The sequence below is a fragment of the Megalobrama amblycephala genome, linkage group LG1, assembly GCF_018812025.1.
Source record: "Megalobrama amblycephala isolate DHTTF-2021 linkage group LG1, ASM1881202v1, whole genome shotgun sequence".
NCBI lineage: Eukaryota > Metazoa > Chordata > Actinopteri > Cypriniformes > Xenocyprididae > Megalobrama > Megalobrama amblycephala.
This window is the reverse complement of record NC_063044.1, coordinates 29,654,107-29,726,195: the sequence shown is the minus strand read 5'-3', so window position 1 is coordinate 29,726,195 and position 72,089 is coordinate 29,654,107. Positions and strand designations below refer to the sequence as shown.

At 40.7% G+C, this 72,089-nt stretch overlaps 2 protein-coding genes across 3 annotated transcripts in view; one reads left to right on the top strand and one right to left on the bottom strand.

The window, feature by feature from the left end:
• The first annotated feature begins 31,607 nt into the window (after window positions 1-31,607).
• notch3 (notch receptor 3) lies at window positions 31,608-63,731 on the top strand. The gene is made up of 33 exons (XM_048188591.1): window positions 31,608-31,919; window positions 33,395-33,461; window positions 45,157-45,299; window positions 45,387-45,722; window positions 46,326-46,448; window positions 46,539-46,772; window positions 46,867-47,022; window positions 47,145-47,330; window positions 48,293-48,406; window positions 49,482-49,595; window positions 50,846-51,079; window positions 51,170-51,280; window positions 51,566-51,758; window positions 51,850-51,995; window positions 52,212-52,445; window positions 52,534-52,686; window positions 52,787-53,015; window positions 54,035-54,236; window positions 54,362-54,518; window positions 54,612-54,796; window positions 54,929-55,061; window positions 56,158-56,412; window positions 56,506-56,618; window positions 56,742-57,274; window positions 57,359-57,685; window positions 57,973-58,121; window positions 58,228-58,447; window positions 58,542-58,632; window positions 58,740-58,908; window positions 59,040-59,344; window positions 59,434-59,581; window positions 59,670-59,767; window positions 59,852-63,731. Exons 1-33 carry the CDS (start codon window positions 31,859-31,861, stop codon window positions 61,349-61,351), a joined length of 7,419 nt encoding a protein of 2,472 aa, XP_048044548.1. The 5' UTR covers window positions 31,608-31,858; the 3' UTR covers window positions 61,352-63,731.
• A 1,968-nt stretch (window positions 63,732-65,699) lies between these two features.
• The window catches only part of zmp:0000001048 (retinol dehydrogenase 8), a 9,199-nt gene continuing 2,809 nt past the window's right edge, over window positions 65,700-72,089 (bottom strand). For both annotated transcript variants that reach the window (XM_048188800.1, XM_048188809.1), the window contains 4 exons: window positions 68,870-69,049; window positions 68,679-68,772; window positions 66,337-66,520; window positions 65,700-66,253 (listed from right to left, as the gene is read on the bottom strand). In XM_048188800.1, coding sequence (XP_048044757.1) covers window positions 66,038-66,253; window positions 66,337-66,520; window positions 68,679-68,772; window positions 68,870-69,049 — 674 coding nt within the window. In that variant the 3' untranslated portion in view covers window positions 65,700-66,037. The remainder of the gene's footprint in view (window positions 66,254-66,336; window positions 66,521-68,678; window positions 68,773-68,869; window positions 69,050-72,089) is intronic.

The following is a 72,089-nucleotide window of genomic DNA, read 5'->3' as shown; positions in this document are numbered from 1 at the left end:
GTTCTTGCAGAAAGCTCAAACATGCTGCGTAACACACGAGAATGAACCTCATTGGTTCTTGATGAAGCTCAAACGTGCTGCGTAACATGAGAATGAACCTCATTGATTCTTGATGAAGCTCAGACGTGCTGCGTTACACAGGAGGATGAACCTCATTGGTTCTTGATGAAGCTCAAACGTGCTGCGTAACACATGAGAATGAATCTCACTGGTTCTTGATGAAGCTCAAACGTGCTGCGTAACACATGAGAATGAACCTCATTGGTTCTTGCTGAAGCTCAAACGTGCTGTGTAACACACGAGAATGAACCTCATTGGTTCTTGATGAAGCTCAAACGTGCTGCGTAACACATGAGAATGAACCTCATTGGTTCTTGCTGAAGCTCAAACGTGCTGTGTAACACACGAGAATGAACCTCATTGGTTCTTGTGAAAGCCCAAACATGCTGCGTAACATGAGAATGAACCTCATTGGTTCTTGCTGAAGCTCAAACATGCTGCGTAACATGAGAATGAACCTCATTGGCTCTTGATGAAGCTCAAACATGCTGCGTAACATGAGAATGAACCTCATTGGCTCTTGCTGAAGCTCAAACATGCTGCGTAACATGAGAATGAACCTCATTGGTTCTTGCTGAAGCTCAAACGTGCTGTGTAACACACGAGAATGAACCTCATTGGTTCTTGTGAAAGCTCAAACATGCTGCGTAACATGAGAATGAACCTCATTGGCTCTTGATGAAGCTCAAACATGCTGCGTAACATGAGAATGAACCTCATTGGCTCTTGCTGAAGCTCAAACGTGCTGCGTAACACACGAGAATGAACCTCAATGGTTCTTGCTAAAGCTCAAACATGCTGCGTAACACACGAGAATGAACCTCACTGGTTCTTGATGAAGCTCAAACGTGCTGCGTAACACACGAGAATGAACCTCATTGGTTCTTGAAACAGCTCAAACGTGCTGCATAACACACGAGAATGAACCTCATTGGTTCTTGATGAAGCTCAAACGTGCTGTGTAACACACGAGAATGAACCTCATTGGTTCTTGTGAAAGCTCAAACATGCTGCGTAACTAGGAATGAACCTCATTGGCTCTTGCTGAAGCTCAAACGTGCTGTGTAACACACGAGAATGAACCTCATTGGTTCTTGTGAAAGCTCAAACATGCTGCGTAACATGAGAATGAACCTCATTGGCTCTTGCTGAAGCTCAAACATGCTGCGTAACATGAGAATGAACCTCATTGGCTCTTGCTGAAGCTCAAACGTGCTGCGTAACACACGAGAATGAACCTCATTGGTTCTTGCTAAAGCTCAAACATGCTGCGTAAAACACGAGAATGAACCTCACTGGTTCTTGATGAAGCTCAAACGTGCTGCGTAACACACGAGAATGAACCTCATTGGTTCTTGTGAAAGCTCAAACATGCTGCGTAACATGAGAATGAACCTCATTGGTTCTTGTGAAAGCCCAAACATGCTGCGTAACATGAGAATGAACCTCATTGGTTCTTGCTGAAGCTCAAACGTGCTGTGTAACACACGAGAATGAACCTCATTGGTTCTTGTGAAAGCTCAAACATGCTGCGTAACATGAGAATGAACCTCATTGGTTCTTGATGAAGCTCAAACATGCTGCGTAACATGAGAATGAACCTCATTGGCTCTTGCTGAAGCTCAAACATGCTGCGTAACATGAGAATGAACCTCATTGGTTCTTGCTGAAGCTCAAACGTGCTGTGTAACACACGAGAATGAACCTCATTGGTTCTTGTGAAAGCTCAAACATGCTGCGTAACATGAGAATGAACCTCATTGGCTCTTGATGAAGCTCAAACATGCTGCGTAACATGAGAATGAACCTCATTGGCTCTTGCTGAAGCTCAAACGTGCTGCGTAACACACGAGAATGAACCTCAATTGTTCTTGCTAAAGCTCAAACATGCTGCGTAACACACGAGAATGAACCTCACTGGTTCTTGATGAAGCTCAAACGTGCTGCGTAACACACGAGAATGAACCTCATTGGTTCTTGAAACAGCTCAAACGTGCTGCATAACACACGAGAATGAACCTCATTGGTTCTTGATGAAGCTCAAACGTGCTGTGTAACACACGAGAATGAACCTCATTGGTTCTTGTGAAAGCTCAAACATGCTGCGTAACATGAGAATGAACCTCATTGGCTCTTGCTGAAGCTCAAACGTGCTGTGTAACACACGAGAATGAACCTCATTGGTTCTTGTGAAAGCTCAAACATGCTGCGTAACATGAGAATGAACCTCATTGGCTCTTGATGAAGCTCAAACATGCTGCGTAACATGAGAATGAACCTCATTGGCTCTTGCTGAAGCTCAAACGTGCTGCGTAACACACGAGAATGAACCTCATTGGTTCTTGCTAAAGCTCAAACATGCTGCGTAAAACACGAGAATGAACCTCACTGGTTCTTGATGAAGCTCAAACGTGCTGCGTAACACACGAGAATGAACCTCACTGGTTCTTGATGAAGCTCAAACGTGCTGCGTAACACACGAGAATGAACCTCATTGGTTCTTGAAACAGCTCAAACGTGCTGCATAACACACGAGAATGAACCTCATTGGTTCTTGATGAAGCTCAAACGTGCTGCGTAACACATGAGAATGAACCTCAATGGTTCTTGATGAAGCTCAAACGTGCCGCGTAACACACGAGAATGAACCTCATTGGTTCTTGAAACAGCTCAAACGTGCTGCATAACACACGAGAATGAACCTCATTGGTTCTTGATGAAGCTCAAACGTGCTGCATAACACACGAGAATGAACCTCAATGGTTCTTGATGAAGCTCAAACGTGCCGCGTAACACACGAGAATGAACCTCAATGGTTCTTGATGAAGCTCAAACGTGCCGCGTAACACACGAGAATGAACCTCAATGGTTCTTGATGAAGCTCAAATGTGCTGCGTAACACACGAGAATGAACCTCAATGGTTCATGCTAAAGCTCAAACATGCTGCGTAACACACGAGAATGAACCTCACTGGTTCTTGATGAAGCTCAAACGTGCTGCGTAACACACGAGAATGAACCTCATTGGTTCTTGCAGAAACTCAAACATGCTGCGTAACACACGAGAATGAACCTCATTGGTTCTTGATGAAGCTCAAACGTGCTGCGTAACATGAGAATGAACCTCATTGATTCTTGATGAAGCTCAGACGTGCTGCGTTACACAGGAGGATGAACCTCATTGGTTCTTGATGAAGCTCAAACGTGCTGCGTAACACATGAGAATGAATCTCACTGGTTCTTGATGAAGCTCAAACGTGCTGCGTAACACATGAGAATGAATCTCACTGGTTCTTGATGAAGCTCAAACGTGCTGCGTAACACGAGAATGAACCTCATTGGTTCTTGCTGAAGCTCAAACATGCTGCGTAACACACGAGAATGAACCTCATTGACTCTTGATGAAACTCAAACGTGCTGCGTAACATGAGAATGAACCTCATTGATTCTTGATGAAGCTCAGACATGCTGCGTAACACACGAGAATGAACCTCATTGGTTCTTGATGAAAATCAAACGTGCTGCGTAACACACGAGAATGAACCTCATTGGTTCTTGATGAAGCTCAGACGTGCTGCGTAACACAGGAGGATGAACCTCATTGGTTCTTGTTGAAGCTCAAGCGTGCTGCGTAACACACGAGAATGAACCTCATTGGTTCTTGATGAAGCTCAAACGTGCTGCGTAACACGAGAATGAACCTCATTGGTTCTTGATGAAAATCAAACGTGCTGCGTAACACACGAGAATGAACCTCATTGGTTCTTGATGAAGCTCAAACGTGCCGCGTAACACACGAGAATGAACCTCAATGGTTCTTGATGAAGCTTAGACGTGCTGCGTAACACACGAGAATGAACCTCACTGGTTCTTGATGAAGCTCAAACGTGCTGCGTAACACACGAGAATGAACCTCATTGGTTCTTGCAGAAACTCAAACATGCTGCGTAACACACGAGAATGAACCTCATTGGTTCTTGATGAAGCTCAAACGTGCTGCGTAACATGAGAATGAACCTCATTGATTCTTGATGAAGCTCAGACGTGCTGCGTAACACATGAGAATGAATCTCACTGGTTCTTAATGAAGCTCAAACGTGCTGCGTAACAGATGAGAATGAATCTCACTGGTTCTTGATGAAGCTCAAACGTGCTGCGTAACACATGAGACTGAATCTCATTGGTTCTTGATGAAGCTCAAACGTGCTGCGTAACACGAGAATGAACCTCATTGGTTCTTGCTGAAGCTCAAACGTGCTGCGTAACACACGAGAATGAACCTCATTGACTCTTGATGAAACTCAAACGTGCTGCGTAACATGAGAATGAACCTCACTGATTCTTGATGAAGCTCAGACGTGCTGCGTAACACATGAGAATGAACCTCATTGGTTCTTGATGAAAATCAAACGTGCTGCGTAACACACGAGAATGAACCTCATTGGTTCTTGATGAAGCTCAAACGTGCCGCGTAACACACGAGAATGAACCTCAATGGTTCTTGATGAAGCTCAGACGTGCTGCGTAACACACGAGAATGAACCTCACTGGTTCTTGATGAAGCTCAGACGTGCTGCGTTACACAGGAGGATGAACCTCATTGGTTCTTGATGAAGCTCAAACGTGCTGCGTAACACATGAGAATGAATCTCACTGGTTCTTGATGAAGCTCAAACGTGCTGCGTAACACATGAGAATGAATCTCACTGGTTCTTGATGAAGCTCAAACGTGCTGCGTAACACGAGAATGAACCTCATTGACTCTTGATGAAACTTAAACGTGCTGCGTAACACACGAGAATGAACCTCATTGACTCTTGATGAAACTCAAACGTGCTGCGTAACACACGAGAATGAACCTCATTGGTTCTTGATGAAGCTCAGACGTGCTGCGTAACACAGGAGGATGAACCTCATTGGTTCTTGTTGAAGCTCAAGCATGCTGCGTAACACACGAGAATGAACCTCATTGGTTCTTGATGAAGCTCAAACGTGCTGCATAACACACGAGAATGAACCTCATTGGTTCTTGATGAAAATCAAACGTGCTGCGTAACACACGAGAATGAACCTCATTGGTTCTTGATGAAGCTCAAACGTGCCGCGTAACACACGAGAATGAACCTCAATGGTTCTTGATGAAGCTCAGACGTGCTGCGTAACACACGAGAATGAACCTCATTGGTTCTTGCAGAAACTCAAACATGCTGCGTAACACACGAGAATGAACCTCATTGGTTCTTGATGAAGCTCAAACGTGCTGCGTAACATGAGAATGAACCTCATTGATTCTTGATGAAGCTCAGACGTGCTGCGTAACACACGAGAATGAACCTCATTGGTTCTTGATGAAGCTCAAACGTGCCGCGTAACACACGAGAATGAACCTCAATGGTTCTTGATGAAGCTCAAACATGCTGCGTAACACACGAGAATGAACCTCATTGGTTCTTGCAGAAACTCAAACATGCTGCGTAACACACGAGAATGAACCTCATTGGTTCTTGATGAAGCTCAAATGTGCTGCGTAACATGAGAATGAACCTCATTGATTCTTGATGAAGCTCAGACGTGCTGCGTAACACATGAGAATGAATCTCACTGGTTCTTGATGAAGCTCAAACATGCTGCGTAACACACGAGAATGAACCTCATTGGTCCTTGCAGAAACTCAAACATGCTGCGTAACACACGAGAATGAACCTCATTGGTTCTTGATGAAGCTCAAACGTGCTGCGTAACATGAGAATGAACCTCATTGATTCTTGATGAAGCTCAAACGTGCTGCGTAACACATGAGAATGAATCTCACTGGTTCTTGATGAAGCTCAAACGTGCTGCGTAACACATGAGAATGAATCTCACTGGTTCTTGATGAAGCTCAAACGTGCTGCGTAACACGAGAATGAACCTCATTGGTTCTTGCTGAAGCTCAAACGTGCTGCGTAACACATGAGAATGAACCTCATTGACTCTTGATGAAACTCAAACGTGCTGCGTAACATGAGAATGAACCTCATTGATTCTTGATGAAGCTCAGACGTGCTGCGTAACACACGAGAATGAACCTCATTGGTTCTTGATGAAAATCAAACGTGCTGCGTAACACACGAGAATGAACCTCATTCGTTCTTGATGAAGCTCAGACGTGCTGCGTAACACAGGAGGATGAACCTCATTGGTTCTTGTTGAAGCTCAAGCGTGCTGCGTAACACACGAGAATAAACCTCATTGGTTCTTGATGAAGCTCAAACGTGCTGCATAACACACGAGAATGAACCTCATTGACTCTTGATGAAGCTCAAATGTGCTGTAAATGGAGGGACAGAAAGTTTGTGTTTCGAAGAGAAACGAAAGTCTTATAGGTTTGGAATGACATGGGAGTGAATAAATGATAACAGAATTTTGGGTGAACTATTCCTTTAAGTAAATTCTTCATTAAAATAACATTTTATCTGATTGATTAATTTATTGATTTATTTTAAAAATGGTATAGGTAATGAGTGTGGGAAGTTCACATCCCCTTGACAGCCTCCTGTGCTACTCCATATTGCTAGTGGCGTTCTCACCACCGCTTAATGTTCCACAGGAAGTGATCTCATTAAACAGGCTCACTTAATCCTTCTGTGAGGTCCAGTGGGAGGCTGCCTCTGACCCCTGCATTGACATGGGCCACAATTCTCCTCCACTGGAAAACCCGCTCTTTAGCTGTCACAAATGTTTGTCTTTGCTTTGAGAATCTCAGACACTAGTCCTGTTTCTGGCTTAATGATTAATATTTTACTGCTATTAGAGGTGAAATTACAATTACATGAATTCTCACACTCTGAGGAGGCTTAAATAGCCCTATGAGAGTACCAGTTCCCAGTGTTTAGAGCCCCATCAGCCTCATAAACGAGAAAGGGGGGTTAAAGTAACTTCTGGTTGCAATTTGAAGATTCTTTTTTTAGCCATCCTTAAATGTGGGAAGTCAAAGTCATCAAGCTGGGGGCGTCTGTGGGAAGAAGAGAAAATTTGAAAGGAGGAAAAAATTCCATCTGAGGGTTTTCCTAGAGGGAGAAAGTCAGGGAACATGGTTTGTAGAAAGATATGATTCCTTATAGGCACAAGATTGAAGCAACATGTCAGTGTAAAGAAACAAGCTCACACACTAAACTGCAGGAAACCAAACCGGCAGCCCACACCGCAACACAGCAAATCTGTAATGAGGCAATTGAAAAACACATGACTACAGAGATAGTCCTGGAGCACAACCAAAGTCTACAGTTAAAGGAACAAGTAACATGTTCTCCTTTGCAGTATTGACATCAGTACTAGTGAATGGGTACAGATTGCAGCCCTCTGTAGTTCCCATAGCTCTTGTGTGCTGAATAGAAACTGGATGGACGTCATGCTGCAGAACAGCTGCCCAGAACTGATTAAATAATGCGTGCCAACATGCTGCCCAGGAGGACTGTTTTGCATTTTGTTATTGAAATTGAACAAGAATGGTCGAAGATCCCATTGCTTTGTGCTCTCCAGCAAAGAAGTGATTTGTCTTGAGAATATCTGTTGCTCAACTAAATGTGCATTTGAGTATTTGGGATGTCTAAATGAGAAGTTGAGCCACTAAATAAGAGTTTGTAGTAGGGAAAACATGAAAGCTACAGGTGTTGTAATATGCAGAGTGAGACATGTCCTTCAGGGCACTTTTGAAATGTGATCTACCATCTGAACAAGGCCTGATGCTGTTCATGCTTTGCACACATTGCTGTGGGTCAATGTTAAATGTGTATGTTAATCTACAATAAGTCCTCTTCAAAAACACAATTCCCACATGTCAGTCACACAAAGGGGGCTCCTACGGAGAAGGAAAACTTAAAAGAACTATGTTAACGTAAAAGACAAATGGCGCACTGTAGCTGATATCAGATAGCCGTACAAAAAAGGCTAAAAGAGCGGGGGGAAACGTGCACCGACAGAAGATCTCGCTAAGAGGCACGGCCGAGAGTTTGAGAGATTTCAGGGAGGCTTTTAGCTGTAAGTGATCCCTGCATTTCAGGCCAAGTTCATTTTCACGCATGTTCTGGTCAGTAACAGGTGGCGGGAGTGTAGCTGCAGCTTTGCACTTTACGCATGTTTTTTGTTCTTTTCAATCCTGGGAGTGGAATCCCTGAAAGATCTTCTACCACTCGTGTGGTCATTTTTAGAGAAATGAGGATAATTACTACACAAAACTTGTTGCTAAAATGAATATGTAAAGCATGTATATGCAATGATCCTTCTTGATTTCAGATGGGAGTAGAAGACCCCCTCCTCAAACACACACACTTGCTCTCAGTCAGGGTAAATGGAGCAGGCAATGGCTCCATGCTTGAGTGCTTTCACAGTGTGACCGCAGGGGGACTGCAGTGCACTGGCCTCAGGACCGGTCATGCTGGCTTTCTGTAACACTGTGGGAAAGTGCTGCTCTCTTTTCCAATGCTTATTTGAACCAATCTTTTTATAAATGGACTTTCACAGTCCATGCAAGCCTGCAACCCTCAAGTCAAATCAGGCCTTATTACATCCCTATCTCAAGAGGCTGGAGTGAAGAGGAAAGAGGTGCCAAAGGGCATGCATTTTTTCCATTCACTACACATGGAAAAAAAATCTGGCATGCCTTAGAGTCGACTTTTGACCCCAGATGTTTATGAAAGCTATTAATGAGAGAGGCTGTATGAATTTTTTCGTTATATCAGTCATATCTTTACGGCTGTGCTTGTTTTTTTTCAAATATTTGTCTGGGGCTGTTTAAGTAGTCCAAGTTGTTGTCAGTCATAACAGAACCTTTAAATGCCTGACACTTTTTTAGAAGACTATGCTTGCAAAAATCCTCCACAGTGTCATAAACCTCTGAGATTAGTACGTCACAGGCCAGACATGATTTAACTGCAAATGATCTTGGGTTCAGTCGACGATTAAATAACTGCTGTGCTCTGAACTCTCCAATAACACAAAGCACTATCAGAACTCAAAATGGTGGTTCATTGTTATTTCTAGTGTGAGATCACAGATGGGCTGCATTGTGCATATGCTGCTTGTGTTTCAGAATAGTTCCACAACAGCATACGATGGATCCAAATCTCCAACAGGTGGCTAGATACTACAGCTCTTAACCCTGGATTTGTAACTGTAAGGTTTTGCTTGGTTATGGTTGAAAACCCCAGATTGCTGCCAAATCTTGCTTGATGAGCCAATCAGAGACACAATCTCGAGCTCTCACAGGCGCTCTGATATTTTCAAGTATGCTTGATATTAATCACCAACAATAACATGCTTGAACCAATGAGGAAGCAAAAAGCAGAAAGTAGAGAGCATAACCAAAAACTTCTTTCACCATATTTTAGTTCTTTCCTTTCTTACTCATTTTATTTTGCAGGGATCTGCGAATATGTTTTAACTGTTTCTGAAGTGATTGTATTTGATTACATGGAGTGGGATATAATTAAAAATACTATTTTATAGTTAGAAATTATTGTATAATCAAACATTTATAATTGAATATTCATCTTGAGAATTTACTTTTATAGTTTATTTGAAACATCTCCCTCAAAATAAACCACAGGAAGCAAAAGTTCATAAAAAGTTCCTTTCTGACACAAATTTGACCTCCAAGCTTTCAATTTTATCACGTATATTAAGTATACAAGGCAATACTGCCAATATACAAACATTAAAACCTGATATCAATCTACATCCTAAATACAAAACACACAACAGTGCCTTAAAGGGTTAGTTCACCCAAAAATGGAATTGCTGTCATTAATTACTCACCCTCATGTCGTTCCAAACCCGAAAGATCTTCGTTCATCTTCGGAACACAAATTTAGATATTTTTGATGAAATCCAAGAGGTTTCTGATCCCCGAGAGAGAGCAACGTAATTACCACATTCAAGGTTCAGATTAGTAGTAAAACCATAGTTAAAATATTCAACGTGACTATAGTGGTTCAACCTTAATATTGGTGCGCAAAAATAACGTTGCTTTCTCTTGGGGATCAGAAACCTCTCGGATTTCATCAAAAATATCTAAATTTGTGATCCAAAGATGAATGAAGGTCTTACGGGTGTGGACCGAGGGTGAGTAATTACTAACAGAAATTTCATTTTTGGGTGAACTAACCCTTTAAATCAATCTCTGAAGGCCGTGCCTTCATCATCTTATTCTTCCCTACTCCGCAGGAAACAGCCACTCTCTTTCATTCCTCTTCCCTTGTCCGTCTCCATGAATTTGATCTGATTGTTTTATCACACTGGTAAGCTTCCAATATTTCTCTCGCCATCTTGAAACTATCACATGGAACGAAACACAGGCTCTGAAAAAGAAAAGAGGCTTCACAATAGACTCTGTTCTTTGTCTCTTGTGTTTTTGTGTGTTCTTGGAATCTCTCGCTTAGACATACCAGCAGCTGTCACAGGCTCCGTCTCATTGGTTTGGCCAGGAGCTGCATTACGCTATTAATGAATGATTAGTGTCAAATATCTGGCCTGTGCCGCCTGCTCCCAACTGTGGGAAATAGGCATGCGGAGTGCATCTGATCCCAAGCTCAGTTTAGAGTTTCCTCAAGCTAGCTCCACAAATTAGGAGGAACAGGGAGAACCAAGGGAACTAGGCTTAACTTGAAATAACAACTCAACAAAATGGCATTTGATGGTGATAATCACAGTCCCCTTGACAACTGGAAGCACTCCAACCCCCTTCTGCCAAGTGGGAGAGAACAAAAACGAAAAGAAAATCTCTGCTTTTAAATCCTATTCTCAGAGAGCCATTCCAGCTTGGTGCAAAGAAGTTCATTGCGACCACATGGGGACAGGTGTAGTTACCAGAGATATTCAGTGTCTGCTCTGATATGACTATAGTATATTATGTTTTTAAACTGGTAATAAAGGAAGCATGTACTTTTGCTTTTAGTGGGAGCAAAAAATATATAGTGCACTTGCACCAAAGCCAGTTGGTCTGATATACCAAGTGCCTGAGCCAAACCATAGCTCATGTGAGATGGTCAACAAGTGAAACTGAACTTGTAAAATTCCTTTCAATATCCTTTGCCATAAGAAAAGGAGATAAAATATGAAGAGAAAATTTATTTGAGGACATGTAATTGTAGCTATAAACTAAATTTTGCAAGGAGGAGCTTTCAAGTAAAAATGTCTTCATGGAACACTGCTTTTCTCAACAGAGATTTTCTTATCATAACTTCATATTTACAATCATTCCAACTGAAAAGGAATGCTTGGTCAACCTTGATTTGTTTTACAGACCTGTTAAAACCAAGTTTAAGAAAAAATGTGAAACAACTGGGCCAGAGATAGATAGGTATCATGTGCTTTGGTTGGACACAATACTCATAACGGGTGCCATACTGCATACATTGTCTTGTGCAATGTTTCAGCACAAGACAAATAAAACCTGTAAGTACACACACAAAAACACACGTTTACTTATAAATACTTTAACCTAAATTTTATTTTTTTGCCGTTTTACACACGAGGACATCCCCAGATGTCACTAAAAGTCAGTTTTGTCAGTTTTAGCACACTTTTGGGTATAAATTTGTCCCCAAAATATAGTTAAGCGGGTACACACACACACATAAAGTAGACTGAAAGATATATAGATAAAGAAAGCTCTCTTCTCTGTCTCTGTTCTGCAAGTTGTGCGCAGCAGGGCTTGTAAAAGCTGCCATACAACAGCTAAGAGGAATGGATTCAGAAGAGACTGCGAGATGGCTGTGCTGTCTGTGCCTAGACAAAAGGAGGATTTGGCAGAGGGTTGTGCCTGCATCAAAAAGGCCTGTTTATTGGACCTCTCCCCTTTCCTCACACAAGTTCGCAGTAGAGCTGTAGATCCACAGCACTGCTGAGAAGGAAGACGAAGACCACACAGGGTGCACCACACAACCCTGCCCACAGTTCTGTTTACAGTTACATGCCACATTGGAGCATTTTCTTCTTTTTAGTCCACCCTGCTTCAATCTTTTCTGTCCCTTTCTCAGATGAGGCTTTTTGGGTTTTTATATATCTCTCTGAATGAGTGCTCAATGTTTACCTCGTAGTAACATTTGTACCATGAGAAAAGCCAAGTTTCTCATGCCGGATGCAGATTGTGCAATTTTCCAAATTTTCCAAATTTTCAAGTATCGTACAAGACTTCTTTCATCATAAAGCACTGAATCACTTTGTGTGATTGATTTGTAAATACCTTTACAATGAATATTAGTGAATTTTGGGTCGCAGTCCTTCAATGTTACTTCTCCCAAGACTTGTCTAAATCAACAGGAGCACCTATTCTTAAGCTCTTGATTCAAATTAGATTTAGATTTGAGTGGATTCAGTTTTATTTGGGTATATTTTAATTATGATGTCCATTCTTGGTACATTATGAAAATATTAATTTGAAAAAATTAACAACAGGGCCCTAACTAAAGTTTAACTGCTTTTAACAGATCTGTGGAAACCAGACTGAAACCATAAATAGCAGTTTCTGTGTAAAACTGTTGATACAACAATGGCTTAAAATTCACAATTATAAACCCAACTTCATTTACTAGCTATCTGCACTGTAAGCACTGTAAGTGTGAGTAATTCATTCTGTCATTAATTACTCACCCTCATGTCATTCTAAACCCATAAGACCTGAGTTGGCTTTCTGACATAGAACCCGGAAGCGCTGCACTGTGTTTGTGTGAAAAGCGTAGGAGAAGGACAGGGAAGAAACAAAATTGTTAAATAAAGTCTTCCTTTTTTTTTTTTTTTACACACAAAAAGTATTCTAGTCGCTTCATAATATTAAGGTTGAACCATTGTAGTCACATGGACTATTTTAACGATGGTTTTACTACTTTTCTGGACCTAGAATGTGGTCATATGCGCCAATCCCGAAAAATACGAGATATTCTCCATTGATTTAACCAATGAAAAATCAATTGCAGCTTTCAGACATGATTATCTTCACATTTTTATAGTTTATTTGAGGCCGTTTCTATTATGTTATTTTAATGAAAAATGTCGAGTGCACATCCAAGTAATGTGCGAGCACAAATCTTTCAGCTCGCAGGCGGATTTCCTTCACTCTCGCACTCAACCAATTAGCGTGCTCAAACTCAAACTCTCTTCTTGTTCTTTCTATAGAATGGTTTTCTTATTGTAAGTGCTTATTGTAAATAATTATTTATTGAATTTTTTTATTTAGTGAGCCACTACTAATCATCAGATATCAGCGAGAGAGCGACTCGCGACAACACTCATGGAAAAAATGTGCTCAATCCTAATTTTTTAAGAATCAATATCAGGATTGTTTAAATGAAAATTGTAATTTGCCTGAAAATCTATGCTACAATGTATGAAACATAAAACTCTTAATATTCTTCACATGAAGTATAAGCAGTTCATGACCTCTTTTACTCTGCCAAAACTGACATACCTTTTCCAGCACAAGGCCTTGCTTGGGTTTATGCAGTGCCACTTCAATTTTGTAGGTAAATGAGGATGTTAGATCACTGGTGTTTTAAAACTTCTGTCAATCAAGAACACAGTCTTAGTATAGCTAAGTTGTATATCACGCAGTCTTATTTAAATGAAACACAATTTGCCTTGGCTTCAATCTTCAAACTGTATAATGCATCAAGAAAAAAAAACACACCTTCACAAGTCTTTTTCACCTCGATACAGGAACAAGACTAATATTTTTAGAAGTGATATATGCACAGTCCGTGCTGTCAGACACTAAATGAGAGGAGCTGAGAAAGTGCTTTACACTTGGGCCACTGAGAAGAACTTGAACTGCTTTGAAGATATTTGTCTTCCTGTAATGACAAATTTTACAACATTGATAATAATAATAAATGTTTTTTGAGCCACAAATCATCATATTAGAATGATTTCTGAAGGATCGTGTGACACTGAAGACTGGAGTAATGATGCTGAAAATTCAGATTTGCCATCACAGGAATAAATTACATTTTTAATTTTATTACAATAGAAAACAATTATTTTAAGCTTTAATAATATTTAACAACAATATTACTGTTTTTACTGTATTTTTAATTAAATAAATGCAGCCTTGGTGAGCATTTCAAAAACATTACAATATTGTACTGTTTATAAACTTCTGACAGGGACTGTAACAGCTGCAGGAGGAGTATGTCGAAGCAAGAGACAGTGTGGGAAAAAAGTCATATTGGGAAGATGCTGACAGGATCAGGTAGAGTCAGTTTGCTTTATTTTTCACAACATAAGGACAAGCTCTTATCAGGCAGTGTGCATCAAGGATTTAGAAAACATAGGGGTCCTGTTTTTTTAAATTTAATATCCCACCTACTATGGATGCCTCTGAGACATTTCTAAATCTCAGCCTTGCTATATGCCTTGTGTTCATCAGCAACAGAGAAAACTCTCCCACATCCTCTCATCTCTGCTCTCAATTCCCACGCTAAACCCGCAGACCTAATGGGAACATTTAGATCAGGACCCTGTTAAGTTCCCAAAGGCTTGCAGTGTAGTATGTACAGAAAGAGCATCCCGGGCACAAGGGGAGAGGAAAAAAACAGAGTTCTCATATAGTGGCCTTGCTGAGACTCATGTTATGTTGAAATTACAACATGGGAGGAAGTTCTCACACCAAAACAGTTTTCATCCATGCTTGACCAAGGCCACATCATGAGCTTATCTCTCCCACATTGATCCCAACCGTGGAGAGGAGCTTTCCCACACTAACACCCCCCTCCTGAAACGCAAATAAACACAGAGCCTGACATCTGCTCCATGCGCTGCTCCTCGTTCAACCTCATCCCGCTACTAATTTTTCAAGACCACGGTACAGTGGCAAACAGCATCCAAGCAAAGTCTGCATGACAGAAAAACTCTGGATGTTAAATACAGAAATCTGGTATGGGCCGTTAGCTCATGACAAGACTAGGAGGAGGATTAACTAAGTTTGGGATTTTGAGTCATGGAACAGAAGATGTATTGTTGCAGCATGTGCCAGGCTGTTACTCAAGCATCGAAACTCATACATGTCCACACAACCCATGTGTTTGTGTCATCAAAAGCTCTTGACACAAGTGCTGTGCCTCTTAAAAAAGCTGTTAGCACTGTAAACAACCCTCTGTATGAATAGGACAACCCATCAGAGATGGAAGCAGGAGGCCCGATTAAGGAGATGGAAGATTAAGTAAAAACAAAGAGATCAATGTAGAGTATACAACTACTTGAAGCACAGTATAAACTGTGTGCTTCAAGAGTTTTATAATATTCCAAATAGGACTGAACTCTCTCACATCCTCAAATACTACTAGCACTTCAATAGCACTTCAAAGAAAAATGAAAAGAAAAACAGGTTTTCTCCATGAAATGTAAGTCAGTGGTATCCAGTGTTGTTTTGGACCCTATGGACTTTCAGTGTATGCAAAGAAATTATATATCTTCTTATGCGGTGTTCAGAAAAAAGTTCAAAATTCAAAATGGCAGGAACATTTTCACGATAAAAATTATATAAAATTTTGGACAGTTGGTGGCGCTAGAGTGATTAAGTTAGAGACTCCTAAATTGCTATGGTTAATGTAAAAACTATCCTCTATCTGTGTGCCAAATTTCATAACTTTCCCACAAACAGTTCTATGCGTGCCATGAACTCAAGTACGCGTACGCGTAAAAAGTGAACCATACTTCGGGCTTAACGATAAATGATGTTTTATTAACAAAGTTCGGGAGGAGCAGGTTTGGAGCAACTCTGGGTTTGGGCCAAAATTCTGAGCTCGGAGCCTTCCCCCCAGACAGCACGCCAAATACGCAAAACTTTTACTCTATTTAATTATATGTAAATGTGAACTTGTGAACAATAGGTGCCTACACACCTTCGGTGCTTGGCTCATAAATATACAAACATTCAATCATTAGCTATCATGTACAACACATCAAAACAACCCAACCATCAACTTTTAAAAACACTTAATGATCCAGGGCAAATACATGTCTTAACCTGTGATTGGCCTTTAGTTCTCCAGCTGTCTTCTCTAGCCTCTAAACTAAAAACATCCAGTAAATACATTTGCTTAAGAATTGCTTAAGAATCAGCTCAGAAAAAAAGCAATCAGTCATTTTAATCTCTGAATGTTTTTGACCACTAAAAAGTTCAGGAACACTCAAATCTTTTAAATTGTTTTTTTTTTTTTTTTACATAAAATCCCTACATTTATTTATTCTTGATTTCAAAGAAGGCCAAAGTCACAAAGCATATTTGTGGCAAAAGCAATGTGAGGTTGGAGTTCAAAGTGAACCACCACAGATGCCGAGTGTTTCCACAATGATCTTCTCCTACCCTCCAGCTGTGTTTAAACTGGAAGTGTTACTGTTAGGAGAAAACCCAGCCATGATCACCCATAGAGAAGGACCATCCACAGGAAAAAAAGCTTTGAAGGCAAAATGAAATGGTGTTTGTAACCCATTTTACTTTCGTAAAAGTCATATTTCCAAGTAAAACAGGATATTTAATGATAATAAAATGAGGAATAAAAACTGATACTATTCATAACCCAGGACTTGATTTGATTGTGAAAAGTGATTTCTATATGATAGGTGGTTGGTTTGGAATGACAAGCACAGATGTTATTTACAATAAGTGTGAATGTGTGTTAAGAAGGCAACACACCAAACAAGAACTATAATGACCCAAAACTATTGAACCTGCAAATACACAAAGATAGACAATGGGGGGAAAGTCCCACATATGTAAAAGGATACAAATGACCCCTTATCTTTGATTAACAGTCCCCAACCACCACATCCCCTTGGGCCCTGAGTCCCACTGGTACAGCTTCTTTTCCTGCCTGAGCCCCAGGGTTGATCTTATTGTTGGGATATGGGATTTACTACTTCTTCCTCTGTTTGTATAACATTATAAGGAAGGAGCTGAACTGGTACAAGCTGTTGAAATAGCACCACAAGAAAACAGCACTGCTGGTCTTGATCCTATTTTGGTAAATTTCACAATGCATGCAATCTGAAACTATAAAACCCTGTCAAAAGCATCACATTCAAAAACACTTTTGTGGTTTCCAGAAAAAAAAAGAGAGTGGAAAACAAGGTTTAACTGTCACTAAAGTTACGCAAACATGACCTGTAGAGGGCATGTGAGTGGAGGAGTAAGAGAGCAGACAGAGAGAGATAAATCAATAACCATGCACCTGACCTGGAACACAGTTTGATTCCCACTAATTATGGCCCATAGAAGACTTAATGGTGTAATTAACGGTTTTCATAGAACTGAAACCAGACCACATCTGGAATCCTCAAGGGTATGTGTGTCTCAACAAGCCCACCACAGTGTGAGAAACGACAATCTCATGGGTACCTACAATAATTTAAAAGGGATCACTATCACAGCGTTTCACTGATGTTGTGCATTTTGAGGCTATACTGAAATGATTTCTTTTAATGCTGACAAAAGAAATGTACTTCTTTAATTGCTTTTTAAAACAACACAAAATTTGGCACTTCAGTTATTTGTTGTTTTGCTGTTTAGTTTCAAGCATTGAACTGAAAATGATCCAATATTGGGAGTAAATTGAGTAATTCAGATAAACTTTCTCCAAAGTTCAGTAAAGGGGACCTATTATGCCCCTTTTTACCAGATGTAATAGAAGTCTCTGGTGTCCCCAGAATGTGTCTGTGAGGTTTCAGCTCAAAATACCCCACAGATCATTTATTATACCATGTTGTAAATGCCCATTTTTGAGTGGAAGGAAAAACATGCTATTTTCGTGCATGACTCTATAAATGCAAATGAGTTGCTGCTCCCCACCGCACTTTTCAGAAGAAGGCGCAGCCTACAGCTTGTTCCTCAGATACTCTGCCAAAAACTAACAAAACATCTGTTTGGTTTTGATTATCACCTCTATCTTGGTCACGCTCATGTGACATTGCAGTTCTTCTTCATCATGAAAGTTTATTATATGTATGCATTTTAAAGTCATAACAGTGTAAACTTCTCATATAGCGCACACACATCTGAAGCACGTGCACAGAAAGCTGGATGTCAGATGGCGCGTCCCGTGAGTATTAAACTAAATTCTCTATCACATCTTAAAAACACACAAAGTTCATATAAACGCAGTTGGTTATGTCTGTGAACGTAAACAGCAAGTAAAGAAATAGCATGTGTATATTAGATGTGTAATAAAGTGAAATCAGGTTAATTTACAATACCTACTGCTATATATGCTTGACTGAATAACTTTAGTAGCTTCAATAAGAATACATTTCTTGAATTCTGCTGTTAAATGCTTTGGCGAGGAGATAAAAATGGCGGACTGTGTACAGCTCACTCAGGGCGGGGTATATACTAATAGGGCAGTGTTTGTCAGCCATCATGAGCGGGGCCTGTGCAATGTAACATCACATTGCATTGAAACTGCAAACAGCTATGAGACACTGTTTATGATTTATAGGGATTAAAAAAATGGAGTGGGTGGATTTTTACCATTATAGGTTGTGTACACACACTGCCAACACACATTTATGTTCAAACACCATATAAAAGTGAATTTTGCATAATAGGTCCTTTAAATTCTGAGATGATGCCTTGACAAAAATAATCTCAATCTGAAAAGACAGCAAGACTTCTATTCCCAAAAGAAACATTATCCTTCTGATAGTGGCCATCTGTTTTTACTGCCTCTTTATTATGGGCTGCAATAACTTTACAGTCATCCTGTAATCTCCACTGTGCTTAACCTGGTGCAGGTGTTGTGTACTTGGCATGAGCTGCCAGAGACTGGAAAGTGTGCTGGAGAGTTAGGGCTTTTCTGTGGGGCTGACCTCTGTGCCTTCTTCCCCCCCACCCCTTTTAGCTGGGCTTTGATGGCTTAGGTTTTGCAGAGCCCGACAGCTGCTCCCAAATTAGAGACCAGGAGACGACACGACAGAGCCCTGGAATGCCAGGATCGCCCCATTGCTTTCCCACTTCAGAGCTCTGGCAAATCAAATACGGTACTGTAGATGTTAGAGATTCCCTTCAGTGGGCAACATTCCTTCTCATGATGCATCCAGATTGAACAAAACTACTTTTCTAATCTAAACATTATAAGTATTAAAGAGAAGAAGTATTAAGTTCACCCAAAAATGACAATTCTGTCATTTACTCACCCTTGTGTCATTCCAAACCCGTATGACTTTCATTCTCCCATCTAATACAAAAGATAGCATTTTGAAGGCTTGTATTTTGTATGAACAAAAAAACTTGATATATTCTTCAAAACATCATCTTTTTTTTGTGTACCAAAAAAGAAAGGCATACAGATTGTGAACAAAATGAAGGTGCACAAAGTTTAAATGCATGTTGCACATTACCTCTCTCCTTTTCTAGAGCAAATGCACAGTGCAGAGGCCAATTAATATGTGGTGGACAAAGGCGAGCAACAATCACATTATCTATATCCATTAGTCTGATTTCACAAAAACCAGACTGAAAATATTTAATTTGGACAAAAGCACACTAGACTGACTAACATGTAAACAAGCTGGACAAAGGCAAGCTACTATTGTATTTCTAGGACTGTTAGTTCAAAATAAATGAGCTGATTTGAGTCAGATGGAAGCATTTACATAAAATTTAAAAACAAATACAAATTATTTAGTCTGACTGAAATCTAAAGTGCATGAACTGTTGCCCTGTCAGAAATGTTCAGTTGTTTTCAGTAGAGGCGAGTTGGTTGAACAGAGATCTGAGAGCTATGGTGAAAAGCTGCTTTCTCTTGCATTATCAGGTCTCTAATTAGTGTCTACGGACGCACACAGACCAGGTCACGAAGGTCAGGCAGGCCAGAGGCAGGGTTATTTAATCACCCTGACAAAGAGGAGGACCAGGATATCAGTGAGTAGGTATTGTAGATGGTCAGTGGAATGTGATTCCTTAGTTGTGAACTGTGAACCACACCCAGTGCAATAACCCTCACCTGAGGCAGTGGGCTATTGTGTTCATGGAGAAAGGAACATAATGAATAAGGAAATGAAGGGTTGAAAGAGTGAGGACTTAAAACAGTGAAAGAGTAAATCAGATTGGAGATCCTGGAACTACAATTACTGGACTTTTAAAGTATTAACTAAATCAGTGAAGCTGCACAAATAGGGAGTTGAAGAGATCAACACTGAGAACGAAAGAGAGGGAGGAAGTTAGGTTCACGAATACAGACTTAAGCCTCTAGAGAGAGAGAAGTCTGTCATGCTGATTTTTTGTCCCTCCAACAGTGCAACTTCTTGTTTTCCTTCAATATATTTTAATAAAAGTGGTCTTAGAGCCTCCCCCACCCTGCCCTTGGGCCAACGTGGAATGTCTGCTCTTTCATCCCTCCTACTGCTGGAGAAAAAAAACTTTGTAAACTTCGATCACGCACTTGACCCACTTGATGGATTTCAATAAGCCTTCACTATATTTCCAGTACTTCCCATTATACATTTTTGGTCGCATAAAGACACATAGATCCAGAGACAAGTCTAAATGTTGCCAGGAATACTCCAGACCACGAGATTCCCTGTTATGAGGACAAACAAGGCTAAGGCAACTATGCTTCTCTGTGTTCACTACATCTCAATGAGTAAATCCTGTGTGGCTTGTTTTGGCAAGAGCGTATTGGTGGAGAGAGCAGTGGAGCTGAGTGAAAGATTCTCTACAATATTCTTCTGTTAAAGATGGTTATCCTTAAAGCATAAGGTATGCAAGTTATTTCATCACTGCCAGAGCTCTGCTCCTGTTACACGCTATTCCATTCTCCAGCTCTCAAAACTGCTTAGGCAGTTTCCTTCCTCAACAATAGGCCTGGGTCAGTTGAATATGATTTAAAGCTAAAAGGCCAATGGAATCCGTGAATAAACTGCTTGCCACCCTCTGCATTTCCTTTTTTTTCACTCTCTCTCTCTGGAATTAATCCCGTCCTGGGCTCAGTAAGCCAGCCAAGTGGCCAGTCTGTCAGGAACTTCCACTCTGTTGAAGTGAAACAGCAGCTGCACCACAGTGTGTGATAACATCCTGGAGTGAATATCTAATGCAGCCTATGCTCAGTGGTGATGAAGAAGAAGAGGATGATTGTGGTAACTTTTAAAAATATAACCTGTTTTAAAAAACAAAGAAGGTGATTAATTTTATGATCAGGGCTGTCAACAGACTGCTGGTATTAGCAGCAAGGTGCATAGTGTGTTTTTTGTAATTACTGTCACTGTCAGTACCCACATAAGAAGAAGAATAATGCAACAAGTACACACATCAAAGCAATATGTGCATATGAAAATTACACCTCTCTACCAAGTCTGTTTATATCAGACTTAACTGATCTCTGCTGGGGAGGTCTTCCAGTGAATGCCATGTTTGTAATAATTATACACCTTTTGTAAGAGAGCTCTGCCATTGTGATCTTATGGCTGATATTATTGCTGTATCCATGCCAATTTGTCACCTTCTCAGTCATTTCTAGGAAAAAAAAAAAAACACACAGATGATGGTTTGGCTGAAGCTAAAGGGCTGTGCTGAGGCAGGCACGTACAGGTGAAGTTGTGGGTGTAGTTTCACTCACCTCTGTGAGGAGGCGTGGGAACCAGAGTTCTTCCAGTAGTGCATGAGTAACAAGAGCCTGAGGGAGTGTGGCGTAATCTCAACTACCACTTTTCTTTTCTCTTTTCCCTCGTCACTTACACGCACAAAGATATACGCGTAAACACACTGAACCACTCAATCATTTTAAGATTATCAATCTGTGCATGAACTCTGACACAGTCCTTCATGTTTGCCTCGCATTCCCTCTTTTAACAGATAATCATAATGGAGTTACACTTGACACTCATGCTGAGATTTTATTTTCTATTACCTTTCCATTACCTTTTGTGGGCAATCACACAAAGGCTATGATTAAGCTAATGCAGGTGGATTATTGTGAAAAGAGATGCATGTTGTAAACAGACAAAGCGCACAAAAAATGACAGATAGGCGTGTCATCAACCTAAATCACTGTTATCTACAATAACCTGCTTATGGAATATGCAGATTATTTATGAAGCACAGACACTGATTAAGGTGATCACAAATTTATGGTAGCCTGGTTCCACCTTAGAGTAAAAATGGTGAGATAAAGTTTAAAATAAAAAAATAGAATGGATATAAAGTCATAATTGTGTGAAATAAAGTTACAATTGTGACGTATATAAAGTTGCAATTACTTTTTTCATTCTGAGGCAAAAACAGGGCTTCCATTCAATTGTACTTTTTTATTGTGGTCAGAAAAACTTTTTTTTTAAAGGATTAGTTCACTTCAGAATTAAATTTTCCTGATAATTTACTCACCCCCATGTCATCCAAGATGTTTATGTCTTTCTTTATTCAGTTTAAAATAAATTAATAAATTTTTGATGAAAACATTCCAGGATTTTTCTCCATATAGTGGACTTCACTGGGGTTCAATGGGTTGAAGGTCCAATTTGCAGTTTCAGTGCAGCTTCAAAGGGCTCTACACAATCCCAGCCGAGGGACAAGGATCTTGTCTAGCAAAACGATTGGTCATTAAAAATGTATTATATTCTTTTTAACCACAAATGCTTGTCTTGCACTGCTCTGCAATCCGCCACACATTATGTAATCACATTGGAAAGATCGTAGGCGGAAGAACTGTGGTAGGTTGAAAAACTCCATCTAATTTTTTCCTCCAACTTCAAAATCATCCGACAACGTTGTTTTAAGTCTTTGCATAGACACTGGATCGGTACTTCCACCTTCATCACGCATGATTACGTAATGCGTGGCATATTGCAGAACAGTGCAAGACGAGCATTTGTGGTTAAAAAGTACATACATTTTTTTTTACTTTTTTTTAAAGAATGACAGATTGCTTCACTAGACAAGACCCTTATTACTCAGCTGGGATCATGTAAAGCTGCATTGAAACTGAATTTTGGATCTTTGACTCATTGTACCCCACTGAAGTCCACTATATGGAGAAAAACCCTGGAATGTTTTTCTCAAAAACCTTAATTTCTTTTTGACTGAAGAAAGAAAGACATGAACATCTTGGATGACATGGGGATGAGTAAATTATCAGGAAATTTTAATTCTGAAGTGAACTAATCCTTTAAGTCTGAGATTTAGCTAGTTTCAGCATTCAGTATTTTATACACATTATAATTATACAGCAATCATACCGCAATGACATCAGTTAACCTTTGCACTTAATAAGCTGGCTGACTACTACCTAATGTGAAAATGCAAACACACAAACAGATTTTGCTATACTCAAGAGGCATATGTAAGTGACTTAAGTGAGTTAAGTACATAATCCCTGGCCACCCTAAAGAAGCCAAAAAGAATGACAATAGATTAGAGATATAATACATATCATAGTCTGAAGCGGGGGCGAGTGAGTGCGTGTGGGTGCCGGGGGACAGTGGGCTGGCAGCTGTCGTTGCTGTTCGGGGGCCCACAGGTCCCGGCCTACCTCTAATGACCAGACCAGCTGTCGGAGTAGCGACTGTGAGGATGTGGGGCTGTGCGAGGCGGGGAGGGCATGAGAACTACCACCCCCCTGTCCTGAGGGGCGTGTCCCTAGCCTGTCTCCCCTCCTCTGAAAGAGGGTGATTGATGGCGCAGGGTTGACACCAGGCTTGAGGAACAATTGACTCGGGAGGGACGGAGTCTAACAGAGGCCTAGGGTTGCCTCAAACTCTTTTTCTTCTCTTTTTTTCAGAGGCAAATGCAGTATCAATTGAAGTTGTAATTCAGTCATTTTTCTCAATATGTCTCTTTCTGACATTTTAGGTTGAACATATGCCACTCTTAACATCCTTCAAAGACCTTTTAACCAGTGCCAAGGGAACGAGACATTCCATCACTTATTTGTTTAGTGATTATTTGTCAGATTAGTCAAATGCGGTCTCCTTCATGACGACGGACTAAATGACCAGACATTCCACCAGACTCCGTGCATACAGACGCCATGGCAGAGATCAGTCCAAGTGCCGCAGTGCAACCCCAGTGGCCCAGAGTACTTGTAGGTGTGGTTTAGTAATACAACCTCTGGAGGAAAAAAAAAAAAAAAACAGAAAGACGAGCAACAGTGTAGCCTCAGGCATACGATGGGTTATCAGTGTATCGGCATTTGAGCTTCAGCTCCAGGGCCTTTAACACAGCCCCTGACCCCGAGCACTAAACCTCAGGACCCTCTCAGGAACCCTTTTCAACAAGTCGCCAGTACCTCCTGTCCTCAAGTCAGATTTACAGCCCTAGGGAGGAGGAAGACGCGGAGGGGGCACTGTCCTGCAGCTGTCCACAGCGTACTTAAGCAGTTATTTCACACGAAAACACAGCAATGGCATTCAGAATTCCACCAGCTGGCTCTCATCCAGCCATCATCTGAAATATAGTTCCTAACACTGAGCAGCCAGCTTTTGCACACTCAACTAGTTCCTGCACACAAACACAGACATCAGTAAAAGACACTGTGAACAGATTCTGATGGGCTGATGACTTGTTAAAAGGGAACGGGCAGAGATGGGACAGAGTTCTACTTTCTCATGGCTAAGACTTTCTGGGTTTGGACCCCTGAGATCAGCAATTAAACCCAACAACTGGACACAAATCACTTCTGCCTTGATGCAGCACAATCAAGAGGGAGAAAAAGCAGAACATGAGATTGAGTGGGAAATGCGCCAAAAAATAAATGAACCCTTGATCCCTAAACATAAACATTCCTATGCTCCCACACATCTACAGACACTGTAACAGAACACAGTTTCGCACAACTTAATAATAATTTAGCGAGCTGGTGTGAAAATCAAACACCTTGTCTCACAATGCCGGCAGTGATCTATCGTTCACTTATTTGCTCAGGATAACAACCTCTTTGTGTAATGCATGTTTGTGTGTGTGAATATGAGAGAGAGAGAGAGAAATGAGAGGAAAGTGGGGGAATGTGGTAGGAGAGGTCAAACTGAGGAGACTGCTCGCCAAGCTGTTTTAGGTCATAATAAAAACTGATTTATTTTCCAAACCTTTGAGCCTGAAATAGAACAGTGAATTGCGCTACTCTTCATATATACAATGCATGTGTTATGGAATTTTTAACTGGACAATGGATGTTTATTTTGAGGGGAAATCACAAAAAGGCCGTTCAATATTGGCATCAATATGAGAAAATAGGTCTGTGGTCAGCCTGGCTTTCTCAGAATCATGGATAAAAATTTTTTTAAAAATGTATTTTTGACTTTCATTTATCTATGGAAGCTTGTTTCCACCACTGAATAAAAATAAAAAGGTAATTGCGACTTTTTATCAGAATTGCATGACATAAACTCACAATTGCAAATTATAAAGTCAGAATTGTGTGATATAAACTTTATAATAACTTGCAATTGTGTTTTATAAAGTCAGAATTGCGAGATATAAACTCACAATTGCGAAATATAAACTCAATTGTGAGTTATAAAGTCAGAATTGCGTGATATAAACTTGCAATTTTTTTTTCCCCTCAGAATTGGACTTTTCTTTGAGAAAAGAAGTCAGAATTGTGAGTTTATATCTTGCAATTGCGAGAAATAAAGTAAGAAGTGCAAGAAAAAAACTTGCAATTGTGAGTTTATAACTCGTGAGTTTATAACTTTTCACAATTGTGAGTTTATAACTCGATATTGTGACTATATTTCTTGCAATTGAGTGTTTCTTGCAATTCTGAGAAAAGAAGTCAAAATTGCGAGATGTAAACTCGCACTTGTGAGAAAAAAGTCAGAATTGTGAGATATAAACTCAGAATTCTGACTTTATAACTCACAATTGCAAGTTATAAAGTCAGAATTGCAAAATATAAACTCAATTGTGTTTTATAAAGTCAGAATTATGAGCTATAAAGTCAGAATTGTGAGCTATAAAGTCATAACTGTGAGTTATAAAGTCAGAATTGCATGATATAAATCAATTCTGAGAAGAAAAGTCAGAATCTCTCAATTCTGACTTTTTTTCTCAGAATTCTGAGTTATAAAGTCAGAATTGTGAGATATAAACTCGCAGTTCTGTGGGGGGAAAAAAGTCAGTCTTTCTTCCTCAGAATTGGACTTTATAACTCACTATTGTGAGTTTATATTTCACAATTCTGAGAAAAGAATTTAGAATTGCAAGTTTATAATTGGGAGAAAAAGTCAGAAGTGCAAGAAAAAAGTCAGAATTGTGAGTTTATATCTCGCAATTGTGAGAAAAAAAGTCAAAATTGCAAGAAGCCAGAATTGTGAGATAAAAAGTCGCAATTACCTTTTTTATTTTTTATTTAGTGGCGGAAACAAGCTTCCATATATATCTGCTTGGGAAATGCAGAGGTTTAACTGAGAGATGACCCTCATTTTCCAAACCCCACCATACCTACAGGATTCATTTCTTATCACGCAAGGAACAGAAAGAGTGGGCAGAATGTAGGTGTGAGAATTTCTGACCATGCAGAGAAAAGATCAGGAGATGATTACAAGCAGAAAATGGTGACATCACTGGTATGACCATAAATGGATATGTCCAAACCTTTACTACAGCTTCTCCTCATAGGCCAAGAAAATACAAACAGATCTCTAAAATGAAATGTCTATGAACAATACTCAAACCAATTGCCAAATTTTGATCATGGAGTGAGAGCAAGCCAAGGTAATAATGACAGTGGTCACAAAAGTAACTCTCTGATTGGCCGTGACGTTTCTTAGTAGGGGTCTGTGTTGCTGATTGGCCATGACGAGTTTTGTGGTGGGGGCTCTAATCCTCTCCACACTCTCTGCAGGCGCTCAGTGGAGTTTTCCCACATAAATCACACTGCACTGGGGTGGTAAAATCATTATTGTCTTTTCAGGACTCATAGCTTGCTAGCACTTAGGCCAAGTAGTATGCTAGCACAAATAGTTCACACACATCCTCCTCTCGCTTAAAGGGTAGGCAGCATTTAAACAGTCACAGTTCACGCAGTCTTTTATCACTCTGGGCTAAGTATACTTTGTAGTGGTCACTAAAAACCTGATGCCACAAACAGCTTTGCAATGAAAATATTCTAGCACTTCTTTTTAACCTTTTAGACAAATAGATGACTAAGTCACATTACATACTAGAAAAAATTATATAAAAATAATTATAAAATAATGATACTACTATAAACTGTAAAAAAGCCTTACTCTTACTCTTTTCATATAATTGATCTCCAATACCCAAATCTACTTGCAAAGGTTATATGTGACCCTGGACCACAAAACCAGTCATAAGTTGCACGGGTGTATTTGTAGCAATAGCCAACAATACACTGTATGGGTCAAAAATCATTAGGATATTAAGTAAAGATCATGTTCCATGAAGATATTTTGTAAATTTCCTACCATAAATATATCAAAAATGTATTTTTGTGAGTGGATATGCATTGCTAAGGACTTAATTTGGACAACTTTAAAGGTGACTTTCTCAATATTTCGATTTATTTATTTATTTTATTTTTTTGCACCCTCAGATTCCAGTTTTTCAAATAGTTGTATCTCGGCCAAATATTGTGCTAAAATTCAAAAACTTGACCCTTATGACTAATTTTGTGTTACAGGGTCACATACAATAAAAGATGTTTTAAAGTTGCAGCAAGTATATAGTTATGTTAAAATATGATTTTATTATGCAAGCTTAATGTCCAAAACAGCTTTAAGTAAACAATTTATGTTTTATTTCCACCACATTGTGTCAAAACTGTCACTTTCAAAACACTGATCTATTTGTTAAAGAAGTCTGACAATGCAACGCTAACTTTTTCGATGGCATGAGTTTGGGGTGAGACTACCTGTTTGACCAAACAATGGAAGACGGTGGAGCATTCAGGAAAACGAAAACACTTTGTGGTGCAGAAATATCACCAAAACAAAAATATAGGCCATCCTAATACTAGATTTTCTATAGCTAATTATAACCTACCAAACCGTTAAACAGGATTGGTGAGTTTTGATATTAATGATGAAAGCCATTCTGCTACAGTAGTAGTAACCCTCCTCTCTTTGATAAATTCAAAGGCAGTTTTATGCAATTTTCAATCCCTTTCTCCACAGCTTGTTACCCCAATTATTTTTTAGACTTATTTGTATGTATCAGTGTGTAGTTATCATCAGCAATCTCCCCTGGGTAGTCTGGGGTGGGGGGTTAAGTGGGTGAAAAGAGAGGAACAGGGACGTTTGGCTTCCCACAGGGTGGTCCACCTTCAAAAAGTAGATTCACCATCCCACTTTCATTTAGAACAAGGCAAACACACAGTACCATTCAATCCGCACAAAGAACAGAAAACAGTATAACAACAAAAAAAGCAGGCTGGATTACAAAGCATTATTACGTCACAATAGTACTCAAATATGTGGTGATGTTTGATGCACATCAATATACAGTAGTTAGTCAAGAGTCTGTACAGCTGAGCAAATCATTGCCATTAACATGGAATTGGTTGTTTAGAAATACCACATCAATGGGATGTTTAACTAATCAGAAACTAGGCAAATGACCTCTACATTTCCCTGTGCTGAAGGCAAGCGTGAGACCATTTTACCTTCACCAGCAGTAAACAGGGCTGTAAATCAGTGTCCGTCACCTTGTTGTTTGTCTGATGTTGGAAACCCTCCGAGCTCTGCGAGAATCTCATCACCTTTCTTTCCCTTCATTTTCACTTTAGTTTCTAAAAACATACACACCTCTGCAGTTTCACACGCTGCTGACATAAATCAACAAATACAATTTTGTGTCATTTTACATTAAATACAAAAGGCTCTTTAAAACTCATGTTTATTATATATTTTTTACATAATCGTAATGTATGTCTTTCCTACCTTTCTGGACCTTGAAAGTGGTAGTTGCATTGGATCTCTAAGGAGGGACAGAAAGCTCTCAAATTTCAATAAAAATATCTTAATTTGTGTTCCGAAGATGAACGCAAGTCTTACGGGTGTAGAATGACATGAGGGTGAGTAATAAATGACAGAATTTTCATTTTTGGGGGAACTAACCCTTTAATTGCCTGAGGTACACATATTGAAACATTTCGTGTCAAGCTTAATGAGACTAAAGAGTCTCATCTGATAAGCTAACACAATGCTTTGAAATTTTTGGGCATTTTGCGCTTCAACAGGTTCCTTCAAAACAATTTTTAACTGCTCTACAAAACCATTAATCACCATGATTTTCTCTCATATTTGACCTAAAATGATCTCAAATTACTCTCTCTCTCTGTCATCAGAGCACTGTAACAACAGAGCTATCTATATGGATCTTTGCCAAGTCATCTGCCAGCCGTAACCACAGAGTGACAGACAGACAAAAAATATTGCCTCCCCTTCACTGCAGCGTGTGCATGAATTAACCTCGTACACAACAAAACAATAAACAAAACGGCGTCCCAAAACACGGCGGGTGAGAATGCCTCCTGTTAGTACTCCAAATCCACAAGTATCCAAAATGACATCTCAAAGAAGCTACATCAGACAACTGTTGCTTAACATTCTCCAATTATCTAGCAAAACCAGAAGAGAGTCCTGATAATCTGAAGTGCACACTCAAAGGAATATAAATACTCTAAGAGAGCCTCTGATTAAAAATAGTAGAAAGGGAAAATTGATGAAAACCTAACTAATCAGGTATAAAACCACAATAAATAAGAGTGAGTGCTCAAATTATGGTTTATAGTGAATTTTGATATCCCATTTCTCTGTTTGAAAACAAACTGTATTATATGACACATAGCATAGATGTAAGACAGCTTGGCCATTTCCAATGCAGGCCCACCAATAATTAAATTCTGGCTGACAGTAATAAACCCATAATTATTTTTTAATGTTATGGTCGGTATTACGATACTGTTTAATCAATTTAAAACATTTTAAATGATTAAAAAATCAAAAAAAAAAAAAAAAAAAAAAAAAACACTGAAAATTGACCTTATACGACAATGTGTGACACATACACTATCAAAGATTTCATAAAGGTCACATTTAATATTAAATTATAGGTTAAGATTCGAGTCTGAGATAATAGCAAAGGTTATATAAATGTATAACATGTAATACATACACCAATAACATGGTGCTGAACTACTGGTTTTCAGACATAACATAATAATTACTGTCAACTGTGAAATAAAATACATGTTATGATTGTAGGCTAAATGTCTTTGCTAGAGGATTCAGGAAAACAATCATTCTATGAATCTCTGGATTGAATTTTGCAGTAAATAATACCTGCTAGATAGGCCAAACAAACTTTCTACACATCCCAAAATGATGTCATTCTCCTAACGAACCTATTTGTTGTGAGCTTGTTAGATTCCATACACATTGCTTGCACTAATTTATTCAATGATAGATGGGGGACAAACCACATCCTTAAATGTTAGTGTTTTGCCACCTCCCCCCTCCTGCACCCCCTGCAGAGAGAAACTGTGTCATAATGCAGTACCCCTTTTCTCATTCAAATGACTGCCATTGTCTCTGTAAGCAACCAGCTCTGCTATGTGCCACAGAACAACTGAGTCTCTATACGTTGCAGAAAATGAGTACACCAGGCCAGGGTGTACTGAAGAAGCTTCAGTGAACATCCATGCTGCTTTGCGAGAAATGAGGGAGGGAAACGTCTGCTCTCATTTCCATCTAACAAACACAATTCATATAGCACAATATCAAGTGTAAATACACAAACAAGTGGCCATACTGACACACATGCTGCCTTATATTGGAGACTGCAAAGCCCCTTCTATAGCAAGTCAAATAGGCAGATTACCAAATTTCCAGAACTAAATCTAACATTTTAAAGTAAAATGTTTGCATCGTTTTTGTTTGTATGACAAAAAAAAAATTGATGCAAGCCTTCATACTTCATAATCCTAGTGTACAACTTGTTATGCTTAGCAGTGAGCATTAGCATGTTTTTAGGTTTAACATATCTCTTAATGATAGATTTTATTTCGTTGTTATTTCTGTTTCTCAAAGTATATTTGCTAAATTAAACATTATACTTGGTAGTTTAGACTGGTTGTTGATCATTAAAGAAATGATGTTAGCCTAACGTTACTGACTCTAGGCCAAGCACGCAAACCTGATCAGTCTGCCCATGCACTTTGAAAACATTATTTTCACTATATTCTGTTCAGTTAAATATATTTTTTTATAAATATATTTTTAAAATAAAATAATTACATTCCTAAATTTAACTCGATTCAGTGTGCCCCTCATCCGTTTACTAGCATCAAATTTGTCTGATCAGCATCTTACCTTTGATAATCTAATTAGTTGACTTGTAGTTTTTGTGTGATATACAAAGAATAAACGTTAATTTCGTTCAGTTTTAAACTTCTACATATACTTCTTTTTCGGAGGGAAGACATTCTGATTCATTTCGACGGCTATAGCGAATCCGCGGCGCTATTCAGTCCGGCGGAAGGGCGAATAACATACTTGAGAGAGCGAAGGCTTGAGAAGGGGGCGGAGTGATACAAAGTCTGGCGGTGGACTCCGATTCGAAGTGAAGTGGAGAAACTTTTTCAAAAGTTCCTGGAGGTGTTTCGAGACGCACGGCAGCCGAGTCCGAGCTGCAGAGGGAAATACGGAATTGGACTATATCGAAAACACTCAATTTCTATGAAATTCACTCAAGTTAACTTTATGACGTTACTTCATCTTAATGTGATTCCTTGGAACTTCAATCACCGCGTCATTTTTTAAAGGATGTATTATTGCTAACATTTCAAAAAAGGAGTAGGATCGAGTTTCCACAGAAATGGGGAATTACAGTCTTTGGATATTTCTGTCAATGTTATATCTGGTGCAAAATAGCGAAGGTAAGATGACTGATTATTTTCTCCCCTTTGTCTGGGTCTAACTGTGTGTTTTAGGACATGTGTGAATGTACAACCTGTTACATTAGAATCAATGAAAGAACTTAAAACAACTGTCTTCGATTTATTAACTTTCTTTTATGAGGTTCAGAATCATTATTTGCGGCTTTGCTCACAGCTTCTTGATGCTTGATGCAAGATGTGCCATTATATAGTTCTCATAAACGTTTTTGTTTCAGTCCATCACTTGTTCGGGATAAATTTCAGTGTAAATGATAAATGTAAATGATAAACCGTTGCACTATTAGGCTAATTACGCGACGAATACTGTTTTGAAGATCACTGCAGAAAATTATGCACGAATATGCAATGATGATGGGATTTAAAGAGTTCACACCGCACGAGGACTTCTCTTTGTTGGTGAGGAATGTTGCAATTGATAATTGTTTGTTGTGGTGTAACTTTTACGAGTTTAGTTCTTCTATATAACAGAGGTGATTTTTGAGCGCATTGTATTAGTTGGATCTGTATGCATTTTGTCCTTGTCTGAATAGCTGAACCGTGAGAAAATAACAGAGTAAATGTCCGCTTCGCTGCACTGGTAGTAAGCCTCCTATCAACGTGCATAGTAATTGAGATTGTCATCTGGGTACTGTTAAATCACTGCTCTAGATTATATCTGAATTGTATATTTTACGTTTTTGATATGGTCAAAAATACTTTATTGAACATGATGTGTTTTGTGGGAGTTCTCATACATTAAGCTTTTTTGTTGTTGTTGTTGTTCAATGCATAATGCATTTTATGCATTTCATTAATTTTTTACAAACAAATCATTAAAAAATTACTTTTTTTCCATGGAGGTGGAAATGAGCAAAAAGGTTTGTTTTGTCCAGTTTCTTCTTTTTAAAATAGGCTACTTTTGCTTTAAGTTGGAATGCCATTTTCTCTTGTTCTTATTGCGAGTTCAATGAGTTAGTCGATTAAAGTAGGTACACAGATATGGGAAATACACACTTATATTCTGAAATGAAATCAGAAAACGCATGCGCTCGTCTTTCGGCAGCCTTTTGAAGATAACACCTACCAATAGGATGCGTCTTTATAGTTAACAGTTACAGATAGAAAGGCAAAAGTTCTACTGATTTAATGAAGTATTAGAATATCATCGGAAATCATACTCCTCATATCTATCGCTTTTCGTATTTGATAAGAGTTCACGTGCTGAATTCTATTGTCATTCAAACAAAGCGGAGTCTGTGTGAAAGAATCTGAACGTTATCTCGCGGCACTCTCACAGATAAGACTCAATGTATATTTACCAAAGAGTAAAGCTTCGAGGGACAGTCTGTAGCTAAAATAAGCGGGATATGCCTGTGTTATGGGGTTCAGTGAAATAAATTAAATGTAATGTGTCCTATTTCAGGGTTGTTGAATTTGAAGTGGTCTCTGCCTCATTGTGCCCTCTCTTTCCACAGGATTGCGCTGCGTGGATACACACAGGCCGTGCGAAAATGGAGGAATGTGTATCGATTCAAGATGCTTGTAAGCTTACAGTTGTCATTTTATTGCAAATACAGTTTTATTCGATACACTGATTTGATGTGTAGTTCAAGCTCTAAATTGTTTGATAAAATTGCCTGTTTTTTTAATGCGTAACATTCACAATGGTGTGTTCTAAACAGGTGGCACTGGATTGGCTATTGTTGTCATTCAGCCTTGGTTATCAGTTTCACATAGTTTCAATCACTTTCACACAGTGTGGGAAAAGGAACTGGAGTTTAGCAAAACACAGAGCAATGTTTTAAAGGATTAGTTCACTTTCAAATGAAAATTGAAGCTTTTCTCACCCTCAAGCCATCCTAGGTGTATATGACTTTCTTTCTGATAAACACAATCGGAGAAATATTAATAAATATCCTGACGCATCTGAGCTTTATAATGGCAGTGAGTGGGATCAACGAGTATGAGCTGAAGAAAGTGGATACATCCACATCCATCCATCATAAACATACTTAACATGGCTCCAGGGGGTTAATAAAGGCCTTCTGAAGTGAAGCGATGCATTTGTGAAAAAAAAAAAAAAATCCACATTTAACAAGTTATGAAGTAAAATATCTAGCTTCCACCAGACCGCCTTCCGTATTTAACGTACGAAGAAAGCCTAAAATTCTCGCAGTTCAAAAAGCTTACGCTACGCCTTCCCTATTCAACTTACGGAAAAAGCTTAATTGACACAACTCCAGTTCCGTTTTTTTCCTAATTTGAATACGGAAGGCGGTCTGGTGGAAACTAGATATTTTACTGGATTTTTTTTTTTTTTTTTTTTTTTTTTTTACACAAGTGCATTGCTTCACTTTAGAAGGCCTTTATTAACCCCCCAGAGCCATGTGGAGAAGGTTTATGATGGATGGATGGAGGCACTTTCTTCAGCTTCATACTCGTTGATCCCTCTCACTGCCATTATAAAGCTTGGATGCGTCAGGATATTTATTAATGTATCTCAGATTGTGTTCATCAGAAAGAAGAAAGTCATACACACCTAGGATTGCTTGAGGGCGAGTAAAGCTTGGGCTAATTTTCATTTGAAAGTGAACTAATCCTTTAATGTGTTGTACATGTAGAAGGGCTACTCTATTTTGAAAAGTGCACTATAAGTTTTAGTTTGAAAAAGAATCTGAATAATTCAGATTCTGTGACTCATAGTTAACTCAAGTTGGACCATATAGTTTTATGCTAACAATAAATGTACTCAGCCACACTAGACCTGTCCACAAGATATCAGACACATAAAATATATGATTGAACTTCTGATAGTGAATCTATATGAGCTTTTTTTTTTTTGCTAATGCCAAGTAGTGTTCCAAATACGTAGCGTTCCTTCACACAGGCTGTCTTCATTGTTTATGCTAATACAAAGTGATTGTTATCACATGAAAGCCTGGGGCTGTTGTTTTATGTTTCCCGCCTGATTTGGAAAACTGTGTCTGTGCACTCTAGCTTCCATTCATGGTGATTAGTGTTTTTTTTTCCAGGAGGCACTGGTACGTGGGAACCACTCTCAGTGGTTATGCGTGATGGCCAAATCAATAGGGTGTTAAACTAAAATCAATACTTTTGTTTTGTATGTGTATCTCTACAAATCAATGGTTGTAAGAATGAAGCAGGATGTTTTCATTCTTTTTTTGAAAATTAAACCTTGCATTATCTTCTGAAGTCATGTTTATTACTTAATGGTATGTGTTCACTCCTTTACCTTTCATTAAAACAAATATATCACAACCAAGTAAAACTTCCCCCACTGCACTATTAGTGTTCCCTAGTGTTCCCAAGTGTTAGGTTTTTTATAAGAATAATTTGGTTATTTAAATATCTGTAAAGTGCTCTTGTTTTGTGCCCTTAAGGAATAATCTACCTACTTAAATCACCCCACCATTAACCAAAGAATCTCATACCCCCAGGCAAGTTGTTATTACCTGCTCACTGGCCAAGTATCCTGGATGAAGCCTCATTGTACTTTAAACCTGACATTTTAGTGCAAACTCACACCAGGGGGGTGGTTGGTTATGGGTGTGGAAACTGGGAGTTATGTCCTAACTGATTGATGATTGTTGAGGCAAACCGAAGCCTTTAGTGGAAGGGCATAGATGAAAGCCATTTATTTGTTTTTTGAAACTTGGTGTGTATTTATAATTCTCATAAAACTCTGGAGGTAGATAAATATGGCAAGGTGGCACTAAAATGCCTTTTGTGTCAGTGTCACAGTATTAATCATTACCCAACACACCTCAAGCCAAGTTGTGAGCACAGTGTGTTAGTAAATGTGTAATTATGTTAAATAGTGCTTTGTTCTTTTGTCATTCCTGCTCTACTCATCTACAGTATTTTTTTTAAATTAGACACTTTGTCGACAGCATTTGTGTTATACACATTTTTTTAAGAGTTTAATGTTATTGTATGTGTGTGAAAGGCAGTTCACTCACAATCTATTGCGTCAGTGTCAGCAGGTGATATTTTTCAAGTGAAAAGGATTTTTAAAAAAGAGGACAGTAAATGTCATGCCACACAACACAGTAATACAACCATCTGGAATGGCTAGCCACAAGAGAGTGGTCCAACCAGTCCTTAAGCTATGGGGACAGTAGACCCACTCCAACCCCCTCCCTAGAGATCCTGATGAAACCAGAGATCCAAAACAACCGAAAGGGACCTTTATTCCTCCAGATACCAACCTGTAACCCAGTACCGCTGGAGAGACCAGAGAGAGTAGAAGGAGGAGGACTAGAGAAGAAAGGGCATATGAGAGTGAGGGAACAACAGAGAAAAGAGTGGATAATGGCACCTTTAGCAAACAGAGGCAAAGGTTGAACTAGACGTAGTAAAGAGTACTGGTTGGGACCTCAAAATTTCACAAGAACACCACTGAGATTTTAAAGCTGTGTTGAAATCTGGCCTCTGAGAAAAACCTTGGCAACAAATCTTCCACCTGTTCCTCCCCATGACGTTTTCCTTCCTTACCATGAGAGCTTGTGTGTCTGGAGGAAGTTAATTGTCCTATTCAGTGTAATATCCTTGTTCTCTAGTGACCGTAATATTATGCGAATATGCCCCTTAGGACTGTAATTGTTACCAGCTCAATTATGTTGGCTGTTGTTCTACCAGGGTCTGGTTGAGGCCTATACTGAGCCTTAGTTCTCGTTTGGCTCCTATGTCATTTCATGGTCCCCTGCGCTGAGAGCTTCAGTGGCTGGTGCAGTCCATGACAGATTACAGGAGTAATCCTTCTCTAACTCTCTCCACTGAGTGCTTCTTTACAATGGGCTACAGTCCAATGCTTGTTGGGCTACTTTTATGAGCTGGCACAGGGTTAACATCTGGAATATTCATGGGAACTGTTTTGTGCTTTTATTGTGGCATAGGTATGTAAAGCATATCAAATAATCCCTGTAAAAATTTGTTTATGGGGTTGTCAAACGGACCTCATGGTGGTGACACCAAAGGATGAAGTCAAAAGTACTGACTTTGATACCAAGTTGTTACTGAAATTTAAAAAATGTGACGCTTTGAGCGCTGTTGTGCTGATTCGTAAACACCTCTGATTGGCCATTGTGTTCACGCACTCAACATATATGTCTGTGATAGGCTACAATGATCAACACGCAGGAGCGTTTGAAAGCACACGGAAGTGTTTGAATTTGAAAGCAGCAGGGTTTGAAAGCAAGCACCTGTATCGTAAGTGTTCGGGGAAGAGCATCAATGATGTCTATTTATAACATGTTTTTGAAGCATTGATCATTGTGGCCAATCACAGACATATCTGATGAGCGCGTGAACACAACGGGCAATCAGAGGTGTTTACGAATCCACTCAACAGTGCTCAAACAGTCACATTTTTAAAATTTCAGTACCAACTTGGTACTGAAGTCGGTACTTTTGACAACACTAGGGAATACTGCTCTGTGGATCCAGTTCTTAAATTCTGGTCCTGCTAAGGTCCGTCGCTCTTTGAATCCCTTTTCTATAGGAAATGCGAAGCATGGAACGACAGCGCACTTGTTGTGAAGAGTCCTGGAATGTCACTCTAGGTGAAGAGTCAGGAAGCTCTGTTAAAGTGTCATCATGCCTCTAATCTCATCCCCCCAGTGTGGAGAGCATGCAAGCAAGTGCAGCCACGGTGTGGGATAGTCTCGACTGAAGCAAAGAGATAATTAGGCAGATTGTGAGAGTGTCATTCATAGAGGGTCCAGCTGGAAGAATAAGGTGGGGGTGGGGATGTGTGTTGGAGAGAGGGGGTTGTGCTGGGGTGTGGAGGGACAGCTGGTGGATGTTGTGATGGTAATCCAGTGAAGTCAGACCCTTACAAAGGGGGAGCGGAGGGCCAGGTGCTGCCATTGAGCGGCCTGCCGCCCCATGCCGAGACAGACGGGCCTATGGAGGAGAGGAGCCGGCGGCCCACGGGTCTCCTAACACATGCTCACACACACGCAGCGAAGTGATGTGGAGGTTCTCCATTGTCTCTGCAGGCTCTACAAGCCCAGGCCACTGTCACTCTATGAGAACAAACAGTGGAGATGAAAGTGTGTGAGCCACAGAGCAGAGAAAAGAGACATCAATGTTTGCATTTTCCCACTCATTTGCTCAAAAAGGAAGCGGTTACAGTGGGGCTCTGTCCGTTATTGATGGTGTTGCCTTGACCCCAGTAGCAGAGTGAGTCTATAAATTGTGAGTGTTGCATTTTACTGACCCATGGAAGCTCTCTGCCTCTTAAGAAATGATGTATGAGGATAGTTAGACATGAAGCAGGCTCTGCAATCACTGGCCTTCTCCAAACTAACAACTGTAGTTTATTTACATAAAATTATTAAAGGTGCCCTTACAAAAGGAAATAATTAACAACTACAAGCTGATATCCAAGGCCTCTGTTGATTTACTTAAAGAACGGTGTATACCTATAGTTTTGTTTATATCGTAAAGGCTGGAACACTGCTTATTTATATTGAGTTTAGCACTTAGGAGATAAAGTTACTTTCCCTTAATATATAGTGGAGTAGTGTGGAATGCTTTGTAAGATTCCTGCTCTGCCACCACTGCATTTATTGCTGTCGTTACCTCTAGTCTATTCAGGGTCCAGGATATTCAAGGAATGTCAAAAAACTGTCAAAATTATGTGCAAGTTAATGTCTTTTTGCTGAATGGATTGAGACATCCACTTAAAAGTAAGCAGATTGAGAAGAGAACCCTACTGATTTGATGGGGTTGGAGAGTGGTTGGAGTGTAATTGAGTTTGACGGTAGACTGAATGAAGGGACTAAGGTCTATATGGTTTTATGCCGCAAGCAGGGAGTCCTGGTTCCCAGGCCCTGTCACAGGAAGTGCTGACTCCTGACCCCACTACTTTACTCACATCCTGTCTATCAAGACAGCTGAGGAGAGCTTATGATGTTCTCTTGCCCTCTCTCTTTTTCTAACTTTTTATTTGACCCTTCAGATAAGTTTTGTGTTAGCATAGTTCACCTACTGGGGTCCAGCGAGAAGTAATCTACTTTAACTACCCATAAATTCTTGATACAAATTACTTGCTAATCACTGTTATTGAATTCAATCTGATATGATCATACACTCACACGTACTGCAGGAGTAGGCATAGCTGATAATCTAAGGAGGAAAGTTGTAGTTTGTTTGGGTATTTATTGGTAATGGGGAAGATAAGACCAAGGATCTAAGAAATGTATATGGGTGGAGATAAGAGGCATTCTTTGGCCTCTACCTGAGTGTTCTCTTCCACCCTTATCAGACTCTCTGAAGCTCTGTGTTTTCTGACCACAGTCACATTAAAGCTTTCCAAAGTGTTTCTAAATATGATGTAGAGATGAACTGGGAGTTTTCATTCCAACTATCTGCATATTTCGTGATTTATGAGATAGATTAGAGTGGTTGGCAGCATTTTACAGGATGTACTTCATTCTACAAAATAGGGGATTGTAAAATTCCCAGTTAGATTGCCTAATGCATACTGCAGGACACACCAGGTTATAGCTAGAAGTTATTTTGGAGTTATATAGAGTTTTAGTTTGTGGTTGTGGAAAGCAAAACGTCTTCCATTTCTAGTTTTCTCTGATTCTAGTGAAAAAGTGCATTACTAATAGTCTTCAGATCTGCAGAATCAGTAAGAAAAGTCTGCTTCTCTTTGAGTTCCAAGAGATCTGGATCGGTTTAGGTGCTGGGGTGGGGTTTTGTGGTAAAGTACAGCGAAGAATGCTTTGGAAGACCTCGAGTCTGGGGTGCATGCAATGCGGTTGTGGCTGGCTTGTTAGCAATACCAGAAATTCTGGAGGGTTTTTTTTTTTTTATGAGCATTGACATAAATTTCTATACACAAATGTTTTTCAAAAGCATCAAGAGTTTTATGAACATATTTTGCCCTAGAGTAGTGTTTGTGTGAACTTAGAGTTTGATAAGATCTGTGTTAAGGCTTTAGCCAGAAGTCCACTTCCAGTCAGTTTTTTTGTAATAATCTCACAGATTAATAAATATGAGGCCAATGCAATACTGCAGATAATGGGTTATCAAAGGAAGACAAAAACATAGATATCTCTCTACATATCTACCAATTTACATATTTCTGTAGGTTGACAGCTGTTTCTTGTTGGAAAGTTCAGTTTGTCAGTTTATATTTGTTAAAATACATATAATCCACATGAAAGCCTACCTAAAACCATATTATCAAAACCCCTTTCATGTGCTGTAGGCCCAATTTTTCATTCCAATTTTTGAAATTTTCTCTAGTTTTAGTGATAATAGAAAGTTTATATGAAAGGTTCAGTTCCTGTGAAAGTTGTGCCCTCACAAACCCCCACCCTTTCAGCTCTCTCCTCAGCCATGGGTTACTGTTGCCAGGCTACAGCAGAGGCCTGTTGGTTCGTTTGAGCACAGGCCTGAAAGCCTAGCTGTTTGGGCCACTGCTCCCCCGTCCCCAAACAATAGGGTTCTGACTACTTTAGCTCTTTTATTTGGCCCACAAAATGCTTCCCTACCCCCACTTTGGTTCCTCTTTGAGAAGATGGGGAGCTGGGAGGGGGCCGTTGGGGGAGGGGGGAATAGGCTCTAGTTGGCAGTGTGGTGTCAGTATGGGCTCTTCACAAAGGAATGGAGCAGCTATATGCCAGACCCTGCCATAGACATTTTTTAGGGGACTTTTGGAATTTTGATACCATGAAAGTGGCTCCAAACCATCAGTTTTCAAGGCAAACAAAACCGGGTTTAGTTTCAGTGACATTAATAGGAGGTGACCTACTCTCAACTGACTTCCTACTAAGGAAAGAGTTGGCCGTGCGAAATGCATGGTTATTGTCTTTCACCTCAGTGTGGGAAGGATGGCTTCAAGTACCCGGGAGATTTGAATCCTGTTGAGAATTCTCTCATGCTTGGTGCCTCCTGGACCATGACTGACCAGATGAAGCACCTTCAGAAAGACGTGGTGTGTTTGTGCTTCTCTTCCTCAGGTGCTGTGACCTTAGACTGCTAGATGATTGTATGGTATTGTGCTAAAGAGAATAGTGTCAGGTGACACTGCCACAATGACCCTGAGATCAGGAAAAACAGCATTAGGTTTCAAAAGCAAGCAGAGATGCCGAGCTTCACACACATTAATCATTCCAGCAGCATCCAAAAAGCCCCTGTGTACATGCATATAAGTTACACAAGTCTTTGAGAGTCCAAAAGGCTGTCAGGTCCCGTGTAATCCTTTTGATATGGTCCATAGATACACCTATACTATATGAATGAAGCCCTGTCCATTGTTTTCTCCGTCTGATATGTCTTTTGGTTTCTCAGCGTCCTAGGAGAGGAAATTGTTCGTAAGTCACAGTGTGTTTGAGTGTGCATGTGAGGTATTTGTTGTGGTGTTTGTTATTGCTCTCAATTAAGAGTAATTGCTTAATTGTCAACCTGTCCAACTGCTTCATTAACCTATTTCCTACATTGTCAGTGAAGATGTGCTGTGAGTGTGCTGCTATACTTGTGCATGTGATTTAACTGCCTGCATTCATGTTTGTGTGTGTTTGTGCACATCTGTTTGGAGATTCACAGACAGAATAGTGCCATTGTTTTGGGTGTAATCCTTTAAAGAAGCAGAGAGAAGGCAGAAAGCCAAAGCAGTGCTGAAAGATGTGAACAGTTGTTTGGTGCTATTTGCAGCTGGCGTGAGCCATCAGTGGTGTTGTGACATTGGAGGCTTACTGTTTCTGCCGTCTTCCTATCTCACCCTTGTCTACTTGCATATTCCTTAGGGGCCAGGGGTCAGCTCTTGGTAAATTTGACTCACCGCTCATGCTGAATAACATCCCACACCTGGTTAAAAGCAAAAACGGCTAATTTCCATCTGTATAACACACAAAATATTCTTTGTAGAACATCCTCGCTCACAGTGGAGGTTGAAGGCCCTTTACAATGAGTTATTTTTCACTCTGAAAGCTCTGATAGGACTCTTGGCTGTATGTTTTTCGACAAATGATAGGCACAGCCAAGACCTAGACAAAAGAATGTGTGTTTTGGCTGCTGAACACCGTGCGAGGACAAATATCCTAACCTCCCCCTGCTGCTACTTGACCAATATCTACACATTCTCACACACTTTCACCAAGGTTTTCACAATGCAATAAGTATGAAACTCCAGCACTTATACACGCACAAACAGGGAATGCGTTCCAAAACTCACACACACATGCATGTTATCATGTTTTGTAAAGCCAGAGGCTCCCTGTCTTTGTGTGTGGAAATATCTCTTGTCAACACATCCACAATTCCTCATAGTCCAGTAACTCTTTGAAATCCCACGAGTAGTTCCTCAGTGATCCTGCCCATTGTGGTCTGTCCAAAAAGTTTCTCTTTTGTTTAACCACTTGCTGACCACACTTTTTTTTTTTTTTTTTTAATTTTGTAACAAAAGTACATATAAAAATAGCTCAGTTAGGAGATGTAACCCAGAATCGGACTAGTTTGGCCTTTATCACAAATTCCTTACTGGTTAAGTACACATGCACTCATTCACTCTGCACATTTACATCAACTGCTTCCTAGAGCCAAAGACAGGCAAACAACAGGTTGTAAAGTAGGCTGTGTCTCGGCATTCTTTAAAGGCCAATCGCACAGAATGGACATTTTTATAAGGGCTTGAGTGTCAGACTGCATGCTAGTTGAACCTTGATGCAGGTCTCCTCCCCTGTCTCCTCAAAACTCTTTTTGTGCCGCAACTCCCAGTTTCATTTTTTTCATGACCCCCAAGATTCCAGACATAGTTAATTTGCCTCTAAATAAACCCAGCCAAGCCATGACAAATAGCCAAGGGGATGAAGGGTAGGGGGTGATTGGTGGGGTGTCAGGCTTGCTCGGTCGTCTGTGAGGTTGCCACAGCAACAGGGATCTGGGATTCAGAAAGAGTGTGAGTGTTTTCAGAGCAGGAGACGAGGGATTACAGGAAATATGACAGGACATGACTCTCAGTACCGAACTCTTCCCCCATTCCACCCTCCAAAAGACATTTTCCCCCTAACAGACACCCCCGAGCCGCCCCCCACTACACTGCCTGACATTATCATCACAATCAGACTGCTGACCTCTGACATTTGACCTCCCAGCATGTGAAGGGTTCATAGGGAAAAGCAGTGTGCCACATTGGGGGCTTCAGGAGATGGAGGAGTAGCCCTGGGTATTCATGAAGAATTCTTTCTTACTTATTGCTGATCTGTTTCCTCCTTGTTTTTCATTTAGAGTAAAAAAAAACTCCCCACAGACATGCAGTCTTAACTTATGGCATTTCACGTAGCTGGCTGTATTGGAAATATAGTAATACCAGACAGGTGTTTTTGATATATCACCCCTCAGTTTGGTCCAGTTGGCCTCTTTTGCTTCAAATTCTCAGACTTTATGATAAAAACAACCAACCATGGCCAGCAAATACACTCTTGTGTTGTTAAGTCAACAGTACTGTTATTAAGCAGACATCACCTATGAATAGAGCAAGTGAAGCAAATGAACATTTTCCTCTTCTTCTACACAGTCAAGCATTGAATTTTAACCTTAACATAACATGTCCTGTTCAGTATCAGACGTGTCTCGTTAATCATAAAGACTTGGGATTCTCGACGCCAGCAACTTAAGACGTAAAGTAAACTTAAGCTTGGCTCTCTTATGTCTGTTTTTTGGTTCCAGTTCCAGAATATTTTAATACTCCCATATGAAACATTTCTGTAGGCGTGTCCTCTGAACAGCAGAATGCTGTTACGTCATCCTCTATTGTCTTGCTGGGTAGAAAAACAGTTGTCACCAGAGTTCGAATTATCTCTGGTTTTGATGAAATAGTGGAATGGAAAGTATAGGTCATGAAAACTTGTAGGTCCAGCAGAAGTCTAAAACAGCACCTCCTATATGCCAAGGCCTTCTTTGAAGCCCCTCTCCAAGGTCAGAGAGAACCTGCTTCAAATTTGTGTGGGGTAGAAGACGCCAGCCACAAAAGAGGCAAAACAACAAAGGGACAGATAGCTCAGTGTAAAAAGTGGTCATCCTGTAACAGAAAGAGGAGGAAAAGCCATTGTTGTCTCTGCCCAGGGGTTGTTTTACAGTGAAAAGAGAGAGAGGGCCTGAGGGGGGACACAGAGAGAACAGACCATCCCATTGCTTGTCATCAGCTTCAAACGGTCTTTTTGATGTGGGAGTTCATCCTGTGGTGGGGCTCCCTGTGTGGGTGTAGGGTTACCCAACACACACTGGCTTCTCAAGCCTAGCTTACCAAAGGCCTCAGAGCCCATGAGAGAGACGGCCTTTTTTAAGAAAAAGTTGTTTATTTTATCTTACCTGTTCAGTTTCAGGTCCCACTCAATTGTCCATCAAGATAACCTACCTGGAAAGAAAAGCATAGAATTAGAGCGGAAAGAACTGTATTCAACTGCCACAAAGTGGCTTTACCATCATACCATACCTATGGTTTGTTGTGCCCTGTCTTTTGAGTGGTCTCCATTGTGAGGTAACACATGGAACACTGTAAACAGTTTGCAAGGTCTCATGGGTGAACACAGATAGTTCCATGATTCACAGCCGTGTTTTACTATTGAATGCAGCGAAGAAATTGGAAAATCAGTAATGATCCTGGAATGCAGTCTGGCATGGAGAGGAGCATGCTTTTCATATTGGAATAACAGAGAATGTGCAAAGTGTACTCTGCTGTTACAATCAAGACAGACATATATGCAACATCTGGTGGATAGCATAAAATTGAGCGTCTCTCTCTCTCTCTGTGTGTGTGTGGTCCTGGTAAACGCCACGTTGTGGGGACAAGGTTAATAATACTAGTAATTTTTGACCTTGTGAGGACATTTTTTGGTCCCCATTATGAAAACTGCTTATAAATCATACTAAATTATGTTTTCTGAAAATTTAAAAATGCATGAATGTATGAGGGTTGTGTTCAGGTCCTAGGGTTGGGGAATAGAATATACAGTTTGTACAGTATAAAATCATTGTCTATGGAAAGTCCCCTTAAAAAATGGAAATGTGTGTGCATGTGTTTGTGTGGATAATCACCTGTTTGCTAACCTTGTTTTATAATAAGATTAGTATATTTACCATGTTCTGTGCATGAGTTTGGTGAGATACTGGACCTGGGCTGTTGATAAAAGTTTCTGATGTCCCACTGAAATGCTTTTACACTCAGATGCTCATGTTCTAAATTTGTGCCCCTCGACAGATGCCGACCTGGTTATATTGGTTTGATCTGTCAGCATCTGGACCCCTGTCATCGCTCACCTTGTCTAAACGGAGCAGCTTGCAAGAGCCAGGTTGCTAATGAAGTCCCACAGTATACCTGTGTGTGCCAGAGAGGTTTCAGAGGTAAGCTTGAGGGTGTCTTCATCTCATCATGGGACAGTTTATGGGAAATATAGGGCTGTTCGTGAATGACGCTTCTTGTGTTTACAGGTCAGGATTGTTCCCTGATTGATGCATGTGCCACAAATCCATGTGCCAATGGTGCCCGTTGTACTAATTCGAATAATCACTACAACTGCTCGTGCCCACCTGGATATCAGGGAAAAAACTGTCGCAATGACATTGATGAGTGCCGCAAACCCGGAAAATGCCTTAACGGTGGCATCTGCATGAACACGCTTGGCTCATTTCGTTGTGAGTGCCTTGCAGGGTACAGCGGGCGCACATGTGAAGTGCCCACCCAGCCCTGCGCCCCTTCACAGTGTCTCAACGGGGGCACCTGCCATCAGACCGGTGACCACACCTACGAATGTGCTTGCTTACCAGGTACAAAGCATGCATCCATTCATGTAAACACACACCCTTTATCACATTCCCATACTCATGCCCATCCCTTGGATTCGGGGTTTCCCGAAGCGTCTGGACTTTCCAGGCAGTGATACCTCATGCTTGCTATAAATAGCTCAGACTGAGTGAGAATAAGATACAGAAGAGAAAGAGAGTGAGCAAGAAAGTCAAAGCGTGGAAGAGGGAAAGCAAGTGGGCTGCCGGGCAGGAATTTACTTTATTGCCTTTCTGCTCCCCTCTGGGGAGCAAGCAGGAAATGTCGCTCGCCAGAGAGGAAGTCATTGAAACCATGAGAGATTATAAAACAAGCAAACACGGCAGGGAGTATGGCCCTCTAGAGCAAAGCTCCGTCAGGTCCTGGCTTTGCCGCTGTGGGAACCGCCATGAGAATATGTAAACACTCGACACCTACTGAACCTTTTTACTGCTCACTTTACTCTGTTCATCAATTTATCAGTGGTTGTGGAGCAAGATTTAGTGTAAGTTATTAGGTGTGTTGGGGAAGTGAGGAATAGATCTGGCATTATTATTCCCACATTTAACCCCCCCGCTTCCTGTGTCATATTTCATTTCTCCGCCCAGGCTTCAGGGGACACAACTGCGAGGAGAACGTGGATGACTGCCCTGGACACAAGTGCATGAATGGTGGGATCTGTGTAGATGGTGTCAATACATACAATTGTCAGTGTCCACCTGAGTGGACAGGTAAATATACACTTTTTTCCCCCATGTATATTGTTAATTTTCAAGTTAAAATAACTTAAAATAACTTGACATTTGTCATTCTGTCCTTAGGCCAGTATTGTGCTGAGGATGTCAACGAGTGTCTCATGCAGCCCAATGCTTGTCACAATGGTGGTACATGCTTCAACACCATTGGAGGGCACACCTGTGTATGTGTCAATGGCTGGACAGGGGACGACTGCAGTGAGAACATTGACGACTGTGCCACTGCTGTCTGCTTCAACGGTGCCACGTGTCATGACCGTGTGGCCTCCTTTTTCTGCGAGTGCCCGGTGGGCAAAACTGGTATGACTGTTTTTATCTTATTTACCCTCCTTATTTTTAGGTCTTGTCTGTTGTCTTTCAGAGTGCAAATAGTGACATTCTGCTGTCCCTACAGGTCTGCTCTGTCATCTGGATGATGCTTGTGTCAGCAACCCCTGTAATGAGGGGGCCGTGTGTGACACTAACCCTCTGAACGGCCGCGCCATCTGCACCTGCCCTGCTGGCTTTGTTGGTGGAGCTTGCAACCAAGACATGGATGAATGTTCTATTGGTAAATTTACAACATTTTGTATGGCTCCCTCTCTCGTTGATTCTTTCTGTCTCTCCCTCATCTTTGTTTCTCTCAGTAGAGAGTAAAATTTAACTGACTCCTCTGTCTCTCTCTTGTGCCAGGTGCCAACCCCTGTGAGCATTTTGGGAAGTGTGTAAACACAGAGGGTTCGTTCCAGTGCCAGTGTGGACGGGGCTACACTGGTCCTCGCTGTGAGATTGATATCAATGAGTGTCTGTCCATGCCCTGCCAGAACGACGCCACCTGCCTGGACCGTATTGGCGAATTCACATGCATCTGTATGCCTGGTATGTCAGTGTACTTGACCCTTAGCTTACACAAAGATGCTAAATCTGCTTCCGATCAATGTGGACTTCCACAGTATATGACTATATAGAACTACTTTGGAAAACATGCAAAGTTCAGAAGAGAAGGGTTTGTTATGTAATGTCGATTGGGGAGGCGGGGAGGGTAATTCAATTGAAATAGAAGTACTCAGTCCACATGGGTAAGTGACAGAAACCACAGATCAGTGTTGGTTTTGTGTCTTCACCACACACGTTCGGTAAAAACTTGTACCCTGCACTACATGGATCTTTAGGTTTTTTGGGGAACTATACAAATCGGTGCTGGGAGTGGGGTGTATTGGGCAATCTGGGAGAGAGGGGGAGGAGTGTGCAGTGAATTATAATGAGATCTTGAGTGGTGGGAATGGAGTGGAACAATGGGGCCCCTCTGTGCTCCGTTCCTCGCCCTTCGCACATAGAGAGAGAGCAAACTTTTTCCCAGCACTCTCATCCCCTCCCCCCACTTCTGCTCGTACCCCTTTCATTTCCACAGACACCTCTTCTTCCCCACCCTCCTTATCGTCAACTTGGCCCTGGCTCACGTGGAGGGGCCAATTCTTTCTGATTCCATGCCGCCGTCAGTGCTCTGGCCCCGGCCCACACTCTGTTTCACCTGAATGGGGTGACACACAAGAGCAGCACTCTGCTGATTATAGAACATGTGTGTTCTCAATGGAGAGATGACCACAGGGCATCCTGTGGACAGTAGGGTGTGGTGCTTCTAGTCAAAGCAGGGGCCTCAGTTTGCATAGACGGAGCAATTCTCCATTTCCTTGGAGACATGAACTTGCTGTAGGGTGCAGTGTAGCAGAACAACTCAGTGTGTCTGTGGGCCCCTGTGTTGTGAGAAACTGCAGTCCGAGATCTGTCTTCAATGCACTGAGTATTAGAACTGTGTTTCACTCTGGTTGTCTCTCTATCAGGCTATCAGGGGAAGTACTGTGAGGTGGACGTTGATGAATGCGAGAGCAACCCCTGTGTAAATGACGGCATCTGCAGAGACATGGTTAACGGCTTCACCTGCACCTGTCAGCCAGGTATGAAACATGTAATTTTCCCAGCATCACCAGCTCAACAGTATGTATGAAAAATTTGCTTGTGTGGTCACTTAATATACAATCTCGATTCATGTAATATCAGGCTAAACCCAGCTTTGCCCCCTAGCTTGATAGAGTTTTTGCGTAATTACTCATTAGAGTGAGGTCTTTAGCGCTATGCAACTGCGTGCACAAACAAAGACACCATTGTGGCCCCTCTACACAAGCACCCCCCCCCTTCCCGACGTGTCCATAAAGAAGGGACAGCAGTCTCACCCGTCTCTCTCTGCATAGAGGTGGTGGGGGGAACAGCAGTCCTGCTAATGAGATTCTTTTCCATGTCCGCAATTTACATCTGGGGCAGACAACCCCGCACCCCCCATTTAGCTATTGAGCCGGTAGCGTTTGTGCAAGGAAAGGGGGAGGGCCACTGGCCTTGAAGAAAACAATTCTAGCATCTCCCCCTTCTAACCTTCTGCCCTAGGCATCAACATAGATCCCATCATAACACTGTTAATCAACACAACACCCTCTAAAGATGCAGAAATGAACATTTCTGTGGGGCCCCAGCCATTTTTTTCATACTAGCTAGAGCGTTTTCCCAGACAACGGATATCAGTCAGTGTTTAAAGCCCAATGCACCCCTCACAAATGCACATTTTCCAGATAACTAATTTTAATCGCTAAAAATGTTGATTAACATCTGCCAAAAAAATGTATAAAGAGATAGTTAATATTCAAGCATAGTTTTAAAATAATTGCCCACATGCTATAATGCACAGGTCAACTATAGAATATTTTGCTTCAACTCAAATGTTTTAAATTCGGGTTCTCAATGGCCTGGGAGAGTGTCAAGCCACAGTGCACGTTATTGATGATCTACACGACTGAGATCATAAATTCAAATCTTTAACAATTGAAAACTCAATTCCACTTTGAATTATCCAATGTGCAGGCATCTACAACTAGACCGAGCACTACTGCCCCCAAAGCTGAACCTAATGACCCGTCAGTGTGTGGAACTCACCTCTGCTGCCTCAGACTGACCTCTAACCTCTATGTTTGCCTGTCCCAGGGTTTACTGGCACCATGTGTCAGATCGACATTGATGAGTGTGCCAGCACTCCCTGCCAAAATGGAGCCAAGTGCATTGACCGGCCCAATGGGTATGAATGCCGCTGTGCTGAAGGTAAGCTGCTTAATGAAGATGTGTGTATGATTGTGTGTGCCTGCTGTGTGAGAGTTTTGTGGATCCCTTCAGGGTTCAAAGTCAAAATCATCATTGCTGACTACATCCATACAACTGCCTGTAGTGATCTCAGGGTCAGATGCTTTACTTCATGTTTCTGTGATCATAATGCTGGGCATACTGACGAAAAGCCCCAAATCCCCCTCCTCTGCCCTGCAGACCCCAATGTCACAGGGTCACCAAGGCCGACAGCTGCTGATGTTGGGGGTTATGCTCTGTCATCACCCCGACATCTGTTCATCTGTAACCCGCAATGCATACCCACACAGCGACGTATGGCACAACCAAAGCTTTTCACATAGTTGTGCTTGTAGGAATGGCTGTTTTTCTGGGATTGATTTGTCCAACAAATTAGCATGAGCTTGTATGTGAATGTCTTGGGCTAAAGATACAGTATGTACCGCATGTGTCTCTTGGCTTTTAGAAAGCAGAGATGTAGAGTTTGTGTATTGTCTGAAATGGCCTGCTGTTTGGTATTCTCCGTGCTCCAGTTCCCCTCTGCTGAGCTGTCCCGTTAGCTGGGACGCAGGGTATTGTCCTGCTACTCGAGGGGACAAAAGCAGGTCTGTGAGGCCTGTGAAGGGCTCTCTCACTTTCTCTCTCACTACTGCAGCCCAGCCCTGCCCTGCTCCTCACAAGGCTGCTGCCTTGACAGCCTGTCGGCATGGAAACCACGGGAACAGAGACTCCAAACTGTAGAACCTTTCACAAGAGAGAGAAAGAAGGAAACGGAGGTAGCAGACAGAAAAGAGAGAAAAAACTAATCGAGACTGGGGAAAGAGGAGAGATATTTTCAGACCAAAAAAGCAGGGGGGCAGTCTAGGGGGTGCTGGATAAGAAGGATAAAGAGAACAAGCGAAACCGAGGAAGTATTTACACCCCAGACAAAAACACAAATACAGGGCATTGAATCACAGTGATCATGAGCGGACGGTAGGAAAATGGAAATACTATGAACAAGGACAATGCAGTTTTGTCTCACCTAGCTTGTGCAGTAATGGTCCGCAAAGGGGAAATTGTTCTTGACAGGCAAGAACCACAAATACAAGAACCTGTAGAGCAGCAGAGACTTCATGTAAATCTGATACCTCTCCGTTCTCACCACCTCACTCAGCTCTTGAGATGTCGGGCTAACAGAAAAGCACCATTCTCTGCTTATTCACTCTTACACATCTCCTCTTTGTCCTCAGGGTTTGAGGGAAGGCTGTGTGAGAGCAACATCGATAACTGCAAGCCTGACCCGTGCCACCATGGCACTTGCATAGATGGCATTGCCAGTTACACTTGTAACTGTGATCCTGGCTACACTGGCTACCGCTGCGAGAACCAGCTCAACGAGTGCCACAGCAACCCCTGCCAGAATGGCGGCAAATGTGTGGACCGAGTCAACAAGTATATCTGCCAGTGTCAACATGGCACCTCAGGTGAGGGATGATGTATTACTAATTCACCTGTATTAGCGATATTCCGTTTTTTGCATTTCATATTAAAGAAGGTTTTTGTTTCCCACACAGGTACCAACTGTGAAATCAACTTTGACGACTGTGCTAGCAACCCTTGTGACTACGGAATCTGCAAAGATGGCATAAACCGCTATGAATGTGTCTGCAAACCTGGCTTTACCGGTGAGACCCCTATTTTTTTATATACTTTTTAAATACCCCCTTGAGCTTGCAAATTCATGGAGATACAGAAGAGAAACCTCGGTTAAACTATTCTAAGCTGTCCTTGTTGCTGTGTAATTATACAGTTAATTACTGAGTAATATTAATTGACATGCTGATTACACAGGTTAGTTGCTTGTAATTATGCATAATTTACTGTTGTTACTATACATGTAAAATAAGTAACAAGGACACTGTAAAATAAAGTGCCACCGAAACCTCGTTATAAACTTCCCTCCCTTTCAGGACCTCAATGTAAAGATGAGATTGATGAGTGCCAGTCGAACCCCTGTCGCAACGGAGGGACCTGCGTAGATGATGAGAATGGCTTCCACTGCCAGTGCCCTGAAGGCTTCCACGACCCATACTGCTATTCACAAGTGGATGAGTGTGCCAGCAGCCCATGTTTGCACGGGACCTGCAGGGATGACCCTAATGGGTACGGCTCCATTACAACCTTTAAAACCATTAGGAAGTAAATAAATGGGGACTTGTTTTGAGTGTGACTCTTGTTTGTATTGCTCCTGTAGCTATCGGTGTGACTGTGAGCCTGGATGGGTGGGTAAGAACTGCGACATAGACCGAAACGATTGTTTACCCAGCCCCTGCCAGAATGCAGGCACCTGTATCGACCAGCTCAATGGTTTCACCTGCAAGTGTCGGCAGGGTTTTAGAGGTGAGATATGTTACATTAGCTCAGTATGTGTATTAGAATAATAACAACGAAAAGAGATTTTATTACATATTGTTCTACCAGGAAGAACAGACTGTCCTCTCGTATTTTATTTTCAACCTCTGAAAAGGGTGTAATGTTTCCCTGCAAGTTCTTAGGAATTTCACTGCTTTTGCCAGTAGCTACATTCTGACAGCTGTCTTTCACTCCCAACCTCAGGTAACTTATGTCAGGTGAACATCAACGAGTGTGCCTCCAGCCCATGTCTAAATCAAGGCACCTGTGTGGATGGAGTCGCCAGTTTCACCTGTCTCTGTGAGCCACCTTATAGTGGTCCCACCTGTGCAGAACTGCTCACACCTTGCTCTCCCAACCCCTGTGCCAACCATGCTTCTTGTGTGCACACACCCGACTACCTGGGCTACCAGTGTAACTGCCAACCTGGGTGGCAGGGTAAGTCACTAAACACATTCTGATTCAAGTCTATAAGAATTGATTTTGCTGAAGCATGTCTTAACTCTGAGTGTCCTTCACACCACAGGTCAGTTGTGTAACAATGACATAAATGAATGCACCTCTAACCCATGTAAGAACCGCGGGACCTGTACTAATACTTTGGGTGGCTACGTGTGCTCCTGCCGTGCTGGCTACACTGGTCCCAACTGTGAAACTGATATCAACGATTGTTCACCAAGTGAGTCAAATCAAACATAGACCAAGTTTTTATTGCAGATCATAGAAACCTTTCCTCTGCGTGGTTGGCATGGTCTAATGGTGTTCTCAAATTTTGCCAGACCCCTGTCTGAACGGAGGATCCTGTACAGATGGAGTGAACTCATTCCGTTGCAGCTGTCTGCCTGGCTTCACAGGGGCTCGCTGTGCTACCGAGGTGAATGAGTGTCAAAGCGGACCTTGCAAGAACGGAGGCACTTGCACCGACTACGTCAACAGCTACACATGTACCTGCAAACCAGGTTTCACAGGCCTTTTTTGTGAGACCAACATACCAGACTGCACTGAAAGGTGAGACCATGAAGTCGCTCATAGCTTACAAAAAAAAGCTGTAGTAGGGCTGCTTGATTATGGCTAAAATCACAATTATTTTTGGTCAATATTGAAATCACGATTATTGGTGGCTGATATGATCTTACTTCAAGTCTTATTTCACGATTAGTTATTTTAAATATCTGTGAAGTTACGAAATTATCGATACTTAAATAAAAACTAATGCTAGGTTAACTAATGTAAGAAAAATGTCCTTAAAATGATTACATAAACAGTCAGCAATACAGTAAGAACAAAGAAACTAATTACAAACAAAACCAACAAATAAATACAACAGAATAAAACTAAATAAACAGTGTTTTAAGTCTACTAACAGTGGTATTCAGATAAGCAATTGCCTTTGAATAATCAAACTGTACACATTAATTATAGATTAATCCTTATTAAAGCTACTTAAGTTATTCAGTCAAGATCTGTTAGTGATTTTCTTTATCGTTTGTTGTTTGATCATCATTAATGACAGACTGCAGCAGGGATATTAGGCTGCTGTCACTTTAAGAGCTACTGCATGGATCCAATATACTGATACACAATCGTTTTCTTTCTCAACTGTGTACCTCTACATTTTTGTTTGTACGCGTTTAGGCCTGTATCAGAAGCCCATTTTCTTATATGACTCAGAGAGCACAGAAAGTCCCCTGGGGGAACAGTGTCCCTTTTGCAGCTTAATGTGCTTTTAATAACGCTGTTTAATATCAAACATGTCCCGCAGTTTAGCAACACTAGACTGCATTTTACAACACTCACTTATTTGGCTTATTTAGATGTTAAGTTTGGGCTTTTAGGGAGGAACGAAAGTGCACCACAGTGAAGGAAAGGACGGTGCATTGGACAGAAGGCGGTAGTGGCACAATAATCGTTTTACTTCAATTATCTTGTTTTCATAATAGTTGGAAGCCAGAATTGAAAATCAATTACAATTAATTGCACAGCCCTACATAGTAGCTTATAAACAAATCATCTTCCCTTTGTTTTAGCTCCTGTTTTAATGGAGGTACCTGCACTGATGGGATCAATGGCTTCAAATGCACCTGCCGCTCAGGATTCACTGGAGATTACTGCCAGTACGAGGTGAACGAGTGTGACTCTCAACCGTGCCTTAATGGAGGAGTTTGTCAAGATGCCTTGGAGTCATATCGCTGCTCATGTCCGAAAGGTTACACTGGCCCCCGTTGCCAGGTAATAAAATATTAGAATAGAATAAATAATAAATAAATAAATAAATCGAAGATAGAATGGAATCAATGAAAATAAATTGTAAAATAAATTACAGATTTAAATTAATTTCTTTATCTCTCTTTTAGTATCCAGTTGATTGGTGCAGGCCTTCTAACCCATGCAAGAATGGTGGCCGCTGTAGACAGAAAGATGCCTCCTTCACATGTGACTGTTTGGGTGGCTGGTCAGGTCGTTATTGTGACATCCCAGGAGTGTCCTGTGAAGTTGCAGCCAGACAGAGAGGTATATAGAAATGGATGTGAACTTTTTTGACATATACAATTTCACTATGATCTTCTCCTTATCAATGGTCCACACACTCTCTTTCACACACAGGTCTCCAGACAGATGAGCTTTGCCACCATGGTGGACACTGTGTCAATACTGGTAACACGCACTACTGCAAATGTCCTGCAGACTACACAGGCAGTTACTGTGAGTCCCAGTTTGACCACTGTGAGGACAAACCTTGCCTCAATGGTGCCACCTGCAGGAGCTACATGGGAGGATTCACCTGTGATGTAAGTCATCTTACCACTGCTATAAATAGCATATACTATCATTCATACTAGTACGAGGCCTAATTAACTATAGAATATGAAGAACTGAAGATATTTCAGAACAGATGTTGGACTGACCTGTTTTTCCTGCAGTGTATGCCTGGTTATGAGGGGAACAACTGCGAGAGAGAGGTCAATGAGTGTCAGTCTCATCCGTGTCAGAATGGAGGAACCTGCATTGACCTGGTGGGACATTACATCTGCTCCTGCCCTCCAGGAACACTAGGTAAGATAAAAATTCTAAAATTATGGTGTCAAATATACCTGAATCATAGAGTCCTTTAGCCTCAAGTCCAAAAACCAAAATATACACTACCATCAAAAGTTTGTGGTTAATAAGATTTTTTTAATGTTTAAAAAAAGTCTCTTATGCTCACCAAAGCTGCATTTATTTGATACAGTAAAAATACAATAAAACAGTAATATTGAGAGAAATAATTACAATGTAATTTACTCCTGTGATGCAAAGCTGAATTTTCAGCATCATTACTCCAGTCTTCAGTAGCCGGGTTTCTATTACAGATTTGCACAAAACTTGTGTGATTATTTTCTAAATGTTGATAAACTTATTGTGAAATGACGGCATCTATGCAGCTAAAATGTTTTTTCTCCCGCAATAAGTCATTCCAAAAATTATGGCAACAGATGTTAGTAGGTTTAAGTATATCGCAGCCACTGCACTACCCATTATTTTTAATCGAAGGAGACATAGGCGTGTTATCCAAACATTAATGGCAGGGAAAGCCCCTTATACTTAGGAGTGGCCACATATGAGGTGTTTCTGGGTGTTTCTCCCTCCTATCTGCTTCAAAGTCTTGATAAATTGTGGCATTTCTTTGTTGTTAAGAATCCAGTATTCCCATTTCTTTTGTCTTTTATGAGTTTAATGAACTCTGTCTTGTCTTCTGTCCAAACATACCGCACCATCTTTAAAGAATGATCGACTTTTACGTAAGTCAGGTACAGTTACAGCAGTTTTGTGAAATATCCCTTTTTCGAATTGCCTGAAAAACCACCTCATGCGAACAAAATATTTGTGATATGAGTTTCTGCGAAATGTACGTTTCCATTGGGCGCATTTTCAATTAGCAATGGAATGGAAATGCAGCTAGTGTCATGTGATCCTAAAGAAATCATTGTAATATACTGATTTTCTGCTCAAATAATAAAAAAAAAACATTCCTTATTATCAATGTTGAAAACAGTATTAAAAACAATATTCATTTTTTTCAAGAAATCTTATTGTCCATGAACTCTTAAATGGTAGTATCCATAAGCTGAAATAATGTCACTGTAATGTTTTTATTATGACCTTTTCTTAGGGGTCCTTTGTGAGATAAACGAGGATGACTGCTCAATTCCCTCATGGCCGCGGGGGACACTCAAGTGTCAAAATAACGGCACGTGTGTGGACAGGGTTGGAGGGTACAGGTGTAACTGCCCTCCAGGCTTCACTGGAGAACGCTGTGAGGGAGACATCAACGAGTGCCTTTCCAATCCCTGCAACCCTTCCAACAGCTTAGATTGCATACAGTTGCCCAATGATTACCAGTGTGTGTGCAAGCCAGGCTTCACAGGTGAGGGATGTCTGAAAACTGAAAAATGTGTCGGTGAGGTACATATGCAAGATTGTGAGGTGTGTGTAAATACTAACTTCATTTTGCCTTCAGGACGAGGGTGTCAGAATAGATTCAGTGTGTGCGAGTCTCAGCCCTGTATGAATGGAGGAGTATGCTCCGTGTCCGGCAGCTCACTGCTGGGATACACTTGCACCTGTCAGCTTGTGAGTATTCAAGCCTTATATGACATAATGTATCAAGCATATCATTATCATGTGTTTCCATTTTTACTGTACTGTATTAAACTTCAAAAGCAACTATTTAACTCCTCATTCTCTCTTTCTCAGGGGTACGCAGGTGCCAACTGTGAGAGGAGCATGAACTGCAAAGAGCTGCCTTGCTACAATGGTGGCAGCTGTACTCTCACCTCACGAGGTGCTCGTTGCACCTGTATTCAGGGCTTTGGTGGGCCGCTGTGTCAGCACCGCAGCAATGAGGGCTGCTCCTCCAAGCCCTGCCGCAATGGAGGCTTGTGTACAGAGGAAATTAGCTTCCCTTTTTTCCACTGCCAGTGCAGCACCGGCTGGACAGGCAAACGATGTGAATCCAAGGAAACCAGGGTTATGCAGCCGCTACCACCTCTTTGCCCTATTGCTGAATGTCACGGCAAGGCCAATGACGGTGTGTGTGACAAAGAATGTAATTCATTCGCCTGCCGCTGGGATGGAGGTGACTGCTCTTTGGCTGTGAACCCCTGGGCACGCTGCACAGACCCTCGCTGCTGGCGGCTTTTCAACAACAGCCAGTGTGATGAGTTCTGCAACAATGCAGAGTGCCTGTTCGATAACTTTGACTGCAAGAGCAAAGAGAAAGTCTGCAAGTATGTCCTTTACTATTTTATCATGCTTCATATCTTAGGATAATTTGTGATTGTCTTTCTCTAATACACTCTCTCTTCCCTCAGCCCCATCTATGCGGCATACTGTACCGACCATTATGCAGATGGGCTCTGCGATCAAGGCTGCAATACTGAAGAGTGTGGCTGGGATGGACTGGATTGTGCAGGGAAGATTCCAGAAGATCTTGCAGAAGATGTGCTGGTTATTGTAGTTCTTCTGCCTCCAGAGGAGCTGCTAAGGACACAAACTGCTTTCCTACAGAGACTAAGTGCAATCCTCCGCACTACATTGCGCTTCCGCCTTGATCAGAATGGAGAATACATGATCCGACCCTATACAAGCCACAGGACACTCATTAAACGAGAGCTTAATCCTCAGCAGGAGGTTATTGGGTAAGTTGTGGTTACTGAAGTAAACAATGAAATTTCATTTACCTTTGTACAACAAAATTCTGCAGTCAAAATGCAGTCATCACACTAGGAATGTTGCCCTTCTCACTGCAGATTTCACATCGTTTTTTTTTTTTTTTTTAACTTTGAATACATGAATTTGCTTTGTTGACCAATTTGAAGCTGCTTAGTTTGGAAGTGCTTCGTGCATAGATAAAATATTGGCAATGGACCTTCTTTGTCTGCTAATGTGAGCGCACCTTTACAAATACTCTTTGGCTCCGTTGCAGGTCCATTGTATACTTGGAGATAGACAACAGACTATGCTCCCAGAACTCAGATGACTGCTTCCGCAATGCTAACAGTGCTGCTGACTACCTGGGTGCTCTGTCTGCTTGTGAAATGTTGGATTTCCCTTACCCCCTTAAAGCAGTGCGCAGTAAGTATCCACACTTACACCAACTTAACTGCTGCGTTACATTGGCCCCATTGGTCCAGCTGCCTACTTTTAGCAATTTTATGATCATTTGCCAATTCTCTTTCAGGTGAAAAAATTGAAGATGATATTCCCAAATGGGGTAAGCTACTACTAGTAGGGGTTGCTTCCCTATTCTTGTTGGTGATCTTGATGGTGGGCATGTTGATTGCCCGCCGCAAACGTGAGCACAGCACACTCTGGTTCCCTGAGGGCTTCTTCCTTAAGAAGGAAACGAGCAGTAACAAGAACCGCAGAGAACCTGTGGGCCAAGACTCCCTGGGCATGAAGTGAGTCGCTAATGCAGTATTAGTGCAATTGTCAGTATACTTCATCAAAATATCCCTTTCATAGGCACTAATTAGCATTTATGACTCTTTGCAGACACATGCCAAAGACAGTGGAAGAGTCTCTATTGGCTGATCACAGTGACCAGTGGATAGACACAGACTGCCCAGAGGCTAAAAGACTTAAGGTGATCGAACATTTATCATTCCTCTTTCAATGTATAGGTGTATGCATCAGTGAAACAGTTATATATGTGAATGAACAGCCTTAATATTATCAGCTTTTTATGTACAGGTGGAAGAGCCCAGCATTCTGTCAGATGTTGAGGATGCAGTTGACAGCAGACAGTGGACACAGCATCACTTGGCAGCCGCAGATATCCGTATGCCACCTTCCATGGCTCTCACACCTCCTCAGGGAGAGTTTGACAGCGACTGCATGGATGTCAACGTCAGAGGCCCTGGTATGATATGTTTGGCTGTCTACTCTTGGTCCTTGGTTGGATCCAGTTGCCCCCCTTATTGGTGGCCTTGCATAGATAAACTTCAGATTACAAATTGATTCAAAACATTTATTAACTATTATTTCATATAGATGGCTTCACACCCCTGATGCTGGCATCCTTCTGTGGAGGTGGGCTAGAGCCAGAAGTGACTGAAGATGATGACTCCGATGAATCCTCAGCCAACATCATATCTGACCTCATTTACCAAGGAGCATCGCTCGCAGCTCAGACCGACCGCACTGGAGAGACCGCTCTACACCTGGCTGCACGCTATGCCCGAGCTGACGCAGCTAAAAGACTCCTGGATGCTGGGGCTGATGCAAATGCACAGGATAACACAGGCCGCACACCTCTGCATGCAGCTGTAGCAGCTGATGCACAGGGGGTTTTCCAGGTAAAGTCACCTACAATCAAATACATGTTTGAACATGGTCTATTGAAGCAAAGTCAGAGCTGATATATCCCATATTCTTGCATCTTCAGATTCTAATCAGGAACCGTGCCACAGACCTAGACTCGCGCATGTATGATGGCTCCACTGCTCTGATCCTTGCGGCCCGTCTGGCAGTAGAGGGCATGGTGGAAGAGTTGATCACCTGCCATGCTGATGTCAATGCTGTTGATGAAATTGGTAAGCAAAAAAGAAAATGAAACAACAGAGTTTCTGCTCCAGATGTGAAGTTTCATTGATGGTTGCATATTACGGTTTCTCTCCACAGGAAAGTCAGCTTTGCACTGGGCAGCAGCAGTCAATAATGTTGAAGCTACAGTTGCCTTGTTGAAGAACGGTGCCAATAAAGATATGCAGGACCTCAAGGTATGCAGTTATGTACTTTTGAAGGCTTTCATAATATCTATGTCAGCCATGTTGTTAATTTTTTAATCTATTTATAATTTTCAGGAGGAGACTCCACTATTCTTGGCTGCCAGGGAAGGTAGTTGTGAAGCAGTGAAGGTGTTGTTGGCTCACTTTGCCAACAGGGAGATAACGGATCACATGGACAGGCTCCCTCGAGATATTGCCCAGGAGCGCATGCACCATGACATCGTACAGCTGCTCGATGAATATAACACTGTGAGAAGTCCGCAGGGCCATGCAGGGGCAGGTCACCACCTGTCTGGTAGCCATACACTCTCACCACTCATGTGTCCTCCTAGCAACTTCCTACAAGGGCTGAAAAGCACCCCGCAGGGTAAAAAGAACCGTCGCCCAGGGGCTAAAGGCATGGGTGGGCAGCATGCTACCAGCCTGAAAGATTCCGCCAAAAGCCGCAACAAACGGCTGACGCTAGACATGCAGAGTGCTTTGCTGGAGAGCTCCGTCACGCTTTCCCCTGTCGACTCGTTGGATTCGCCACGCGGAGGCGCCAGCAATGCTGGCTACGTCACCAATCCAACCTCACCAGCTGCCATGCCCTCTCCTGGCCTTTTCCACTCCTCCATGTCTGTCCCTTCCACTCCCATGGTGCACAGCAGTATCCTGGATGGCACCAGCCCTTTTGCGGTTTCCCTGGCACAGCTGAGTGACCTGGGTGACGGAGGACTCTCGATGCAAGGGCGTGTGGCCATGCAAGGAGGCGGCGTCAACCAAGGCCCCCACAACTACGTGCTGAATGCCGGCCAGATGAGCCTCAACATGGGCATGGTAAGTCCAGTAAGCGTGCCGTTTGACTGGCACAGCCGCATGCCTCCATCTTCTCAGTGCAGTCAGCCCATGGTCAACATGGTGCATCCAGCAAGTAGCCAAGCAGGCATGCTCCCTCAGACACCAACACTGCAGCAAAGCAGCATGCTCATGCACCAGCAGCAGGTTTTCCGTAATGCCCAGCAACCCATTCTGCAGCCAACACCCGTCTCCAACACGCCCTCTATTAGCCCGGTCAAACTGCCGCCTATTGCAGAGCAGCAGCCGCAGCAACTTCACAGCCTTGCCCTTACCAATCCCAACCTCACCCGCATGGGCTCCTCCACTCCCCCGACACCACAGCAGGCACAGCCTCCTCCAGCTTTCTACCAGCCACAGCAGCCACAGCAGCCGCAGGCTCAGCCTCCACAGGCCACAGCAGCCCCTCAGGCCTCGCAAGCACAGGCTATCCCATCTCAGGCCCCCCCGGCACAGGCGAGCAGCAGCACCGCAGGCCCGGAGGATTACCCCACTCCGCCCTCCCAGCACAGCTACACCTCTGCCATGGATGCGACGCCCAAGCATTACTTGCATGTGCCTAGTGAACATCCTTACCTGACCCCTTCTCCAGAGTCTCCAGAGCCCTGGTCTAGCCCCTCCCCTCACTGTGTATCTGATTGGTCTGACTCCACCCCCAGCCCGGCTGTCACGGCTCCTGCTCAAACCCAGATTTCCCATGTCCAGGAATCCAGTGGGAAGATGCAGGTGTTTGCTTGAACAGCTCGACCTACATGTTTGTGACTTTGAGAGAGTAGAGTTGACAAGCGTCACTCTAGGGCTTGTATTTTTACTTACCTGTCAGCCCATTTCCAAGATTTTAATTGGATTAGGATTGACTGTTTTGCATCAAGAAGACCGTCTGCTGGTGTCTGCAGAAAGAAAGTTAAAGGGAAATGTGTTGTCTTAAAAAGAAGACAATTTAATGAAGTAAGACGTTCTGTCACAGATGGACTTGTTTTTTAATTATAAAAAAAAAAAAAAGTATATGAAGAATACCACGTCTTTCATTTCAAAGACTTGGGGACACTCCTGAAACTAACAAACTTTATAAAAAAAAAAAAATAGATTGAGAGAAAACTGAAATGTTGAAGGAAATTCCTTTCTTTTTATTTATTGTCTTATGTTTTTCCAAACTGCCTTGTGGGTGTTTCGACCCTCTTTCTGTCTCTGTTGTTTTTAGTGACCCACATAACAATTGCCTTACTACTTACAGTGTATCACATGGGACTCGTGAGGTCTCCTCAGGATCCATGTTGCTACTGTTACAAGAGGAGCAGCTCATGATTGCTTAGCTCGCCTGTTCCGCCCCTGGTTTTATCAGCAGCAATTGATACAGTCAGAATTTATACACCGGGCTTTTGAGTGACACACACACAATGAGATTAGAAGTTTTAGTGATATTTATTTAGTCTAGCATTCAGAAACAGATTGGCACATGAAAACAGAGGTATATAGAGACCAACACAAGTTAAATATTCTGATTTAAAATGATTTTATACATTTTGTAAAAGTGTTTGTATGAATGTAGAGGGGCATCTGTGAAGCACTTCAAAAGGGGAAAAGCTTGAGAGAGAGATGGTAAGAAAACCCTGAAATCCTAGTTCAGCATTTATAACGACAGTGCATAAAAGCGCCTCTCAAAAACAGGCCAGTGTTTAGAATCTTTTTCAGTGTTGTGTTGTATCAGTGGAAATGATTTTACTGAACATATTTCCTTCAGTGACCTCACCGACTTACAAAGGCCTGAGCTGGCCAGCGCTCTTCCAGCTCCCTCTCAGAATCCCTGCCAGTCACTGCCTTATAGTCTTGCCTTGTGTAAATTTGTTTTATTTTGCATTATTTTTATAACCACATTTTTGGAACCACAGTTAATTGTGGAACATTGATGTATTAAGCTGTGTTATTAGGCTGCTGCTCTGCGTCACTTCTTCAGTGACACTCAACTTCCTTTCCGCAAACATTCCTGATCGGAACCCACCAGCCGGGCGCTCGTGGAGCCGCTGACCGCTGCGGAACTGATCTCATCGTGTTCATGATCCCTCACGAACACTTCATTTCAGTACTGAACAGCTGCAGCTTGACATTTGACCACCAGAAATTCTTCCTCTGGGGCTTTACGAAGCCATGGCAGTGTAGTTGATTTATTTTAATGTAATTTGATCCCTCAGGTCCAGCATTTCCATGTGGTCTAATCATATTCTAGTTCCTTTTGGTTTGGGTAGTGAGCATATGTGTTGTGTGTTGGGTACATGGCTAACGGGGTTGCTAATGGTCTGCTAGTGCTCTGTCACTCCTCAGGGAGGTGTTATATAGCATGCAGTGTTGTCTGCATCTTTAGCAGTTCCCACCCCATGAGCCTAGACGATGACATCTGTCGTGTCTGGTCAGAAGGCGTGAGATGGGAAACGCTACTATGTAGTGATGCCCCTGGCTTTCTGCAACATGTTCGTATGTTCGTCCCCAATAATATTCCCAACTGTAAGACCTGCATTTGATGACATTTCCAGTTTGTCTTGCTATCGCCAAGAGAAACATGCCCATTTCACTAAACTATGACATGTAAACTTTGCTTTTATTCAATATACGAGTTTGACAAATTCAGGCACAAATACTAAGTGTACAGCTATGAAACATTTCAAAGCTTGAGGTGGTTTTGGAGCACATTCTGGACCTCTTTGTTCTTCTACATAAGTACTACTAAGCTTAGCTAATCAAGCATAAGTCTTCCTTTTGTTCATAACCTTTCACTTCTGATGAAACAGTTCTCCCGATATTTTTGAAATTTCACTACCTGTAAATATGTTTCGCCTTGTTTAGGTCTACTTGTTTATGAGAAGTCTTATGTTTCTAAAATGATTATGTACTAAAAAGAACAAAAAGTAAATGTACTTTTTTATTAGCATTATTAAGGTGAGGATGTGACTATATTGGTCTTGCGTAACTAGAACAGCCATAGATATTTCCTATCATCATTATTAATTTTCTATACTTGTTTAAAGTAGTTTAAAATCATTGTATATAAACAGCTTTTCACAGTTTCTTTCTACAAAGTTGTAAAATATGTTACTTCTAATAAAGCAGTAGAAACTACATCCCACTAATGTCTTGTTCTTTTTCTCACCTCTTTCATATTTCCATGCGTGTTGAGTCCAGTAGTTTGTAGTTCGCAGAAAAAATACAGCCATGATTGAGCAGCGGGTAGGCCTACAACATGAAATATGCAGATGTATGTAATTTCCAACAAATATAAAGATTTGTATTTAAGAGACAAATTTTGGAATATGTAAGGGATAGGCTCATAGACTAAAAAAAGATTGCTGACGCACCTTCACTCTCTTCCATTGTAGTAAGTGAAGCTGCCAGTGTGTCAGTTTGACGCTGACATCTTGATTCTCGAGTCTGCCCATCGTGAACTTGGAGCCCGAGTCTGCGCAGTAGTGACCGCGATATCATGTTCCCGGCCACACTCAGAACAATTAATTATGTCGGTGTGAAATAAACAGTTATGGAAATATAGAGATTAAAGTTAAAGCTCCAGTCACCTCCCGAAGATCCAGAAAAAAGTCTGTTGGTTACCAATGAAGAATCACTTCACTCAGAGAAGCTGTCAATCATGACCCCAGTTTTTATAGCATCAAATAACTAACTAAAACCAAACTTTTTTAAAGAACGAACACTTGAACTAACACCCCAGTATGATAAAAACTGCCTAAGATGACAGAAATTGTCTTTGGAAAAAAATATTTGAAGTCTAATTTGATTGTTTAGTTTGTCATGTCCCATTACATTTTATGGAGAGGGCGGGGTTTATGACCTATACTGCTTCCAGCCACCTGGGGGCGATCGAGATGCTTTGGCTTCACTTTCAGGACTTGTGTGGCACGCTTGGATAGGCTACAGTCAATCGGCGATTATGGCAACAAACTCCTCCAACGGCAAGGAGAATAAAAGACTTTGAACACTAAGGCCCTGTTTCCACCTGTATTAAGATGCGCTTTCGATCGGATCACAAGTGGACGACGCTAAATACAAGTGTAAACGGGGTTTAAAATGTTTTGAGCTTGTCCACTTTTGACCACTTCCAGAGGTAGTTGAAAATGCTTTAGACCGGATTCATAGTGTAAACGCTCATGTGGTCGAATGTGTTCGAACAGCCACAAAAGACCACCAACTCTCCGTCTGCTGACCTAACGGGTATACATTATGGGACACGCGCTAGTCAGTACGGGAATTAAACTTGATGAAAAACGTACCAAACACAATGTTCTCTCACCATTCTAACACACATTCACTGTACGATCAACCAAAACACATCTTAATACCTAAGTCAAGTTTGTGATAATCACCTGCTTTACTGTACATAGTCCTCCCAATGTGGGAAATGAACTTTTTTAACCCTAGTCACAGTGACTACTAAACACATATTGTCAAATATCAACAGAAAACATACTTCACAATGTTTATAATGAAAATAAACTCAAAATTTCACCACGCCCTCTATCAAATTTTAGTGATATTACATTTTCTGATGGTAATGTTAGGTGTGCTACCTCATGAGTATTAAGAGTTGTTTGTTTTTGCAGTGTTGTTCTTCATTAAAAGCAGAGCATGTGTGTGAGAAATTTCAAGCCTGAATCCTAATTTTGCCGTTGCTAGTGAACCACATAATGGCACCAATCCACTTAATAATTGAGATTAATTTAGCCATATAAATAACCTGAATGCAAAATGTGGAGAGGTGACTTTTTACCCCCATGTTTTTTAACAAAAGAACAACAAAAGCATTATTTAAAAAAAAACAAAAAAAAAACGTTTGTTCTTTCCAATTTAGTTACACATATGAATTCATATTCATTGCTAAGCAACTACAGCACTAATTTATATATGGGCGTATGAATTAAATCCCAATAAAGCTCCAGCAGTGCTGCCGTGTTGAATCATTGGGTTTGTTGAACCCAAATATCACAATATCTGCCCTCATGGCCTGCAGAGAAGAAGCCTATTACAAAACATTTGAATACTTTCAATGTCTTTAACAACATTCATTGATTAAGTACCAAAAATAAACGTTTTTCATAATTTATTTAATAGACTACTTAAAACATTTGACTGTTAAAATGCAATATACACTGCAAATTGTAACTAAACATTATGTATTTGATCTTGGTTCTAACAAATTTCTTAAGGTTAAAGTTAGAACAATGCTGCAAGATCCACATTTTACATTGGACATCAACTGGCGACCAATCACAGTCTCAAAATTATTGCAATGCTAACTATGGCTTGTTGCATTTCATTATTTGCATTGCAAATACCCGAGACCCTATCAGAACAGATCATTTTGGGGTTATGAAACTGTCACTAAAATGCTACGGCTGTAAAGTGGATCAGAATTCTCTCTCCTTAGGCAGCACCTTGACCCATTCTCCTGTGTAGGATGCGCATAATACTCAGACTAGCACTAAACACACGGTCATGCTGGAAGATCATTTTATAGAATGCGTCTATGGGTAGTCGCCCTGTGGGGTCAGCATGCTTCATGGCAGTCAGCGGCATGTACAAACGGTTGGTCTGATGACGAAATGGAGGGTTCTTGGATACAATCAGCTTGAATGTTTGCTGTAAACAATGAGACATTTTCATATCACTCATTTATACAGAGAGCCTCAACAACCAAAAGAACAGGCCATCCACACTCTCACCTCTGCCACCTCCTCAGGTGTCTGCCCGATTGAGTGAAAAATTTTGCGTGAATATGGTAGGTAGATCTGACGGAAGATTTGAGCTGTCTCCTCATCAGCCTCTGACAGTTCCATCTTCTCTGCCTCCTCATACACTTTGTTCTCAAACTCAGTTACAACTGGGCCTGGCTCCACTAAAGTCATCCTGTGGGAGTTGTATATAATACACACTTTAGTGTGTAGTGTAGTAAGTAGTATGTAGTGCTTTTAACCCTAGAATCCATAAAGGGAGTCAAAGTGACCCGGCATGCTATGATTGTTTTAACCCTTAAAGGATTAGTCCACTTTCAAATTAAACTTTCCTGATAATTTACTCACCCCCATGTCATCCAAGATGTCCATGTCCTTCTTTCTTCAGTCGAAAAGAAATTAAGGTTTTTGATGAAAACATCCCAGGATTATTCTCCTTATAGTGGACTTCAATGGACTCCAAACGGTTGAAGGTCAAAATGACAGTTTCAGTGCAGCTTCAAAGGGCTTTAAATGATACCAGACGAGGAATAAGGGTCTTATCTAGAGAAATGATTGGTCATTTTCTAAAAAAAATGAAAATGTATATGCTTTATATAAACAAATGATCGCCTCGCAAGTGCTTCCACCAGACCGCGCTTTCGTATTCTTCAAAAAGCTTATGCTGTATGTCCTATCAGGAAATTTTAATTTGAAAGTGGACTAATCCTTTAAGTTGTGTGGAGATTTTCTTTTCCCCAAAAAATGTCAAGCAGTTTCACAATCAATCAGTTTCAAAAATAAATACAAAACATGTCTTAATTAAATTAAAACTAGTTGACATAAAGATTGAATCCAATATTTTGTGATAATATAGAATAATGACAGATTTATAAGACATTTTTTGTAAACCGGTCAAAATGCTATAATCAATAAAACATTTGTGTATCATCAATTATTTTAATTTTTATTTGACCTTTTTTTTAAAAAAAAAAAGAAAAAGAAAACCATTAATTCCAATAAGGGTCATTTTGACCCCCTTTATGCATTCATTCTAGGGTTAAAGGAAGATATTGGGGCGGTTTCCCAGACAGAGATTAAGCCTAGTCCTAGAATAAAATGGCCCTTTAAACCAGATTAACAGAAATTTGAAATATATATATATATATATATATATATATACACATTTTTTTTTTTTTATGCTGTTCAATTTATTTAAACAATTTATTTTGATTTAACACCATTGTTTCTGGTTCAAATGTGATTGCTTCATGTTAAATTGACTTGAAATGGTTACTAGAACTCACTTGATGTTTTCATTTTGAAATAAGTTTCAGTCAAGTAACCCAATCAAACAAGACCTTAACTTCCCATCATGCTTTGCACCGGCTGAAGTGTGAGAGTAAATGTTGAAAAAGTGTTATTTTATGCTTTTTTTAGAAAGATGAGAATATGGAGAGACTTCTTACTGTTTAATGTTCTATTATGTAAAAGTTTTTGTTATGTTAATGGTTTTTTTTTGGAGATTACCATTGTGGTGAAGTGTAGAGCTTGTGCTTGGGTTGAGGACCTGCTAACAAGATTTGCCTTTTTTTTTTTATATAATGAAGCAACCACTATGATAGTGCTTTGGATCAAACCCCTATCATTTCTAGACTGCCAACACCAATTATCACATGTGTCAATAGTTATGTTTAGTTTGTTGCTATGTAAAGGACAAAACAAAAGTATTAATAATCATATGATTATATACATATAGAATTGTTCTACTATTTAAAAGAAATTCATTACAAACAGATTTCCAGGCATTTCTTCTTTTTTCACAGCTGATGTAATTTGCTTGCTTTAAAATAAATGTCTCTTGTTTAGTTTAGTCTTTATATTGGAGTCTTTTTTGCTGCCATTGTTTTCCTTGGATTTGCTTCTGAGTTCCATACAATTTTAAGCTTTTTTTTGGTTCATTCCAAGTTTTACAGGCAACCTCTCTCATGCTAATTCAGATTAGCACAATTGGATTTAAATTCATCTAGTTTATTTTAATTCAGGACTCCATAGTCCAGGTTTTAGTAATCTGAACTTAATCTGTGTTTCAGAAAGCCATTTTTTAAACCACGATTAATTATTCTGGATTAAGGCCTATCCTGGCTTAATTTAAACCCTGTCCGGGAAACCGCCCCATAGTGTTTAAAAAAGACAAAAGTATGTGGAGACTTTATGGCTGGCGAACATTAGTGGATCATCTTCATTGATGGTTATTCTTCATACATCCACTAAAATCATCTTGACCATCTGATTATAAGCGAATTTATAGTATAGTTTGTCTAGTTAACTCAGCACTATATCTGTGTACTCACTTGACATTGAACTTCATAGCTTGCACAGCAAGACTCTCACAAAAACCTTCCACAGCAAATTTGGAGGCAGCATATAGATCATTAAAAAGTAGTCCTGAAAAAGAATTAGCACTCTGAAAATAACAGTTAAGGTAAAAATCTTTTAATTTAACACGTGTACTGCTTATAATCACTGAAATATGTGGTATTACCTTGGATGCCCAGGACGCTGCTCATCACTACGATATGTCCACTCTGACGTCGCTTCATGTCAGGCAGCAATTCCTTCACCAGTCTCACCAGGCCAAAGAAGTTAGTGTTGAAGAGTTCCTGCATAGCACTTACACTCTGACACTCCAGAGGACCAATCATGCCTACACCAGCATTATTCACTACAAAACATTGCGGTAGAGTCTAAATCAAGCAGGATGTGGCAGATTGTTCAAATCTCTAGCATTTTGCCAAAAGTTAAAAAAAAACTTTTTTGTGTGGAACATTAAAGAAGATATTTTTAATGGAAGTCGATAGACACCAAAACTGTTTGGATCCAATGGCTCAGTGAGGCCTGCATCACCAGCAATAACACTCCCTTTTTCATTGCCCAGAAAGCTACTAAAGACATATTTAAAAAAGTTCATGTGACTACAGTGGTTCAATATTAAAGGTGCTCTAAGCGATGTCACGCGTTTTTAGGCCAAAACATTTTTTGTCACATACAGCAAACATCTCCTTACTATCCGCTAGCTGCCTGTCCCCTGAACACACTGTAAAAAAAACGCGGTCTCTGTAGTCGCCACAAGCTCCAAAAACGGCAACAAAAACAAACTGGTGCAGCCTGGACAACGAAACATAATAAACATGCTCCAGCCAATACGCAAGCTACTTCCATTTTAAATGCACGTTCATGACTGTTTCAGGAAGCACAGAGGGGAGGGGGGAGGAGGGAGGGTCTAGCTAGCCTCTGTTTTGTTTGACAACACTTCAAGCGTCAACAGGAAGTTACTCCACCCGGTATCTCTTAGAGCACTTTTAAGGTTATGAAGCGACGAGAATACTCTTTGTGAGCAAAAAAAAAACCAAAATAACAACTTTATTCAACAATATCTAGTGTTGGGCAATTTCAAAACACCCTTTTCATGAAGCTTCAAAGCTTTACGAATCTTTTATTTCGAATCAGTGGTTCAGAGTGTGTATCAAACTGCCAAAGTCACGCCCCCCAGTGGTGAACCACTGAAATTTCGAAACACTTATGTAAAGAAGCCTCGTTTACTGAAATCATGTGACTTTGGCCGTTTGATACACGCTCCAAACCACTGATTCAAAACAAAAGATTCGTAAAGCTTCGAAGCTTCATGAAGCAGTGTTTTGAAATCGCCCATCACTAGATATTGTTGAATAAAGCCGTTATTTTGTTTTTTTGGAGCACAAAAAGTATTCTCGTCGCTTCATAACATTAAGGTTGAACCACTGTAGTCACATGAACTGTTTTAAATATAACTTTAGTAGCTTTCTGGGCATCTGAAAGAGTTAATTATCTTGCTGTCAATGGAGGCCTCACTGAGCCATCGGATTTCATCAAAAATATCTTAATTTGTGTTCTGAAGATGAATGACAGTTTTACAGGTGTGGAACGACATGAGGGTGAGTAATTAATGACAGAATTTTCATTTTTGGGTGAACTAATCCTTTAAAGTCCAGGATTATGATTAGTCAATGACAAATTTAGTGAAAACAGGCTTTGGCAAGTAAAAAAAAAAATTACATATCCTCCTGAGACCCAGCAATGGAGTTTTTTCCTATTTAGAGGACATTATATTTTAGCAAATTTCTTTGAGACCATATAAGCCACATTTAGGGCTTTTCAGAGATACCGAATGTTCTGAGGTTTCACCATGACAACTCTCTCTCCTTAGTCTATAAATATGACTGACGTTAACTGAATGACTAAATTCAGCACTCTTATGGGAATATGATAATATTTCAATACATTATGTCATAAATTAACATCTCAAGACATCTTTAGTGGGGTTTCAAATCAGAGTATGACTTTCTGTTATGAGACTTGCATCAGTTTCATACATGTCCACTGCAGAGGACACCAGAGGCCTGTTGCATGAAGTTAGCTAAACAAACTCTGAGTTTCAGAGTAAGTTTAGAGTTGACAAATCCAGATAACTCCAACCTGTTTTAGATCAGGTTCAGCGGTCTCACAGCGCTCAGTATAAATGTTCTTTGTGAACTCAGGTTTAATCCAGAGAAAGTGTGACACGTGCAGCAAACAGCCAATCACAAGAAACATGGAGAGAGTCCGTTCGATTCACTTCTCATGAGAGAGACACGCAATTCACTTCTCTTCTGAAGTTTAAGAGATCGTTATGAAAAATATCATGAAATTAAACACATTTACAAGTCAGGAATAAACATTATTGCTGCAGTGAAAGTTTGAGAAGGCAGCTGAAAGAAAATATCAGATTATCAATGAATGTGAGCCCAAAAAAAACAGTTTGCTCAAACTTACCTGGGTAGCAACTGAAACCAGCTTCATGCAACAGGCCACAGGACTTACAGCATGTAATCAGGCATTTTATGGAGACATACTGTAATAAGTGAATAAGGAAGAAATTATATATCAATATTTCTATGAAATATGAGATATTATGGTAGCACTTTACAATAAGGTTTATTGGTTAAACATTAATGTATTAACTAACATGAACTAACCATGAGCAATACATTTGTTACTGTATTTACTAATCTACATTAACATTAGTAAATGAAAGTACAGTTGTTCATTGTTCGTTCATGTTAGTTCACAGTGCATTAACTAATGTTAACATGATTTTAATAATGTATTAGTAAATGCTGAAATTAACATTAACAAAGATGAATAAATGCTGTAGAAGTGCAGTTCATTATTAGTTCATGTTAACTAATGTTAACTAATGAACCTTATTGTAAGTGTTAACGATATTATGAAAATGTTGCCAAGTTATTAATCTCATTATTATAGCTACTTCTTTTTTAATTTCATGTTGCCAAAAGAACACACATAAATATGCAAATTAGAGACAATGAGTAGATACACTGTATATAATGGGAAAACCCATTTTTGTCATGTTCAAATATTGTATAAAATAAAATCGTATATATATTAAATCATTCTCTAACTTCTTTCATATCATAGTTGAGAATCTTTGTACAAATCTTTGTGCATAGTTTGGTTCAAGTGGAAGTTTCCTGGAGCTGCTGAATCCTGAAAAACCCGATTTACATTCAATCAGGGCAAGTCCCCCCTTTTTTTATTTAGTTTTTTTATGCAATTTCTCCATTTTGAATTGAAAATATGCTATCATTTAAATGATGTCATTCATAACTGAATGTGACAAGACAAGAGACATTTTTTTACGTTTTTGACATATTAGACCTACAAAC

Coding starts and splice junctions, on each gene's coding strand:
- notch3 (XM_048188591.1), top strand. CDS start 31,859: ATGGGGAATTACAGTCTTTGGATATTTCTGTCAATGTTATATCTGGTG. Junction 45,723..46,325: donor CGAATGTGCTTGCTTACCAG/GTACAAAGCATG, acceptor TTCTCCGCCCAG/GCTTCAGGGGACACAACTGC. Junction 56,619..56,741: donor ACACTTGCACCTGTCAGCTT/GTGAGTATTCAA, acceptor TCTCTTTCTCAG/GGGTACGCAGGTGCCAACTG.